The sequence below is a fragment of the Scleropages formosus genome, chromosome 9 (assembly GCF_900964775.1).
Source record: "Scleropages formosus chromosome 9, fSclFor1.1, whole genome shotgun sequence".
NCBI classification, from domain to species: Eukaryota; Metazoa; Chordata; class Actinopteri; order Osteoglossiformes; family Osteoglossidae; genus Scleropages; species Scleropages formosus.
Window position 1 is genome coordinate 16,509,080 of NC_041814.1, and position 72,089 is coordinate 16,581,168.

The 72,089-nt window shown below is 39.1% G+C and overlaps 4 protein-coding genes across 4 annotated transcripts; all 4 read right to left on the reverse strand.

Moving 5' to 3' along the window:
• Positions 1-714: 714 nt before the first annotated feature.
• Positions 715-10,203, reverse strand: LOC108935304 (regulator of G-protein signaling 5-like). The gene is made up of 5 exons (XM_018753807.2): positions 10,066-10,203; positions 8,036-8,149; positions 4,748-4,809; positions 3,301-3,467; positions 715-2,631 (listed from the first exon to the last, which is right to left on the reverse strand). The coding sequence occupies exons 1-5, from the start codon at positions 10,107-10,109 to the stop codon at positions 2,470-2,472; spliced, it is 549 nt and encodes a 182-aa protein (XP_018609323.1). The 5' UTR covers positions 10,110-10,203; the 3' UTR covers positions 715-2,469.
• A 10,817-nt stretch (positions 10,204-21,020) lies between these two features.
• On the reverse strand, positions 21,021-24,410 carry LOC108935379 (regulator of G-protein signaling 5-like). Its single transcript, XM_018753949.1, has 6 exons — positions 24,367-24,410; positions 23,852-23,941; positions 23,614-23,675; positions 23,053-23,219; positions 22,541-22,744; positions 21,021-21,134 (listed from the first exon to the last, which is right to left on the reverse strand). Exons 1-6 carry the CDS (start codon positions 24,408-24,410, stop codon positions 21,021-21,023), a joined length of 681 nt encoding a protein of 226 aa, XP_018609465.1.
• A 3,133-nt stretch (positions 24,411-27,543) lies between these two features.
• Positions 27,544-35,825, reverse strand: rgs8 (regulator of G protein signaling 8). Its single transcript, XM_018754007.1, has 6 exons — positions 35,685-35,825; positions 32,082-32,176; positions 30,650-30,754; positions 30,353-30,414; positions 28,145-28,311; positions 27,544-27,957 (listed from the first exon to the last, which is right to left on the reverse strand). The coding sequence occupies exons 3-6, from the start codon at positions 30,742-30,744 to the stop codon at positions 27,763-27,765; spliced, it is 519 nt and encodes a 172-aa protein (XP_018609523.1). The 5' UTR covers positions 30,745-30,754; positions 32,082-32,176; positions 35,685-35,825; the 3' UTR covers positions 27,544-27,762.
• An 11,857-nt stretch (positions 35,826-47,682) lies between these two features.
• Positions 47,683-50,684, reverse strand: LOC108935380 (thiamine transporter 2-like). The gene is made up of 5 exons (XM_018753951.2): positions 50,535-50,684; positions 49,283-50,039; positions 48,713-48,905; positions 48,115-48,256; positions 47,683-47,844 (listed from the first exon to the last, which is right to left on the reverse strand). Exons 1-5 carry the CDS (start codon positions 50,682-50,684, stop codon positions 47,683-47,685), a joined length of 1,404 nt encoding a protein of 467 aa, XP_018609467.2.
• Between the last annotated feature and the right edge of the window lie 21,405 nt (positions 50,685-72,089).

Genomic DNA, 72,089 nt, shown 5'->3' on the forward strand with positions numbered 1-72,089 from the left:
CTACAGTTGCCCCTTGAACAACAGGGGTTTGAACTGCGCGGGTCCACTTATATGCAGATTTTTTTCAATAAATATACTGTTATACACACACACACATTTTCTGAACCGCTTGTCCCCTACGGGGTCGCGGGGAACCGGAGCCTACCCGGCAACTCAGGGCGTAAGGGGGGAGGGGACACACCCAGGACGGGACGCCAGTCCATTGCAAGGCACTCCAAGCGGGACTCGAACCCCAGACCCACCAGAGAGCAGGACCCGGTCCAACCCACTGCGCCACTGCACCCCCTTACTGTTATACAATAAATAGAAATTTTTTGGAGATTTTCAAAAAAAAAACTCACAGACGAACCGTGTAACCTAGAAATATAAAAAAAAATCGAGAAAAAATTAGGTATGTCATGAATGCATAAAATATGTGTAGCTACTAGTCTATTTTATCATTTAGTACCATAAAATATACACATAATACATACAACATCTACAGTGTTTTGTATCATATAAGACAATATTGATGTAGGTACTGACAGACAGATGATTCATCTTGTAAACAGACAACGTAAACTTAGGGTATCAATAAATTCAGAACAGTACTGTAAATGTATTTTCTCTTCATTGTGATTTTCTTAACATTTTATTTTCTCTAGCTAACTTTATTGTAAGAATAAAATATGTAATACATATAACATACAAAATATGTGTTAATTGACTGTTTATGTTATCGGTAAGGCATCTGGTCAACAGTAGGCTATTAGTAAAGTTTTCGGGGAGTCAAAAGTTATACGTGGATTTTCGACTGAGTGGGGGGTCAGCGCCCCTAACCCCCACGTTGTTGAAGGGTCAGCTGTAATTCAGTAACTTCAGAGTAAATAGGGTAAATATTTACATGTAGAGAAAAAACTTGAGCAACTCCACGTGATAATGCACCTTTATGCAGTTCACTACAGGAAATACCACATGCACAACACAGTCTTTTTAGCACTTTCTCAGCATTGCCTTCATGGTTTCTTTTGCCTTTTTAAGGAACAACACTTAGAATAATAACAACACATAATTTCACTGTGGTAATATAATCTAAGAGAGGGTCCCATCTATTTAAAAGTTTCAGAAGGTTCAAATTTTTAACTGCACAACTGGAAAATGCAGGTGGAATTCAAAATGAAACTTTAACCTTAATTTCATCAATAGGCAATTAGAAATGTTCCACTGTAGGCTTAAAAATTTGTTTAAAACATTAATAAAGAAATAAACACATAGTTGCATGGTTATAAAATGGAACATAGCACAGACAATGTGTTTTGTATAGATAATGTGAGAAGCAACTTAATGAGTACATACAAAGTACATTTTCCTAGATTTCAATTGCCTTATAATAACAATATCATGCATTTAGTAGTAACAACTGATAACTTGTGTGATAATACTAATGCTGACGGCACTGCTAGAATTTTAATGGATGATTATACTAGGATCATAATAGTAAAAATTGCATTATAAAATTATAATATTGTTTTATTAGTTAAGTCATTATTTAAGCCATTCTTGAAGTCTTACTACTTGGGTTACTGAATTGATTGGACTACTGTTACATGGACTGAACATGTTGACTTTAATCCCCACCAAATCAGCCTATTGACTTTATGTGATAATATTCAAATTGTAGCAATGTGTTTTACATAAGTGAACAACTCCCCTCTTGCCTCAGGGATTACATCTGTGTCAGTTTTACTTCAAATTATTCCCACTTCATTTTCCTCCGTACCATTTGGCACCATTAACAAGACATTTTCCAAGAAATTGTTCCCCAGATCTCCCATTTCAAGGTGATGTAATGGTAACTTAGTGTTCTCTTCTGCTTACATTCTAAAATTATGAACCTGAATTTTATTTCAAGTGAGTTATAAATAACAAATGGGATTTGCCATAACAGAATTTTTATGTAGCTTTCAAAGACAAATTCAAAATTTTGACAAATTATGTATACAGACACATAGTCTGAAAAAGATTTTGGAATATACTATTCATTCTTGTTAGTTTTTGTGTTTTGCAAGCTGAAACCTTTAGATGCCTAATAGATCACTTTTCCAGGATGAGTGTGCTGATTAAACTAAATAAAGTGAAAACAAAAAGTGAAATAAGAAAAACAAAATACTCTCTTAAGGCTGCTTATCCAAATAGAGTTCTGCAATATAAAATATCTTTAACAATGATAAGTGAATAAGTAGCTCGAAGTACTACAAACCTTAGAGTTTACCACAATGTCTACTAGTCAGTTAAATCTATTTATTACTTTGGATGCAAGCGATGAGGCTAGCATGTTATAATATTTAAAAAAAAAAAAGACTTGACATGGTTTACAGTTTGAATCAAATGAATTGTAAATACATTATTCAGCTACATATTATATCAGGTTTGGCCAATTTCATATTAAGTGGTTTGTTGGCAACTGTAAAAACCTTAAAAACAAACAAATCACTTAATCAGTCCCTGATACTGCTTTGATTGCAGAAACCTTGCAAAGGAGTCCTTCTCCATCAGTGAGTAGATGCGCTTCTGGGCCAGGTCAAAGGTGGATGGGGAGAGAGCCACCAGATTCCTCAGTGTCATGTCCTTGGTGAAGTAATCAATGTTCACCTGTTAGCATAGGAAGGGGTATTAGATATCTCCTTATCAGATAGATAGATAGATAGATAGATAGATAGATAGATAGTACCATCCCAACAAGGAACTTTCAGGAAATTTATTAATGGTACAGGCTGTCATTATACTGTAAGTAGTGATGCATGTTAAAGTTTCTTCTTGGCTGTTGCTCAGTTTTGGATTACTGGACAGATCTAGATTAATTAGAGATTATTTTGAATGTTGTGCTCAATTTTTTCATAAATCTCTAGAACTAAAAGTCTTTTTCACACATTTAAAAGCAAAGAACCCAAGATGTCATAATCTTTACAATAACGAACGGCTTTTCAGAATCTGTGTGACTGTGTGAGAAAAGCCCTGTATAAAAATAAATTGAATTGAATCTGGCCGCGAAGCTAATCGAATTGCGCATTAATATTCTTCATTGAGTTTACTGCTTTGTCCAAGGCAGCTTGTAATCTTTGATAATCAACTTTACAACGATTTCCACATGTGCACAGCAGGCTGTTCTTACAGTATAATTTCAGAGTCCAGTTCATTCATATGCTTTCAGGCCTGCTATTTGCCCAGTTTACAACAACAAAAAAAAAGAGAAAAATGCGGAATCCAGCCGCTTTAGAGTTTTTGCAAATAAACCAGTGAAATTAATTTTAACAGGCAAACCTCTCTGGGAGCTTCTGTCTGAATAAACTCCTCATAGATTTTCTGGGCTTTTGCGGCCATTTTCACGGAAGATTTCTCCTTCTTGAAGTCCTCGCAAGCCACCCAGAACTCAATGTTTTCCTCGCTGAACTCGGATCTCAGGAAGCTCCTGAAAGTGGCTAGGCCATCTGTGAAATGTGACATAAGGGAAATAACGCGCGCAAAATGGAAAATATTTTAAAAGCAGCCATGGAGCAACATCTAACATTTAAAGGAATAAAAAAAATTAGTTTGGCAGTATACTGTCCATCGCAAGGTAGCCACACATGGGAACAATTTTTAGTCACCAGTTCACCTGAAACAAATGTCTTTGGACTGTGGGAGGAAACCCATGTGAAGAACATATGCAAACTCCATGCAGACTGAAGGGGACCAAACCTGTGCCTGGTCGCACCGACCCCCCAAGCACCTTGAGGCACCTAGGATCCCTCTGCGCCACCATGGCACCCCTGTATATTGTCAGTAGGAAAATTCTGGAATCTTTCAGCTCTGTACTCCTTTAAATGTTGTCTTGCTTTTAAAAACAATGTATCCTGATCAGAAAATTTAAAAAAGGGGTATCTTCTATTCGGTTCTTTTCAGTAGGAACATACTGTCCCAAACATACAATGTTTTCATTATTCACTTTCCTTGTGAGGCACTTTTCTGGTCTTGTGCTTCACAAAAAAGAAGATTGCTTTCTACCTCTGGTCTTTACTGGCATTTTGGTGTGCCAAATATGCCATTAAAGTTATCTTGCTGCTAATGTAATAATATAAATAATTTCTTCTGAGATTTATGTCATTGCCACTGATGTCAGAAAGTAGATGTCAATCCATGGCTTCAAACAGTGCAGGATCTTTATATTAATAACATATTTCACATCTGTATAATCTGAAGGAAAATAGTTCTAGCATATGAAAATGTAGTAAATTCCTGCTTTGGGTTTACAAAACAAAGAGTTTGCAAATACCTGAAAAACACATTTCACTCTCACCCTCTGATTTTAAGGTTTCAGGGTATAAATGTGGGTCAGGATTTTCCAACTCCACATGGAATCTTCAGAAAATGATGAAATAAATAGGAAACCGAATGTTTTCTAGTGAATATTTCCAAGATTTCATTAATGTTTATGTTCCTCTAGGAATGCAGAGTTTTTCTCATACAAACTCAAATACTTGAATGTATGATCAGGATAAATAAGCTGGATAAAAAAGCTTTTTTATGCGTTCAGCACAGTGTAAATAAACCTTGAGGACCTAATCACACTTTCTGAAACTGTCACTGTAAGGGTCCGGAACATTCAGCGGATTTACTGTGTGCATTTACACACTAGTGAAAACGCAAACGATTAAACCACCTATGACTCCGTTTCAGTCACGCATAAAACGAGCTGCTTTAGAGAGTTGAAAATGAAAATTTTGCTTACAGCTGTTTGCGAGCATTCGGTCAAGGGACTCCCGCCACTGCAAGGCGTCTTCAGGTGACGGTCTACAAAGAAGACACACGAGTGACACACCACCGTCACTTCAGCATGGCTCCACCCGGGGAGGAATGCAGATCAATCACGTTCACACCCTCAGAACATCCCACCATGGCTGGTGACCATCATAATGTGGTCCAAATACCTTTTGCAATGATCAGTGCTGAAGATCTCAATGAATTTGCTGTCGTCACTGGCACATTAACTCATTTCATTAGCTGGAATTACCAGGCTATTAGCGCAATGTAACAAAAATTTTATGATGTTGATTTTTTTTTTTTTTTTGAATTTTTCATTCAGTTTTGTTAGATTAAACATAGTTCTGGAGTTATTTTGTACTATGTGTCAGTTTTCAGAAAAAAATTTCCACATTCTTGAAGTTAGCAAATTTTGATGTTCTGCTGCCTTCTAGAGTCTTCCAGTGGCTCTAAACTAACAAACTGAAATGGACACTCCAGAAGAACTAGTGGTGTTTTTCTTCTCAGTAAACTTTAAATCATCATAATCAACACAAAATTTGACATAACTAAGAACTAAATAATTTTGTTGCATTGTGTAATGCAGCAAATTTCCAGGGTTTGTCATAAGGATCATCTTTTTAAATTAATTATGTATAAATATGCAATACGATGCTACTAGGAGGACCTTGCACAAATGAGTTAACTTGTCATTTATGGGAGCTAATAAAATCAGTTGTCAAGTATTAAGTATTTATTTCGTATTTAGAGGCAGTCAGCTGGCTTCCTTGCCCTTCATTGCAATGGTCCTTCTCAGTGTTATTAAATAATGATGACATCATTACTGAAGTGTTTAATTTAAAACTTTTTGCATGTATGTGATAGAAGGAATACAAGTGAATGAGCTATTTTGTCATGGAATGCAAGTTGGAGGGTAGTTTAGGACTGAAAGAAGGGCCAAATATCACTGATTCAGTTTTCTTGGGTGGAACCTAAAACCAGTAAGAATACAAAAAGAAATATAATAAAAATATCTATATTTTTCCTGTCCAAATGATATTTCTCACATAGTACAGCTTTTCAGTAATGCAGCTGTCAATCTATCACATAGATACAGGGAACAGAGAGCTGGCCATCTGTTTTCCTTTAACTGAACATATTGCTGGAGGCTTTCTTCCACATGGACGTCTCCGGAAAAACAGTCAAATGGTTAAAGGCGGCCAAACCAAACAGAAGCCGCGTGCCTGATCCTCGTTTCTGCTGCTGGGCGCTGACACGACAGAGTGCAGACCACCTGAGTCGGTGTAATCTCAGGGTTCAGTGCTGCAACTCAGCCATTTCTAGTGGTTCTACAATGGATCTTCTGCTCCACTGGAGCACATTTTGCTCACAGACTTGCCGCAGAAGGTGCTGGGCTGAATTTGAAGCGGCATATGCGGTACTGTAGACGGCAACCTGTTACACAAATGATTTCTTAATAGGCACGTAGGACACTACAGTGAGGTGACTCATTATCTTCTTCTTATTTCCTTGGTCATCTGTAGGCGTTTTCAACATATACTGGTTTAGTGTAGGATTTCACATTTCCCATTACACATGAGTGTCTACTAGAGACCTAGCTCAAACAGTTTTGAACACTAACACTAACTAAGCCTTATAGAACAATTGCAATTTTTTGAGTGCCATTGCTTATTATCACTACTACTTGTACTCAACCAGTTAAATTTGGGTGGAACAACACCCGAGTCATGTAATCTGTAGCACACCAACGGAACACAAGTTTAATTTGACTTTAACAGTATTTCTCACATAACTGGTGTATTTTTAACTACTAACTACCAAAACCACACTGACATAAGATTACCTGTCCCTTTCAAAGGTTGTTTCTGCTGTTTTGTAATCATGGAAGTCACAGTCTCTAAAATAAAATAAAGCGAGATATCTAGTTCAAACTTAATTCATTCTGTATTTTATTCTAGAGATACACATTTACTTTTTTGTCTGCTTCCTCTATGTTTGAATATGAAATTTTCTTGCTCGTGAGCAACGGTGCTAAATAAAAAAGCAGAATTCAGTTTTAAAATTCTTCTGGAGCTCAGCCTAAAGTAGGCAAAGCAGAAGACATGCCAGACTGATAACGGTTTTACTATCATTTAAAGCAACGGCCAACTACAGCCTGTTTCCATCTAGTGAGCCATTTCTTGAGGACTCTATTTTCCAAGATAAATTCTTTTCAGCAGGTGCTGCTGTCTTCAGACATCCGTCAACAGGACAAAAATAAAGTTGTTCTAATCCTGACAACAAAATTATTTATGCTTTGCCCTTCTGATGCAACAATAAATATTATATATTTCATTGCCAGTTTTCATGTATTCATGTATATACTAAGCAACACTGACATTTCAAGCCACATTGTAATGTTTGATTATTATACAAATCTGAAAGCAAAAATCTTTCCTTAGTGCTGAATTATATCTTAATGTTTTAATAAAGCAATAAAAAAAATTACAAAGATGTTTTTTGCATATATAATTCAACTTTTTTTATCAAAACATTTAAAGGATATCGTATTTATTCCCGTTTGTAACTGTTTTATGTTTATTTGCACTTTTACTGAAAAAAGTAAGTCCCCTCCATCCTTTAAGATTAAGTATAATCTTTTTTTCATGCATCACCAATATGAATTTCCTGTTCCCTACGAAGACAACACCCTTAGAAAAGATTCTCAAACAGGTTGATACCCCTCAATCTTGCCCTTAAATTGTGTGATGTCGGAAAATAGCTTCCATGTGGTCGTGATGTAAACCATTATGTAAAGAAACAGAAGACAAATTCACATTTAGAGGGTTTTGTTCTATGAATTGCTCTGTTAGAGCACGGGGTCTAACAGCAGAACCCTTCATTACCCCCAGCCTTGGACGCCTCTTCCAAATCTAACGTGTTGTTTATATGATTTCAAGTACTTAATTAATTTTGCTCTGCAATATTTCATGTACTGTATGCATAAATTGTTTAAATGACTAATACCTGATTCTTTCAGGACTTCATTTTATTCCAACTCCACTACCTGAAAAGTTATTAATCTTTCTCATTGCCTCATCCCAGTCTAGAGTGCTAGTCTTAATGCTGCTTTCCGCTCTCCTCCTCTCACTGGAAGAGAAAGTAAAAAAGGTAAGAAAGGTTTCACTAAATGTTAAGAAAGCTTATCAATAGCACTTTTAGACTGTTGACATGTTTGTTGACAAAGGATTAAAGGGATTTCAGGTGTGATACTCACTTCTGGATCTTTTCAGGCTTCTTCTCAAGCTTTTCAGGGTATGGGATGATGAGGTCGATGGAATTGTCTGGCTTTTGGAGCAAGGTTCCCAATTTTGTCTTGATCTCCTTAGCCCTTAAAGATAATTACATTACAATGAAACACAACAAATAAAAATCAAGTCCTTACTCGATGAGCATCGACAGGTTCTCGACTGAATTCAGGTTCACTTAATTTATTTGGCCATCACCCAAAACACAGCACTCGAGCAAACCGATATTTTTTCATGAGATTTTAACAGTTTGGTTTAATTTTCAAGGTTTAAATACCCAGTTAATTTCTGACAAAAAAATTGCAGCAACTACACATTCCTGGTATCAGTCAGTAATTTTGATACAAATTGACGTTCTCATTATTCTGCATGTTTTCTAAATATCACTGATGTATTTAGAGTCACAGAAAGCACAGATGACACTAGAGCAGTGGGAACATCTGTCTTTGGTTGTGGTATGCGTTTATTAAACATGTGTCATTTCCTCTAGCCCTTGGAAAGTCTCACTTGCAGGGAAAAATTCAGAAGATTACATTGTTCATGGAGTGGACAAATTCCAACAGCCCATCTATATTTGTAACACCATTGCATTGTGTAAAACGATAGTTTGATTTTTTAAATGTATCCAATTTAACATTCTGTACATTACATAATTTTCTTCATTACATAAGTATCAGGTTCTGAGACAAATCTGCAGAGCTGCAGGTGCCTTTCTCCATGTCTAACCCCAGTTATGCTATTTCCCTGAATGATTTTGAAAAATGCATATTTGGCGATACGGTAGGAGAAAAAAACAATGTCATACTTTAACTAATTGTGTTTCTTATAAAGTAAACATGCATGGTACAGTTCATCATTATTGTACTGTAAAAGTTTATCATTATTTTGCTGTCAAAATGTGGTAACTGATTCGATGTAATAACAGATTACAATATTTTATAAAATGTATGTATTAAAAATCTAAAGTGAAACTACTGGACTTTCTGTTGTGTTTTCTTTAAATTTGAGAAATCAGTTAATATTAGGTTTTGTAAATTTAAATACTGCTTTATTGTAAATGTGTTGTGAAATTTAAATTTGGTCAGCTTAAAGCGACCAGTTTTAAAAGTATATCTACATATGTGATCACACTGAATTTTTGCCTTGACTGAGTTGAACAGTGAGTACAGCAAGTAACTGCATCAGAAAATAACGGGAAATAACAGTATCAGTAACAAATAAATATGAAATAAAGTATAACAGAAACAGTATAACAAGCATCTTAAAATATACAAATCTCAAATTAATTAATACAAAAAAACTTTATTTCACAACTCCACCTTTCACAGCAATAATGTTGAAATAAAAATATAGTGTATTAACAGCAAATAGAAAATAATCACATGGAATAAGAAGTTTATTTGGGTCTTTTTGCTAAGTAGCTGAACTATTAGAGCAAACTTGTATAAATTCCTATTTGGAGAGGGAGATGAAAGATGAAGCAGTAAATTAAGCTTTCTTTTCAGCATCAGACACTTTCACCTTATATAAATACTTTGCAATGAATAACTTCCAGATGATCTTTGCTATTATTCAAACAAGGCACAGGGGAGAAGCTTGTATTTTCACAGCTCTGTTAAAAGTCTACCTTTAAGTTCTGTGGCAAAGCGTACAGCATTTTTTCTGCAGTACCTTTTCAGTGCGTAAAATCGCACTTTAGACTTTAAAAATCACACAAGAAGAATTAAGATGTGCCATTTTGCTATTTGTATTTAGTTGCTGATCCATATATTCTATTTTCAAGCTGGTTACGTATATCTGTAGGTATGTAACCTTGTTCCTAGCCCTCTGAGGAACACCCCTATATAATAAGCTACAATGATCGACTGTTTTTCTTGCAGTTTAACTTGTAAAGCTGTCAGAAACTTATGTCAGAAGTTGAAATGTTCTGAAACTAAACATCTCAGCAGCAGACCAAATAACAGCTCACATAATAACATGCAAGTTTATAATGTTTTACCTCTCCAGACATGTCTGGGGCAAAGCTCCTAATCCTTTACACATTTTCCGTAGATTTCAGTCTTTCACGGTGATGTGCACATGTGAAAAGTCAGCCCCATGGACCAGTGCCTGGCTTCCTTTGCCTCCGTCTCCTTCCACATGGGGCTATATAGAGACAATGTGCTGGCGCTAGGACAGAGGCTCCACCAATCAAACCGCGATCTCTAGTTAGGTTCAGCGGAAACTGAACAGTAAAGAGGAGACGTGGTCTCTCAGGATCAGATAACAACATGTTCCCTTAGAAATGTCCACCAGCCATCGTGGTTTCGTAGCAACTCTTTTATTTAAACAGGACGGGTTGGACAATGAAATCACTCATCAGTTTGTCAAGAAACAAGAGCTCCTTTCAGCAGTGAGAAATGATAAACATTGACGCTACAGTCACTTCAAGCCACTTACTGTAGAACATGACTTTTGTTTTGGAGGTGAATAAAAACGCAAACAGTTTTTTGCACAAGTCATGAAAACACATTCAAACTATTGCATGTACACTGTGTTTGTTTTGTGATGTCCTAAATATTGAATTATATATGCACAGCTGAAGCGTGCACTCTTGAGAATAGGGTGTCAGGCCCGGAACCACTCTTTCTTCTCTAGGAAACTCCATATGGTAGTTAGTGGACACAAGACCAGGATGTATATTTCATTACTCCATTTTTTAGCTAAAACTTCTATGAAGAGCACATTACAATGTGGGATTTTTTTTTTTTTTCACTAGCAGTGAAGGGGAAGTGCCTTCTTTTCTCAACGACACAAGAAGTGGTGGTGTAGAATTGCTTTGATTCTGCCTCGCCTCATCTTCTTAACCTTATTTTATGTCACCTGACCCAATGTTCCATATATTTTATTTTTAAATGATGCAGTGGACTCATTAGTTTACTTTTGCGACGGAGCAGCGAGCCACAAGGGAGGGTGTTTTATTGCAGCAAGTGGCCTCGCAGCCCTTGCTCCCGGCCAGTGTGCCTGGCACCGTTTCTTTCAAACTGTAAATCACCTAACCTTATGTTGCTTGACTCAATGTGCTAAGACTATAAAGAGATACTAGATCACCTTTTCATTGGACACAAGTGTGTCACCCTTTGCTTGCAAATGAAGGCTTTCTGAGATGTATGCCAACACAGTTGAACAATTCTGTTCTTCGACAGAAAGAAAAAGATGTGAACTGGCAACTCTGGCTAGCTGTGGGTGGGGGAGGTCACGAGTACAGGATTGAGGCACTGGATAGCAATGCTTTTATTAAATTGAAGAGCAACCAAAAAAATAAGGACAAGGTCGTTTCAAAGCAATTCAACCAAAAACGGGATCTGAGTGCTCAAATGAACTGTGAAATGCAAGAAACTGCACTTCTCATAGTCCTTTCCTTCTGCCCTGGCCAGCTGCCATCGCTATTGATGAGAACTGGTATAGCATTGGAAACTGAGTCCTATATGTTCTAATGACCCATAGCATGGGTCCAAGTCCCAACAAGTCATCGAGCCTTCATAGTAACAGTCCATATTTCTAAGAACTGCACTTCCTGCACATCTGCAAACTTGGCCACAACTGCAATAAAGTCCCTTAAAACAAATATCATTAGGTTGCCTGGAACGTAATGTCTAAAAGAAATCCTTACAGAAGCATTAATGATTTAGGCATGGCATTGCTGCATGTTTAATGTATTTTTGTTTTTAATATTATAACAGCACAGAAAATCAATGGTTGCAGCCGAAGGGAAATAAAACATCTACAATGTAGAAGAAAAGGAACTGAGGTATATTTTGGAGAATGTACTGTAAAGTACTGGTGCTGTATCCAGGAAAGCAAGACAAAATGATAAAGGATCTGGAGCGAATTAAAAAAGAAAAGGAAAAAACTTGCAAGCCACATGAAGTACAGAGTGTATTGGTAGAGACTGTGATGTGTGATTACAGGTTTGCCCGTTCAAATCCCAAAAGGTGTTATGGCTGTGCCTTGATTAAGGTATGTAAACTCTGTTAATTGCTTCATTAAACAAAAATGTGTATAAACATTGGAAATGATGTTAGTCATTGGGGTAGAAATGTCTGATAAGAAATTAAACAAACAGCAGCTGGCAGTTGCAAGTGGCCATAACCATTCCGTGATGAATATTTGGACCAGCCATAATAATATTGCGTGCTTTTCAAATATGAGCAGCTGCAGAAACAAATGTAGCTTCTGACACGTTTTGCCTGTGGGAATTTATGTTCTGTATCTAGAAGAAGGCCTTTGTTGATTTTCAAAGATATATCTTAGTAAGCGCTAGTCCTCATAAATATTTTAACTTCTCTGTAAACTGCCTGACATTTTTTTTCCAGCATAACAACATTACAATATTTTAAAGGTTGTCTTTTCTTTGAACTGTTTCAAAACTTGTAATTTTAAAGGAGTAGCATGAAAAATATGTTTTAAGGTCATAAATTTGAACTGGTACAACTGATTTAATGACTCACTTTAGATTTATAGCCAATATACTGTACATTTGGAAACGCATGCAAGCTTTGAAAGCATATCAGGACTAATGCGACTTTGATGTTCAACACTTCTCAAGCTGATTTTTACATTTGCTTGCGTTGCTTTTCACTCTTCAGAGAACACAGTTGTTTTTTTTTAAGAAAACTGAGAAAAGAATAGACAAAAATTACTGTAGGCCAACTCTTACCCTCTCCCACTGTATAAAGGCTCCACTCTCTATGTGTATTATGTGCATTAGAGTAATTCAATATTTTGAATGACTTGCAGTAAACATGCAGCAAATTCATGCAAAGTTTTAAGTGAGTAATTTAAAACATAGGAAAAGAATTAGCTTAAAAGTTTCAGAAACCTTGTCTTTCTTGTGGAGAAAATATAATTTTGGAGCTTCATTTCAAAATTGACCCCCGCTGAAAGTTTTCAGGTGGAGCAGTTTGAACTTGCCAAGTATTTCTGGTAAAAGTCACTGAGCGAATGTAAACGAGCACAGCGTAAGGTTAGGATCATGGGAGCCCGTCAAATAATTAATGCCAGTCAAACATGTTATTTGGTATAACAGTCCTTCTGGAAAGCACATTCCATGTAGTGCTACCCTTGTCTCAGCCCAGCCCAGCCCAGCCCAGCCCCTCGCAGTTGTATAAACAAGCATTTTATTGTTATATTGTTTTAAATATGAACCCTTCTTGATAATATTGTTTTGCTTCTTATCAAATCACAAAAGCATTTATTTTCTGATCATATCTGCAGACTTAAGTTAACCTCTTTGGTTTCTAGAAAAAGCACATCTAGTTTGAGCGAGGCAAAGCATAAACCAAACAATAGGAGACTTTATTTTTGCTGGGCTTTTGTGGGAGGACAACTGCATCATAGAGGCAAAAATCTTTTGAGGAGTTATACTACACTCTGCAAAGAAATGGTTCTAAAGAAAAGGCAGAAGTTGATACGCAGCTTTTCTTTCAGCACCAGTCATTTCTAACACATTCCAGAGCAATTCTTGCTCTGCTTTAGAGAAAAACATCTAAAGTATTCTGCTTTAGCACCAAAATAGCCACTTATTAACACTGATGGAAATTTTTTCTACACATATATAGTTTAAACATCATAAACCTAAATTCCGGTAGAAAATGACCAAAGTAACATGAAACCACTTAGTGCTGAAATGGAAATGAAAACCATGGAAGGATGTTTGGCCCTGTGGAGAGTGCACCATTGCAGTCAAAATAAATAAAAGGTCCCTGGCATCGATATTGCTTTTTCATTCCATGCACATGTTCTCTTTGCTGAGCAAGAAAAGGTAATTGTAAGTACTGAGTTAAAATCAATGCATTCAGCTATTTAAAATATCTGGGTAGGCCTACCCATGACTGCTTTCCATTATGTTTAGCTCCGCCTCCTGGTATTCTGCATAGTGCGTGGTTCGGTTTACATCTTACATCACTGAAGGGCCTATTGGGAGTTAAATCAACGTAGCATACAGAGCCGCTGCACGTTACAGATTTTCCAGGAGTAAGTTGAACTCAAGTATATTTCCTGTGTTCCATTTTAAAGAAGCATTTTTAGTCCTCAGATCTCCGATTACTCAAACCATGAGTGATCAGCATGTGCTTTCCATTATGTGAAATGCCCCTTTCTCTGAACAATACATTTAAATTGAACAGAACACTGGAGGGCAGATGCCAAAAGTTCTGTAAAAGATTCCAGGGCCCACTTATCTGGAAGACCATTATTATTGCACTTGTTCTCTTTCAGTATGGTAAACAGAAGCCTTTCAGTATTCATAAGTATAGTTATTACGCACATTATGAACTCTGTTGAAGCCAATGTACATTTTACACATATAATTTCCACATATAAAATACATTCTGGCTCTAAAGCTCTAAACTACCCCTGTTTTGTATTAATAATGGTGATAATGAAATGCCAGGTATCTGCAATGAGGATTGGTATTTCATTTAATTGCAGTATCCTGTGGAGCAAAGCTGAAATATCCCCTCTGTGCTAGATGGAAGAGTCCTGTAATTTTACACCAAAGATCAATTATCAGGAATCCTGCTCAAATCTCAGACATTTCCTTTAATTCAAGGGCCCTATTTATAGTACAGTTCTATCAGTCAGTCAAGCCTTTTGTTATGGCTCATCTTACTCGTAGACATTAACTTACATTTATTCATTTAGCTGATGCATTTCTCCAAAGCACCTTACAATGTTAAGGTTACAATTATTTACCCATTTATACAGCTGGGTAATTTTCCCTTAGCAATTCAGGGAAAGTACCTTGCTCAAGGGTACTACAGCTAGAGGTGAGGCTCAAACCTGAAACCTTTGGGTCCAAAGGTAGTCACTCCAGCCACTACACTACCAGCTGTCCGTTTAGCTGATCCAGAGGTTGCAGCTGTTGTGCATTAAGGAATTATCACAGTGTTGTATATACATCGTTTTTCAGACCATTGCTGTATACTACTTCGTATTCTATTAATTTCATCCAAAACATACAGGAACTTCATACATGGTTAAATAAAGGAAGTAATAAAGAAAATGAAGGAATGAAGGAAATGCATCTTCAGGTCATAAAAGCCTAATATTACAGTCCATGCACTGTGTAAGTGAAGCAAAATTGTCCTTGATTGCTTTACAGATAAGGCGTCAGAGAGGCAGACTTCATTCCAACATGCAGAACCGCAATTCCTCTCTCTTGCTCTTTATGCTGAATTCCCAAGGCATCCCTGAAATAGTGCTCTATTTACAGAAACTCAGCTGACCACTTGCCACCCATCCACAAGTTTCCAGATTAACAATGGAAATTATGTTTGGTAAAAAAAGTTTGGCTTCAATTCACAGAACTATTTCATAGTATAAAGAACTCTATCTATCTATCTATCTATCTATCTATCTATCTATCTATCTATCTATCTATCTATCTATCCCAAAATCAAAGGCAACATTTTAAAGTCAATATGAAACACAATTCATTTTTGCTTTATGATAAATTTTGAGAGGAGGGCATAGTGGTATGGGGGCATGGCGGCATGGCAGCATGGGGGGTTCAGCTGGTGCCTCTAGTGGGGTTGGGCTGGGGTTCAAGCCCTGCTTGGGGTGCCTTGTGATGGACTAGCCCCCTATCCTGGGTGTGTCCCGTCCCCCATCTAGGGGATAAGCAGCTGGTTGAATGAATAATTTTTTTTAGAGCAGGTGATGAAATTTAGTGCACAACAGTATTTCTATCATTTATTTGTGCAGCAAATGACATTTATAATATCACATAGTGGTCTAAGTGTGTCCCTAGATGTGCCGTGCCTTAGCAAACACTAAATAAGGTTAAATAAATCTTCAGTTTGCTGCAATGCGTCTCAAATGTTTCAAGTCCAAAGGCACATCAATGCCCTAAGAAGAAAGATTTCAAAGAAGGACTTTGCTTGCTCTGACAGATCCAGGACACCATCATTAAGACACACAGGCAAAGCTTCTTAAAATCAGACCCACAAAAGGCAGGAAATCACAACTAAGCAAATCTTCGAACTCTGTGGGCTTCAGAAAGGTTTTATTTTCTGATGCAATGTCTTAGATATATATTCCTGAGAATCAACTTAAATTGGTGTATAAAGAAAGAAAAAGTCATCTAAGATGCTAACTGCACAGAAGCAAGATATTCTGTACAGAAACAGAATGGTAAGGATGGAAGACAACGGTTCTTGTTCAAACTTTACATTTTAGAGTGGAAATTTCAATCTTTAAATGTTTTGCAATATAACATTTGTTACGGCATAAGAATTCATTCTTAATTTTGAATGCAGTTGATGGAAAGATTATTCCCTGGATTTTAACAGACATATTCAATGATCTATTATTATTAGTTATAATGTCACCTTTCAAAATATTTAACAGCACCTTTATTTAATATCCAGATAAATTTACCTTTAGATTATGTGAAATCACTTCAGAGATTTTGATAATAATTTCACTAAGAAATGTGAAAATTCTCCAAAAGTAGAGTTGACACTAAAGCTTAGTTGCCATGGAAAATATTTTTTGCCCGAAGTGACCTGCTGTGACATCTTTAGCATCTCCAGAGAATGGAAATGTATTTAGCTTGAACCAGAGTCTGAGTGTGGGAAATATAAATATTCTGGATCTTATGAGCCTAAATAGTCTTTAGCCTTTGGCCTCAAGGGAGACTGAAATGAAGAGAGGAACTAAAACAAGGTTATCAACAGATTCCAAGCTAACAGAGTCACTGATGTGTCAAATTTCCATGCATTTTTAAAAAGCATAAAGCACAGTAATACCTGTCTAATAGAAGTCATACAGATTAATATTTTTATTTCTTAATAAACACCTAAGCAACTAAATGTATGGCAACACATATTATTTGAAATGATGACAAAATTAATCTTAATTGTATACAGTTGAGCAGCTATGGTCAAAGCAACAAAACTGGCTTTGTGTACGACCACTGGAGAGCAGTTTTTCTCCTGTCACAAGGGTTACAAAACATGATATTTCGGACATTTTTTTTTAATGCACAGATTATTTTCTCAAACCTTGAACTGATGGGTTTTGCATTTTCTGGAAATGAAATGGTTCAGTTAACTTAAAATAAAGACATGCTGATGTCACTCAAGGTGGGGTGTGGTGGTGTGGTGGTGCGGTGGTGCAGTGGTGCAGTGGGTTGGACCACAGTCCTGCTCTCTAGTGGATCTGGGGTTCGAGTCCTGCTTGGGGTGCATTATGACGGACTGGTGTTCTTTCTGGGGTGTGTCCCCTCCCCCTCTGGCCTTACTCCCTGTGTTACTGGGTTGACTCTGTGACCCCGTATGGGACAAGCAGTTCTGAAAGTGTGTGTGTGTGATGTCACTCGTAATACTCTATGTGTTAAATTTCATATCAGTTTCAATTGTAATGTGGTGTCAAAACAAAAAAATCAGAGTAAATCTTTTGACTCTCCTTAAAGAATTTCATTCACATGTAAAGCCTATTTTCAGTAAGTACTTTTTAGACAGAAGATCAGAGAAGTTCATCTAAATGTAAAGCTTGCACTGGGTGGCAGGATTGTGAGGTAAACACACACATTTTCAGAACCGCTTGTCCCATAGGGGGTCGCGGGGAACCGGAGCCTACTCGGCAACACAGGAGGGGGGGGGACACACCCAGGACGGGACCCCAGTCCATCGCAAGGCACCCCAAGCAGGACTCGAACCCTAGACCCCGCGGAGAGCAGGACTGTGGTCCAACCCACTGCGCCACCGCACCCCCCATTATGAGGTTAACAGCCAATATGAAAGTACAATAAATGATCAGGACTGAAAGACTAAGCAATCCATACAGGAAATTTAAGAGCAGCTACATTCATTCCCATCGTTATGTAACCATCTTCAGAAATGCAATCCCTGTATGACTGCCAAGTAGTGGAAGATCCAGGAAATCTTGAAAATCAGTAAAAATCTGAAAATCGTTTACCCTATAAATGTGTAAATAATTGTAAGTAGCTTAACATTATAAGTCGCTCTGGAGAAAAGCATCAGCTAAATGAACACACACACACACACACACACACACACTTTCAGGACCGCTTGTCCCATACAGGGTCGCAGGGAACCAGAGCCTACCCGGTAACACAGGGCGTAAGGCCAGAGCGGGAGGGAACGCACCCAGGACGGGATGCCAGTCCGTCACAAGGCACCCCAAGCGGGACTCAAACCCCAGACCCACCAGGGAGCAGGACTGTGGGCCAACCCACTGCGCCACCGCACCCCTGCTAAATGACTAAGTATATGTAAATATATGTAAATGTGTACAAATATGAGTGGACATGCTTTAAGAATAGTACACCATGCCCTCTGCTGCTCAGGGTGAGTAAGAGCAGCTGTATAATAACACACACACTTTCAGAACCGCTTGTCCCATACAGGGTCGCAGGGAACAGGAGCCTACCCAGCAACACAAGGCATAAGGCCGGAGGGGACACACTCAGGACGGGACGCCGCAAGGCGCCACAAGGCACCCCAAGCAGGACTCGAACCCCAGACCCACCAGAGAGGAGGACCTGGTCCAACCCACTGTGCCACTGTGCCACTGCATCCCCTTGTATAATAACAGCTTCTTATAATTATACGAGGGGACGCGGTAGCACAGCTGGCTTGGCTGGGTCCCGCTCTCTGCTGGGTCTGGGTTCTAGTCCTGCTTGGGGTGCCTTGTGGTGGACTGGCGTCCTTTCCTGGGTGTGCCCTCCAGCCCTGTGCCCTGTGTTGCCAGGTTAGGCTACGGTTCGCCACGACCCCCACTCAGGACAAGCGGTTTCAGACGGTGTGTGTATAGTTATACAAAATGAAAAACAATGTTAGTTGAATATTATTAAACTTGAAGCAGAGGGTGTAGTACTACTTGGAACTAGAGGGTGACGGAGGGCCGGCACTTGGCTGACGGCTTAAAAACTGGCACATCTAGATGCCATAGGAACATCTATAGCTTGTGAACTTTCTGTTTGCTTCTTTTACACCTTCTGCACTCTTTTGAAGAACATAGGGCAGCACTTAGTTTTCAAATTGCTTCCTTTTGCAAAGTACCATGCTGTATTTGTTATTGTAATATAAATATAAAATACTAACTTATGAGATAATTTATCTATTGAATAAAGTTAGCTTCAATTCCAGATAATTAAAACACTTTCAGGCAATGAACAGTCTGATATATCTATTAATGTTGTATATATAATCATCATTTTTTTGGTTGACCCAAATAATAATGTCAATAGTATTCAGTTATAATGTAACAACCCCAGCAAGTGAAAGCCCTGAGACCTACCAAAGGCACCACTTGAAATCCATGTAATTAATCCAACACTCCTGCTTTCAATTCACCTGATCAGTTTCCCAGCTTATATAAAGGGGTTGAAGTCATATCACTAGTTTGTGGAGTCTTGGTTAGTGCTTTACTGTGATTATCTAGTGGTGGCTGTTCACCGTGTTTCTGTTTCAGTCCTGTTGGTGCTAGTCCTTTGTGATCCTGTCCAGGTCCTGTGTACCACCCTGTCTTTGCCACACACCTTTGTATTACCTCTCTTCACCCAATGCTGTTTCACTTAGTGTATAACATTGAGTCTCTTGTTCTGTGTCCATCGTCTCACCCTTGCGCTTCAATTCCTGCTTAGTGCTGTGAACTTGTATTTATGGGCTGCTCAGTAGCCCGCTACACATAATGTGAAGACTAGGGGTAGGTGATGTTTACTTCAACGCCAACGGGGATGTGTCCCCATTGCCTCCCCTTTAATTATACCTGTTCCAGAGAAAATGAAATGGACTAGTGTCAGCAGGTTCTGCTGTGGTTCCAGCCACCCTGTGTTTGGTCTCCTCTCCAGCTGTAGTTCCCTCAATACACACCACCTGGTGCAGTAAAAATTACCCAGCTATGTAAAGGGGTAAGTAACTGTAAGCAGGTTAACACTGCAAGCTGCAGTGGAGAGAAGCACAAGATAAATGAACAAGGGACTAGTGCTGAATGGCAAAGAATGTCTTTTGTACTTTGCACATCTCTCACCTCCAGGTGGCAGTCTTCCTCTTCAGCAGTGTTATACTTTCATGGGTGTCTGCGAAAGCGGTCAGAGGTACAAGAAAATACATCAACACTTCTCTTGCACATTAAAGAGGGTGCAATGTGCAACAAATAAAAATGGATGGCAGAGGGTGGGGACAGCTATCTCGTACCTTCTCTCTGTGCTAATTAAGTTCTGATCTTGTCTTAATGGTGTATATCGGTTTTTGTACTGAGTAATGAAATAAACCATCAGTGGCCCTATGAAATGCTAGTTCTTTTGTTAAGCTGTCTGCAATGGAACTAAATCTGACAAGTAATGTATTCATATATTATTTTGCTCCTATTTTTAAAGTCCAAGTATGTCATACTGTGATGTACGTAAGAATCAAGCCTTTTGTTGAAGCGAAAAATAATCTGTCAAATGTGAAAATGTCTTGGGATTTTTTGTAGATACCAGCGTATACAGGTTGAGTTTCAGTGACCACAGCGTCACCCTCAAGGGTTGCCTGGGGCAGAAGGGTGTACAGTCAGTATCAAGCAGAAAGAATTCTGGGGTGCCGGCGAAGACGACTTAATCGGTAAACTGCTTGTGAAAATCGGCAAAAAGCTCCAGGATTCCGTTCAAACTGAACAGGATTTGTTTTTTAGTACTACGTCATCAAAGCCCCTTCGGGGCCTGGAGTGCGCGGACTCTCTATTCTGGTCCGTTCCTCTGCGCGTTCACGTTTTTGAAACGGAGAAATACCCGTTGGTCCCGTCGGAGCTTCAGTTGATGGAACGTCCAATCGCAGTGTGGGGCCTTTACTGCAGTACTGACTAAGTGATGTAGTTGAAGGCCTGAAGACATGTGGGAGCATCTCCATCGCAGTGAAACGCGGAACCCCGCAAGCTGCGATTCCTATTGGAGAATGTAGGTCTTCATGTTTCCGCAGCGGCGGTGCTAGAACCGCGGAATCGCTGGTCGGGTTTCCCTGTGTTCTGTGGTCGCATGCGGCTGGTTGCGGGGTCGACGTCATCGCACAGACAGCGGTCCTTATTTACACAAAACAGGGTTGTCTCAGACAGAGGTGTACCCCACTTTAGCCCTCTACACAAACATGTTTGAACGTTCATTAGAGAGAGCAATTAAAATTAGGCTCTCTAATGAGATGAGCCAACCATGGTGTTAGCTCTGCTGAGCACCTTGTGTAATTACAATGTAGAGCCAATATATTATGTAAATGGATTGTTAAAGCTCATACAGATTGCAATCACTGGAAGCAATTAGAATGACTGCAAAGCGAAGGAAAAAAAAAAAAAACTCCCAGATTTATTAAATCCTTTTACAGTTATGTCAACATTAAATATTACATATCAGCTTGCCAAAATAGAGATAATTTAGTAAACCACAAATGCTATCTCTTAAATATTCATTGAAATGTGTCAACAGCGACAAGCAGGCCAGTAAAAAATTTATAATTTATATTTAATTTAACATTTCCACATCCATTTTTAACAGAATAAATATAAATATTACATAGATAAACATTTCTCTTAATAAATTAAAAAATCTTTCTAAAACTAAACCATGATTTTTTTTTTTTTTTCATGGCTGTGCTGGTTTTTGTTCCTAATCCTTGATTTGGCTTTTGACTGAATGTATCACGTGATCACATTAAACTGAATGCACTAGCTTTCTAATTTTAGAAAACATTACATCTACGAAACCTAAAAAGTATATATTGCGATCTCATATTGTTTATATTTTCCAGCTCTTTAGTAACGTTTGATAATAAAGAACAATAAAGCAGTTCCCGATGAACTGAAAATACTTGACATTATTATACATTTAAAGGGGCAAAATACTAACACTGGAAATATATTTGTATTGTGCTTAATGTTCTTATTTATTTTACTTTGCCTTGGTTCTCTTTTATTTGTTCTGTGTCAAGGGTGCTCAGTTGTTAAGCACTCTGCATCGCTTTGTTGAGTAGAGCGCTTTGGAAAAATAAACTGAAATGAACCAAATTGGATTACATTTTTACCACACGTCTAATAATTCCGCTATCGGTCATTTGATGTAACACTGCTGAAAACGATGGCAACTTTTCAGCAACGCTTGATTTAAAGTAATCGACTGTGCAACACTTTCAGTCAAATTCCCATTCAGCGATGAATAAGTAACAGCTGGGCTGGATCCCTGAAGCTCCGAAGGACCAGCGGTGAAGGTCGAGGACCTGTTACATCTGTAGTCTCCTCTTCCTCAGGAGCAGTCCAGCAGCAGTGTTAGAGCTGCAGTGTGCTTTCTTAGATGATGGGCGATTATTTATGAGGGCCTCCCCTGCCCTAGCAAGCGTCTCCTTCCACGACAGGCTGGGTCCATGAAGCGCCACATCGCATCTCCGGTGATGATGTGCTTTCTCACTGAGCTGAGCCCTTCATATTTGTGACAAGCGTACCTTTTTGCCACGTGTAAGCGACCTGCTGCTTTTACCAACGAGCTGGCTGCTGTGCTCCCGGTTAGCGGCAGACCTGAGAAAGCGTGGATAGCAGTCTTTCTCCATGAGGGTGTAGATTCTGAGCTGAGCGATGTCAAAGCATGTTCTGGTGGGTTGTTCCAGGTTGCTCTTGGTGACATCTCGGGTCCTTTGGTCAATGTTGACCTGAGTCAAAAAAATGTACAGTTGTCAGATGTTTTTATCTAACACCTTTGTCTTAGGTATGTGCGCTAAGCCATTTTCAATTATTCTGCCATTTGCACAGTTGAGTAATTTTTGATATTTTACTTCAGGGTAAGGACCTTGCTCAAGGGTACTACAGCTGGAATGGGAATTGAAACCCAGCACCTTCCATTTGCAGGGTCACAATCGTAAGCGCCACAGGTCCTGCTGCCCCATTTGAAGTTCTGCATTACCGTGATCATTCTAAGTGTTTTCATGCCGCAACGCACTATTGGACTGGAGATAATTACCTCCCTCGGTGCATCACTTTGTATGAATTCCTCGAAGATTTTCTGAGCCTTAACTGCCATCTCAGCAGAGGATTTTGTGCTTTTGTAGTCCTCACATGCCAGATAGAAATCAATGTTCTCCTCACTGTACTCAGACACCAAGAATGATCTGAAGGCTGACAGTCCCTCTGAATAATAACCAAAAAATGAAGAAAGTTAGTCATCTCATACATGAGCTTAGACATGCGTATCAAAGGAATTCATTGAATGTCAGAAACCCAAAACTATGACCGAAGTGTAGCAGGTTCTCTATTTCTCTATATTCTGTTTTGTACTGTTTGCCTCAGTAAAATCATTCTGTCAGAGAGCTGATGTTTGCATTATGACCTATTGCTTTCCAGTAGGACATGTCTTTCAGAACTTCTTAACCGCACAGAATAATATTTTCTTTGCTGCCTTACAAAATATACTGCATTTTAACCTGGAGAAATTACTCATATAATAAACATTGGTATTAGTGCAGAAAGGAATCACTTGTAGACTTTCACATCTGTAAAACTATACACAAGGATGTTCACAAACCTTTATTTGTGAGGAGTTTCTCAAAAGATTCTTTCCATTGTGAGGACTCTTGTTGGGTAAGTCTAGGGATGAAGGGAACAGCTCCAGTTATACCACATAGACGCCTCCTGTTGTCAGTTCGCTTATGTTTAAACTACAGACACAAAATGCACTTAGAAGTATCATTCAAAGTGGACTTATTTTGAGCAGATTATTTTTTTATTGCTATTATGAAGTGAACACTTTCCTATGTTCTTACTTCAGTTCTTTGGTTCCATGTGAGTTGCTGAGAACTCTCCAGTGCGACCTGTGGAGCAGGCTGACCAAGCTTGCCTTCAAACCCTTAGCCCTGAATGGGAGGCATTAAAATGCATTTTTACACACATCAATATTAGTAATATATATAAAAAAAAGTCAATAAAATTTCCTCCTGTGAAACACTTTATATATCGGTTGTAATAGATATGTAAAAACAGATGTAAAAAGATTTATACAAAAAAAGTCAATTTTTTTGCTTGCTTTGCTTATTGATAGATGACAGCAATTTGACTAACCAGCAAAAGTGATAATGAGATGAATTTACAGACATCAAAAAGTTTAGATTGCCGTTATATGAATCAGTCCAAAATAATATACATTTGAAAAAGTAAAATACAGTTTTAAAAAACTTTCTTATGAGTACCTTAGTATTCTTCCCATGGAATAATTGCCAAAATTCATACTTTGCAGGATCACTGGAAGCACGGAGATGAGCGCAGTGGTTGAGTGACATACCTCTCCAGGCATGTGCTTGGCAAAGATGTAAGTCCTCTGCACATTGTGATAGCGAGAGGAGAAGCTGTATGTCCTTCTGTGGCTGGCACGGGTGCTGCGACTGGCAGACTGTCCGTGCGTCCTGGGAATGGTGAGTTTTTATGTAGCAGACGGTCCACTTTCCTCGTCCTGCCCAGCTTATGACGTGGGCTTCGTGGGAGGAAGGCTGACTGCGTATTTAGAGCACAGATAAAGCTTTGTCCACGATAATTCTGGTGTCCATTTCATAAGATTATTATTATTTATGCTTTTTTCCCTGAAAACACGTCCCCCCCGAAAAAAAAAAAACGTGCTATTTGAAACCAGAAAAAAATGTTACTGACATTATGGGAAATACTAAGATATCGCAATAACCTCTTTATCATTTAGAGGGGAGGACAGTCATTGTTCATTGCTAATGGTCAGTGCTTTAGCAAACACGATACATCAGGATAAGATAAAAGGCCAACTTAAATGATTATGCAAGTACTTTTCTATTTGAAAGCAGTGCTGTGGTGAGGAAACCATCTGCTAACTACAGAGAACTCTTAGAAGAGGAAAAAGCTGCTTGTTTCGTATGTTCTTTAGTCATATTCAACAAAAAATAATCTTCATTATAGATACACAACTGACCTGGAATGAGTTATAATCAGTTATTCTATGAACATTAGATGACTATTTGCTTAGACAACAACAGGGCATCTACTGCATGTAGCTCTTATACAAACATGGGATTTGCTACTTTCCAATGCGATTATCCACGATATCAGTCCTGCAGTAGGAGTAGTAATCATTTAATTGTTATTGGGTGTGCTTGGAAAGAGAAAGTAGGACATTAATCAAATCCTGTGTTATTGGGCCAAGAAAATCTGTTTCCTGTGTCAGTAAAATCATGTAATTTGGGACAGATAAACATGATTAAGTTGCTATATTTACCTTCTAAATTTGCATGGCCAATTTTAGATATTATTATTAATGCAGAATTATATTTCAGTTGGACAATCCAGGGCAGATGCATTTCATATGAACCTTTCATTATTTAAAATCTTTCTTTTTCTAGGATAACTCTAACAGACAAACAATTTCAGAGCCATTGTGTTTACTGCCAGTAGAGATTCATTAATTCACTGAATTTTTTTAAACTATTCACAAATTGTACAAAACAGAGCTAGAGCATGTGTACACAGTCTGAGAAAGAAAGGAAGTGATTCATACAATTATTTCTAATAAGAATAAAAATAAAAATGTAATGGGCATTATGATAACATTAAGGTCCACAAAAAGCTGTGCTGCAGTACTGAATATGTAAGCAATAATCACACACACACACACACGCACACGCACACACACACACACATTGTCTGAAACCCAAGCAGGGATTGCAGCGAACCAGAACCTAACCCAGCAATACAGGGCGTAAGGCTGGAGGGGGAGGGGACACACCCAGGACGGGACGCCAGTCCGTCACAAGGCACTCCAAGCGGGACTTGAACCCCAGACCCACCGGAGAGCAGGACCCAGTCAAACCCGCAGCACCACTGCACCCCCACACTGTAAGCAATAATCTTATGTCTTTTATTATACAGTTTCTTCATAGTCTCCAGTTGTACGATGACCAAACAATTTAAAATGGTTATAAAAGTCAGTATTCTTTCAAGCTGATGTTTTTAGTGTTGTTTCTGGCTTCCTTAGCAAAACTTTGAATGCTCACAGAAGTCAGTCATAAAATGCAGTTATACAGTTACTACATTATATTCCACTTGTTCTAGAAACTTATGTTCCAGACATATTTTAATAACATCAATAGCTTCAGTGTTGTGGATCGGGTGAAGAATAACAAAAGAATTCTTAACAAAGAAAATTTTTTCCACTCACTGATGATTAAGAAATCCATTGTAATTCATAGTTTATAATAATAATAATAATAATAATAATAATACACACATTGTCTGAACCGCTTGTCCCATACGGAGTCGCGGGAACCGGAGCCTAACCCGGCAACACAGGGAGTAAGGCTGGAGGGGGAGGGGACACACCCAGGATGGGACGCCAGTCCTTCGCAAGGCACCCCAAGTGGGACTTGAACCCCAGACCCACCGGAGAGCACGATGCGGTCCAACCCACTGTGCTACTGCACCCCCCTATAATAATAATAATAATAATAATAATAATAATTAAAAAAAAAAAAACCTTTACAGGCAAAGTTTCTAGGTTATGACTAGTACATATATGGAATAAAAAAATAAATAATTTATCCTCGCTCTTGATGTACTATCTCTACCTGTATGTAGTTGTGACCTTGTGCTGTTCATAAAACCAACTTATAAAAAGAAAAAAATACCAATAAAACAAAATAAAAAAGAACACAACACTATAAACAATTCATTTAATGTTAAACAAGTTTAATAATAATTGTAGTGACATATATAGGATGGGACAGGTACTCTATTGGTACCAGCACTGTGCTAGCTGCTTATTCTATGCACAAGTGAACATGTACGCAAAATAACTTACATTTTTGGTATTTAATCACAAGAGACAGCCACAACGTAAAGTTTATTTTTCAAGCTTTAAAATAATCTATACGGACATGACAAATAAACCATGCTAGTGATATTATTGACCTAATATAGACACATTACAGTAAAATCACTGTTCTGTAAGTAACTAGGTCTTATACCCTTGCAGCTAGGTTTCTACATGAAAAACTAGTGGTTTTTAAGCACAGTATCAGTTTTTAATCTTACATGCATGTAAGGATTCTACAGATTGTCTGAAATGTCCCTGCAGTCTGGCTTGCCTCAGAAATATGGTACAGAGCCCTAAAAATTCACAGAATTTTTAAAACTATTCACAAATACTACAAAACATAGATCATGTGCACACAGTCTAAGAAAGAAAGAAAGAAAGAAAGAAAGTCTAAGAAAAGAAAGGAAGTTTCTTCAATAGCTATTCTTTAATAGCTAATTTATGTTCTATAAAGATAATAAAATGTTTTTAGATTAAATGCTACATTTTACTATATGTGCCCCACTCAGTCTAATGTGGGTAATTATTTTCAGTCTTTTAAACATTTTTTAATTTTTATTTTTTTGACCGATTTCGTTTTTAAAATAAAGTGCTTTAAGACATAAAATGCAACTCAAGATGTTGGGCGAATGCCTGTTTTGTTGCATTAAAAAAGACCTCATCATGATGGACATACTAAACACAGATCTAAGTCATATATAAATTAGATGCTCATATTGTAGCTGACCATGGTTAACACAGGAAATAATTTGTTACGCTTATTTGAGTATGCATGCGTGTTACACAGGCTTATGTAAGCTCCTTCAAACTCAGACTAGAAAGGTGAAATGAAGTTTTTAGTAGACTTTTCTAAACAGACCTCCTTTGACACGATGTCTGCGCATTATTCACTATGTCTAGATAAATCTTTGATCTTAGAAAACGTGGGTAGGAGTCCTTTTCCATCAGGCTATACACCCTGCCTTGTATGTCACTGAAACTAGAAGCAGTTGGTTCCTGAAGGTTCTGTCTTGTCGTCTGCCTGGTCTGAAAATCAATGTTGACCTGCGGAAAAGACCCAGCAAAACGAATCATCAATAACCTGATTCTTTGGAGCACACCTCAGACATTATAAACACTGACATCATAAGACCAGAAAAACTCCATGGAAGGGTTTGATCTGAGGAACCATCAGATTATGTTAGCACTTGTAAAACTACTTTCTGTCCAACACAAAGATAATTAGAATTACCTCTCTTGGTGCGTGAACATCAATAAACTCATCAAATATCTTATTGGCTTTAGTTGCCATTTTAGCTGGAGACTTGATTTTTTTGTATTCTTCACAGGCCATCCAGAACTCGATGTTCTCATCACTGAACTCCGTCTTGAGGAATGCTCTAAATGCTGCCAGACCATCTAAAAAAGAAACATGTACTGTTTTACTGTCTCCCAGTAATGCGTACAGGAAACACTCAGCGATAAAAATCAGATCCGTAACAAGGATGTTATTGTAAGTGATATATCATAGTAATATCGGCAAATACATTCGAGGGACTTTGTTTTACAACTTTTTTGAAAATAAGAATTTATTTCACATGTGGCTGTTTAAGCGGTAATGGTAACGGTTATTTTCTTGAGCTTACCAGCTTTGCAGTTTCATAACTATCGTTAACAATTGAAATAGCTGTACCCCTTTTTGTGAAATTTTGTCATATTTTACAATAAATGGGTGTTAGTTTTGGGGCTCACAAACACAGACAAATTTGTACCATTGAAACTAATAACAAATACACCTGTTAGTGATGATAATTTTCCTTGTGAACACATAACCTTTGTAAGGTGGGAGAAGACTGTATTTGTCTTTTCATTTAAATCAAAGTAATCCCCAGTATCATCTGATCATTAAAGACTGCCAGGACAAATAAGTTATTACAATAGCCCAAAACTGGCTTTTGAGGAAATAAGAGGGTAAATGAAAGAAAACGCAGTCATATCAGAATCAGGATGAGTTTTATTGGCCAGTGTACTGACGCACGCAAGGAATTTGCTGTGGTTCTAGGACTGCCCATATACAGATACTGATGTAACATTTGCACTGTTTAAGTATATGAATGTAAAATGCGCTACGGGTACAAACTGGTGACCTGCACACTGAGCATAAAGTCAGCTAGAGCCAATCTCCTCTCAAGGTCTGCTTGCTATTCTCCATCCAGCCCCAGAGCTCTGCAGGGGGGAATTAGTCCTGTGGAGCGTACAGGTCAGCATCTCCTTCCATGACCCTGAGGCAAATCGGCAAAGAGTCGCCCCCCTGGCATTCACACACTCCCTCTGCAGAGCTGACCCAGGACCCCGTTTGGTAATATCAGATAGGCACATGTCTAGGAATGAGGGAGTTGCTGGCTTCCAGAACGGATGCTGCAGCCCCTCTTCTTAGAAGGGGGCACCTGGGGGCTTGAGTTTCACTGAGACTCACATGGTGCTACTCCTCCTCAGCCCTTGGGATATTTGGAAAATTCCAGAAAGCACTGGAGGGTAAAACCCATGAGCATGCTTGAGAAGATATGATCAGCCTATGATAGCCTAATGGTCTATGAGAAGACTATTAGTTAAAAATATGAATAATAATTATAGAATATGGAGTGTTCTCATTGCTGTTCTTCTTCCCATTGTTATTATTGTTATTTAATTATTATTAGGGGGCGCGGTGGAGCACAGTGGGTTGGACCGGGTCCTGCTCTCCGGTGGGTCTGGGGTTTGAGTCCTGCTTGGGGTGCCTTGCGACGGACTGGCGTCCCGTCCTGGGTGTGTCCCCTCCCCCTCCGGCCTTACGCCCTGTGTTGCCGGGTAGGCACCGGTTCCCCGTGACCCCGTATGGGACAAGCGGTTCAGAAAGTGTGTGTAATTATTATTATTGTTATCATCATTATTATTGTATATACTTATACACACACTACACATTGTCTAAGCCGCTCGAGCAGGACCTGGTCCAACCCACTGCGCCCCCACGCCCCCCATCATATACTTATACTTATATACTTATAGCGCTATAATTTCTTCATTATGATAGCCATTAGTTGACTGTCTTCTTTGTTTGTATCAATTTTTCTTGCTTTATGCCTGTGTTAGAGCGCTTTATAAAAACATAAAAATTATAAGAAAAAATAATAATATTATTATTATATCTTGAGGAGGTTGTGGACATTAGAAAAATGTTTTACCTATTTTATCATTATGTGTTTCAAACCTTGTGAATTCGACCCTGAAGAAGAAACATTTTTTAAATGAGAGGTTTGAACTGAAACTGTTACCGACTCCCTCGACAGGATTGTTACACCTACGATCCCGACAAACAGTACGTTTCACAAGGGATACAAGTGAATGGTAACAAAAGCAGGCTTCTGCGCTCCATCACACAAAGCAGACCTGAAGTGCTCATGAGAACCACAATGAAACTTACGCTTGTGGGAAAGAAGGTAATCAAATGATTCTGCCCACCGAACGACTTCATCTGTTGTCAGCCTAAGAAAGAAGCATTTTGTCGTTGAAAATCCAGTAATAATTCAGCATAGTATCAGTACGCCTTATATGTATCCCTCAGATTTATTATACATCAAAAGTGCTTTAATATTGTCTGTAAAAAGTACAGGTTATTTCAGATAGGAGGATTTCCTTTTAAATTGCATTCACCTTGAACGCAAACATTTCAGCTAGGATAACGCTACTATGATCATGTGCTGAAAGGGCTGGAGCTTACTTCATGCACCTGGTGGTCTTTTCAGGGGGCAGGAACTCAGAGAAGTCGCTGTATGAGTCTGACTTATGGGAGAGGCAGCCAAGTCTTGTTTTCATGATTCTTGTTCTTGAGTGGAAAATGCACACACATATCATCACAGCATGCAAGACATGTTTACATGTAGCCAACCCTTTTCTCCAGAGTGACTTACAACCAGAAATTTATATAGATGGGGTATTTTACTGGAGCATTTTAGGGTAAGGACCTTGCTCAAGGGTACAATAGAGGTAAGGGAGATTTGAACCAACAATCTTCTGATGGAGGCAGCATTTCTAACCACTACTGTATCACCGTAGAAATCTTAAGACTGTCCCACAAGATGAACATATGAAGGCTCAGATAGACTCAGACATGTTAACATAACATAACAGATAACATAACATTAAGATCAGATAGCACGTTACTGGATTATAAGCGAAAAAACATTAACTGACATCTTAATGATTAAAGCTGCAAAGAAGTCGGAGGAAGCCAACTCCTCTTATAAATTCCTTTCTCGGAAGGCAATTTTCTGGAATTTGCCACATATAAAACACATTTGAATTAATAGATAATTAAAATTAAGTATTTAAAACTTGCTGTGATCCATCATTCTGAAAGTAACTTTCAGGATGAGGGAAATTACTGGTAGGAAAAAAGAAAATATCCCATTCAATAAGGAATTAATTTCAATTTCAAGTACAAATTCAGTGTTGAAGTGAAATTTTGGAATGTTAACATTTGTCACAGAAACAAAAAAGCTTATGATTTTTGACCTATTCTAATAAAGAGGGCTAATATGCCACTGTTCAAATACATATTTAGCCTATGAAAATTAACATATCTTAAAATATCAGTTCAGTCCAAAAATATATTCACAGTATTTCTGACCTCTTATCACAGCATGGATTATTATGTTTTTTTATTTCTATGCATTGAGCTTCCTAAATCAAAACATACATCAGCCTGTTAATTCCAGCATTACGTTTTCTATGTGGGAATTGTTTTTTTTTTTTTTTTTTTTTTAAATGTATTGTCTGCTGTGAAACCACCAGCTGACACAGTTACAAAATGCATTAAGTGGTCCTCCGTCTGAGCCCACTGTGGTGTCTAGTGAATTTAGCGACACAGACAGAGCTGAAACCTGCCATAAGCCATAAGATCAGAGACTCCAGAGATTTTCATATCTCCAAACTGCCACAGAGCAGGTGCAGCTAGTTTTAATGCATTAGCAAATGAGCGAGTGCGGATATGCCGAAGAGCACATTTAATCTGCATGGGATGATGAAATGCACTAAGTAATACTGTCAGAGAGTTCACAACATGAAAACGGCACAATCTAAATTCATACTAACTTTGTTATAAAACGGGCTCGCAGTGCAGCAGCAGAGATAAATTGCGAAGATTCACTTACCGTTGCTTGGTTAATTGGATGCTTGGTTGCTTGGTTAATTCCACTAGTGTTTCACCACCCAGAAAGCTCTTTGCAGATTGAAGGGATTGCTTTGCCTGTGAATAATAATAATAAAAAAAAAAAAAAAACAAAAAAACAAATACCAGGTTTATATGCTCCTTTACAGCAAGTGTGCTTTGTTAATTATTATTCCCACCTGTCTTAATTACCCGCATGCCAGATGTTGCCTGGCCGAGAAACAGAAAAAACAAACAGTTTCAAAGCACTGCTTGTTTTTCCACTGGCTTTACACGATGTATATTCAATTAAAAATAAAACAGTACATGAAATTTCCTGAGCATGCCTCAATTTTCATGAGACAAAGAGTTCTTAGAAGGAAAAAAAAAAAAAAACAAGGCTGGCTGTTCTGTTATGTTTTTATTCATATCCATAATTACAAGCATCTCAAACCATACCCTAAATCTTCCAGCACTGAATGAGAACCATTCGCTGAGCTCCTGTGATATGTACCTGTTAACCCCTCAACAGTCTTCTGATACTGTTATGTTTATAGAGCAACAAGATGATTTAACACATGCACCAAACACACTTGCAGCACTCGCACATTCAGCGCTATTTGTTAGGAGAAACAGCACAGCATCAGAAAATACTCCAGCATCTACTATGTTGGACTTACTTCTAGGCTGCTCTCCTTCATACATGAAATCTACACAGCAATCTGTGTAGGTGCTTCACACTTTATTTAAACAAAATGCACGATTAAACTAAATGAGGACAAAATCTTTGGATTAAATAATTTTGATTGCCCCTCCTGTATTTAGTGGACTTTTTGTACGTTGTAAACACCTGCAGTAAAACAGCAGAAGAATTCAAGTCTAGTCTAAAACCCCCAGATTTCAGGTGTGCAGCAAACTGAAGCCTACTTGTGACATGCGGTACCTAGGACACGTGATGAGCTATTTATAAAACCCGCTGACAAATCCATGTAGTCAGGGCGAAGTCAGTTCGTGTTCCAGCCAGTCATGCAGCAAAAAAACTCCTGAAGGGAGGCTAAATATATACCTTTGGTATTTAAATCTCGTATAAAGTGTAGAATCCTCATGAAATTGAAATAGACCCAGCATCCATTTCCGTTTGAAGTTGCGAATCCTTAAAAGTCTGAAAGTAAATACATTCCGTGTGATGTTCCACTCTGCTTAGCAGGGATCCCTTGGAGGGCTGTCAGTGTGCTGTAAACACTTTTGACTGGGTTCCTAGATCATTCTGGAAGAAAAAAACAGCAAGACTGCTCTGCAAATTCAATCTGGCAATAACATGGTTCAGATGTGTTTCGGAGTACGTCATAATTTCATGATTTCATTTAGACGCTGACAGTTTGTGACATGGGAGTTCTTTAAAGAACACCAGTTGTTGCGGGGATTGAAATGTGACGTTTTTCATAAAATACAAACTTTTGCTGGCACCATAGACTGATCATCTCAGTAATGACCAGTGTTTAACCAGTAGAGTACAATTGGTACCAGTGCTCTTCGAAGACTTATGTGGTATGTATAAATGAAAAGGTGGTAGCACTTGGTGTGCAGTGGCAATACTTTCAAAAGTGAAAATATGCTGGTCTTTCCCGTCTTCCGCCTCTTTTCTCTATTGTTTCTTTTTTAGACTTTAAATATGACAGGTTGTCTACTTTTACCGATTCTTCATAAAACTGATTGTGAGCAGAACCCAGCGCGGCTCTGTTTTATGTTGTTATCCCAATTGTTATTACTGCATTATGGTTCAGATGTGCAGCTGGTGCTTTTTTAACCCAAAAAAGAATTACATAACATGTAATTTTCCACAATTTTAATGGCACTGTAAGAGAACCTACAACCTTTTGAATGGTCCATTTCCCCACCCTCTACATCATCTGCTATCGCTTTCATTTTTCACCAGGAGGGCCAGTTGAAATACTTCTTGCTGCTTTTTTTTTCAGTTCCATTGAAAACCTTCATCATTTCTGACATCACTGTAGCAAATTGAGTTTTTTAGAGTGGTTGGGGCTTGGTTTGCCAGATGAAGGCTGAGCATCCTGCTGCTGCCGGCCTACCCCCTTCAGTTTCCTGTGTTGCTGCGCTGATCTTGCCGGCGTTCGTCAGCGCTCTCTCTGCATGACCGACCCACTTCTGTCCCCGAGGCCTCACTTCATCCAAATGCATATTGCTGAAGGGCGGCTTTACAGAGAGCAACGCATAAATGTCAGGCGTGCCGTCACTTAGTGTAGCGCATCCGTCAGAGCATGTAGCGCTCAAAGTCCTCTTTGCTAAATGGGAGTGGGCCTGCTCCGTATTAGCCTCGTGATTTGTTTGCTTACCTGCACGACCAAGACCTTTACTCAATGCAAATTTTTACATTAATCCCCACCTGACTGGAAAGAGCATAATGAAAGGCTCGCATTTATACAAATGCTAATTATTTTGGGAATGTTCCTAAGAGGAAGTCCACGCGAAGGGTTTATGTGTGACTGTGCAGTCAGACGCCCAGCTGTCTTTAACTGCCATGCTACTTGCTGGCTACGTCTTCGACTGCTGCTACGCTGAAGTCAAATGCTCTCAGGAGCCATGCAAGCAGGCAACAGTATTTTTTGACCTTGTCCCACGAAGCTTGGGTGCCATCCATGTTGTGCTTTGACCCTGTACTCGCACTTGCATTTGGAGCAAGATGACTGTATCTGAGGGCGAATTCTACGCCTGCATTACTCAGAATAATTATACGCCGCAATAAAAAATATCCCGATGTGGCTTTTATGGTTATTTTTCAGGCATTTTGTGTAGTTTTACTTTAATATTATTTCGCTGCTTGTGCTGCATAATTTAATAATTGCTGCTCTTTTAGGAGGAGGGAGCGCTGTGGATGCTCAATGGGGATAAACAAGCTGTAGTGGCAAACGCAAAGCTGGAATGAAGTGCTTCAAAGAAATCCCCCATGTGCTTCATATCCGCTCGCTGACATTTAACACTTTTAAAACCCCTTCAGATCAGTGGCTACAGTTTGATGTTGGGCTCCAGCAGTAAAACAGCGAGCACCCCTAGACACACATCCATACACACATACACACAGATGCACAGAGAGGCTCTTGTTATTAGGGAAGTAAAACAAACCCTGGGTTTTCCAGTTAATTCCTGTTGTACAGAACTATGTTCAGTTCTTCCAAATGCATTGTGCTCCCCAACAAATAGGCCGCTTTGCTCAAACACAGAACTAAACCACACTATATGGCAGTTGCAAGGACATCAGATATGCATGCTTAGATTTCCTGCAGACAGGGACTTTGATCATGCCAAATGCACGCGTAGATAACAGAATTAACTCTATGACTGATTTTTCACACTCAGACGATCACTTCAAGTGGCCTGCAAAACTCATTTCCAACGCAGGTGAGGGGATGATCATGCAGACCGCAGTGACTACAAGCACCTGCATTTCAGTCCAGGCTGCAACAAATAGTGCATGAACAGTGATGTATGTTAATCACAATGGACGGACACTTATGAATGAGACCTGTGAATTCTTCTGCAGTAGCAGTGAGCAGTGAGTGACTTTGAGTAGTGAATATGTATCACTTACCTTGGTTGAATCTGAAGAGCAAGATGAAAAGCGTCCTGCCACACTCCTATGGCTTGCCACTGCTGACCTTTTGGGCTCCAGAAGACGTCTGAGGGAGGCTCGCTGCCGTCTGATGTCACATCTGAGGCTGCGATGACAGCTCCTCTCCTGAATATCTTGCGTTGCCCAAGAGTAGGAACGAGGAAGGCTCTGTGTCTGCTATCGTGAAAAGAGAGAGAGAAAGAGAGCGAGACAGACAGAGAGGGAGAGGGAGCGCGTGTTTCAGCACAGATGTCTCTGTGGGCATGCAGCGCATTACCGGTGTGGACAGTGGGTTCCGTGTCACCGTAATACATTTTGAGCCCTTTTTTCCTTTGGTTGCTGCTGCTTTACAAGAATTAGTTAAATGTACTCTGCAAGGAGGTATGTGTGTTGTGGGGGATGGATGCCTCTAATCTGCAGAGACAGGGAGCGCTGCAGGAGGGAAAACTGTGCCACAAGAACACAGACAGTCAGACAGGCTTTGTCCATTCAATTAGGCCAATAAAAGCCGAACCGAAGCTACAGCATCAAGCGCATCAAACCTTTGCTTTAGTTGTGGTGTGATAACACATTCCGTGCCGTGCCTGTTACCATACAAACTAAGAAAAGAAGCCTGATGCAATCCCAGTTTAAAATGAGAAACGAGCAGCTGACAGCACATCTCGTCGCACGGTCTTTTGAAATGGGAAGATATTCTTGTCTTTTGCAGAAGCAGCTTACTGCAGAACTCACATTTTTTCAGCGTGACTACACGTACAGAATAGCAATGAGCGACGAAATAGCTGCAACTGAACAGCATATGCGTAATTTTGAAGCTGTGACAATTCCAGAAATTTACAAAACCTAATATGCATTTACTATCACCTGAAAATATATCAGTATTATACTGTACCTCCAAGGGGGCGCGATGGCGTGGTGGGTTGGACCGGGTCCTGCTCTTCAGTAGGTCTGGGGTTCGAGTCCCGCTTGGGGTGCCTTGCGACGGACTGGCGTCCCGTCCTGGGTGTGTCCCCTCCCCCTCCGGCCTTACGCCCTGTGTTGCCGGGTAGGCTCCGGTTCCCCGTGACCCCGTATGGGACAAGCGGTTCTGAAAATGTGTGTGTGTGTACTGTACCTCCTTGCTAAGCACCTATAGCAATGCATCGCGCTCCCTAGGGAAATATTCATGTGTTTCGTATATGTGTGTTTGTTGTGCTGTGTTCGGCGTACTGTACATGTGCACGTTGTGTTCTGCATAAGGGTGTGTATGATCCATCTCCCCGTGTACCACACATCTTCGCAGCTGTTCCCAGAGATTGAGGACACTTGTGGGTTGCTTTGGTTTCACTCTTCTGTCCAGTTTTTCCCATACAAACGTTGACCACACTGCCCAGGTGAACCTGATGGTAAATACAGAGAAGACACTGACATTCAACCTTTCTCTGGATATTTCAAGAGCTGGTGGTGTGGCTCCTCCTTCTGAAACAACAGGCAGACCCTACAGTTAACATTTCTCTTTTAGCTAACATTGATCAGGCACCTCTCCCTGGAAACTTCCCTCCACCATGGAGGTAATCTTGTGCAAAGCTGCTTAGAAGAGATTCTCCATGACACTGGAATGTAAGAATGGCCTCTGACATCCTGCAATGGTACCAGGGTATCATGGTTTTCAGAAAGAAAAACCTGAGCCCATGGGGCCTTTCCATATCTGGTATAACCGGTACACAGCAATAAAAGAGGACAAGAGCATGCATAAATAAATGAATATATCTTGTTGTGAGAGCAAACAGTTGTTACTACAGTGTGCCAAAGTGACTGTTTAACATAGCAGTTGTAAATTGTCTGCAAGAGAACGCAAATACTATTTCTATTTATAATATGCAGGCGGGGGGGCAGAATTCTTTGAGGAAACACACACAGCCTCTGTTCTGATGGAGCTGGGGCTAGATTGAAAGTTGTAAACCAGAGACTGTTAGAGGATGGCACTAGACACCGAGCCAGCTCTTTCCTTAAAAAATTTAACAAATGCAAAGTGTTTTCTTACCAACAGCTCGGAACCTAAGCTTAAAAATATAATTTTCACATGCTGTTCATTCAAAATATGATACATAATGCCTACAAGTGGTGTTTATTCAGTTTGTGACCAAATACCTGTAAGAGCTCACACACACACAGTCTGAAGCTGCTTGTCCCGGGCAGGGTTGCGGCAAACTGGAGCCTAGCCCGGCAATACAGGGCGCAGGGCTGGAGGGGGAGGGGACACACCCAGGGCAGGGCGCCAGTCTGCCACAAAGCACCCCAAGCCGGACTCAAGCCCCAGATGCGCTAGAGAGCAGGATCCGGCCAAACCCACTGCGCCACAAAAGTACTAATGTAATACTATACCTAATTAGTGTGATTTTTGGGATTTTATACACTCCTGTATGTAGGAACTGTTAATGGGATTCTTTTGGCCAGTATGCCATCACCATCATCTCCTTTGACCCCGCCTGGGTCATAAGCCACTGACAAGAGCTCTCCGGACATCCCGGTCCTGAGCCAGTCTCTCAAGTTGACTCCAGATGTATCCCATCTTCTTCATGTCTGAACATGATGGTGATGGTGGTCCTGGTCGAGATGATGGTCATCGTCCCGGTGGCTTCCAGGCTAATCTGGCTTTCACCAATGGGATTCATATTAGCTCCAGCTGGAAATACATCTTCTCCCAGGGCCGAAAAGTCCTTTAAAACTCTTGCCGGCATTTCTGTGGCATTGCAGGGTTTTACAAGGTGGAGCTGCTAACCTCACGTCCAACCCCCCTCCTTTTGCATCCTGGCTTGGGAAGGGCATGGGCCAATATGTAGTTTACTGTAATGTGTGTTCAGAGTCAACAGTACTGTGGACTCTAAGAAACTTAGCGGCACAGAAACCCATCATGGTAACTAAAGAGTTCTTTGGAAGTCTTTGCTTGACTGGTGGTCATGAACTGTCCATTGGAGTAGTTTAAATTTAAGTTTTACACTACCTCATTTAGCTGATGCTGTTCTCCAAAGTGACTCACAGTGTTAAGATACTCACAATTATCTACCCATTTATACTGCTGGGTAATTTCTACTGGAGTAATTTTCAGGGTATGTTCCTTCCTCAAGGGTACTACAGCTGGAGGTGAGACTTGAACCTACAACCTTTTTTTAGGTCCAAAGGCAGTAGCTATAACCACTGTGCTACCAGCTGCCCCATTACCCCTGAATAACTGATTTATGCTGAAAACAAAAACAGTACAGAAACCCATAACTCTACTTCTACATAATCTCTATTCAAAGTTACTCACTCTGACAGCCTTGTACCATCCCTATAGTGGACTTCAGCAGAAAACTGTACAGCACACTCATCCATCAGACTGATCTTTACAACAAAAAACAGATAGTGTCGCTACTAAGAGTAAGTTTAATTCAGTGAGTTACACTGGCATTCTGCCAAACAGGGAGTGCCTAGTACACACAGAGTAAACGATCAAGAAGACAAAATCACAGGGATCTGATGAGAGTTTCCTATACCCACAGTCCAGCTACTGATGGTAACCTTTTGTTAATATTGACATTTGAACAATTTGTAGTTCCAAGTGACTTATCAACTCACTTTTCAAAAGATGATAAATAGTAAGGGGAACTTCCTTAACAACGTAACACACAATTTTTTCATTCTAGCTATCATAAAGAGTAATTACAAGGAAACACATTTACCCAATAACAATATTTTTTCTCTGATGTCTGTACATCACTCATTCTATGCTTCTTACATGTCTAGCCATGTGACATGAAGATTTGTGCTCATTACAAAAACATTATTCACACAGAACAGAGGGACTGGTTATTTTGCTGTTAGGGTGGCTTGCAGAGGTTGACAGTCATTATCTATGATGGTCATTTTCTCCGAGCTACTTCCGCCTGAGAGATTATCCTATCTCCCAGGACTGAGCAAGCCATCTTGATTAGATTATTTGCTCTGTTGAAACGATTTTTTGGTAATGTCTCTGGCCCAGCATATAACTACATTGAAGACCAAACTCACTACAGCAGACTTGTATGACATCTGCAGGAATGACTTACATACTCCAAAAGACTCGAGCGTCCTCAGAAATTAAAGACACTTCTTGCCTCTCTTGCTCAGAGCCTCGTCATTACTAGACCACTCCAGCTTGTCAAAGTATACCCAAATGCAACAGTACAACCCCGCTGCCTCCACATTTTCTTCAACCATGGGCACTGAACACAGGGTGTCTTGGACCTCTTGAAGTCAACCATCATCTATTTTGTCTTTTCAAATGAGCTGCAGCTCATTCTGTTTACACCTTGAGGGGCCCTGTACTAATTCAAGCCACTGACTTAAGCTTCTTCCCCAGAGCCCAGGCTGTATGGTGCTGACTGCTGGAGAAGTTAAGAAATGCTTGGTTTGTTGTAGTTGCAGGACAGAGGACAGACTCAAGGTATATTTATATGTTCTCCAAACAGACCTACAGTGTTATTATTGACACATTTACACAGTTCAGGGTAAGTACCTTGTTCCACGTACCACTGCAGAAGGTGGGGATAAAATCTACTTTTGAGGTAGGGTCTTTTGAATCTTTTGAGTTAGGCAGGAGCTCTAACTGCACGGCTACCCATTGCCCTTCACAGGCAATGGTCAATTTGTGTTTTAATCAAGGTATTTAGAAAAAAATTGTGATTGGTGAAGGGTGCTAATAGTAAGGGATTTGTTATGGGGAAGAGCAGGGAAGTAGGATCACATGGACAGAGACGTGTTTTCTGGTTTTCTTCTCAGCATCAGCCTCCACCAACTGGGAAAGGTTTAAATACACAATTAGTGATGAGGATGCGGTCTGTCGGTATGTTTTGATTGTCCACTCCCCTTCCTCCTCTTGTGATGTCCTGGCGACATATATCACAACATGATCCTCATCATGCTGCCTGCTCTATTCAATAGAGCAGGAAAGTTACAGCATCAACCACTCCAGTGTAAATCTGGCAGACAAAATGCAGAGGGTCCAATATAATTTTGAACAGGGGTTTGTGGTTCATCTCATCATGACTGTTTCACTGTGAGCTTGCTGCTGGGTGCCTGGAATACAGAGGGGATTGTCGTGGTGGTTGTGGATGGGGTGTGTAAGTCTGTCAAAAAAGGATCCACAGAAAAAGAACAGCCCTTCTGTGGTATTCGTGATATGTGATGTCAAAGCAATAGGCTTTCAATCATTTAAAGCAGAGAGTTCTTGGGAACTGGAAGTGAGCAGGATGGGAACTCTCTGCTTCTTCTGTAGTCCCCTTCACCAGCTTGCCTACTCTGAACTAGTGCAGTAAGATTACCCTACTGGACTGGGCAAATCATTGTAATTTTCTTATATATGAAATGGTATCTTGTCTTGGTTAACATACAATGATAGATAAGCAACTTATAAGGCAACATACAAAGGCGTGGGGTAAATAAAGAATAATTGTAATAATGCAACAAAAACAGTACTGACATTTTATTCAGTAAACAGATTTGCACTCAGGCAAATTAAACAATCTAGAATTATCAGGTCATTAGCATTGAGGTTTCATTTTCAAAATTAGATCTGAAATCCTTTCAAATCATGGTGCTGATCCCTGTCCATATACATTGATAGCTATGAACACTCAGCTGTGATCACCTCTGACCTGCAAATGCTTGTGTATAATAATAACACACAGCAAATTTGTTGCACACTAAAAAGTTTGAAACAGATGATACCCACACCCCAACCAGAGTGCTATCCCCTCACGCACAATAGCTCCAAAATCAAAAGCACAAAGATTTTTGGTTCTGGCTCTGATGTGGGTGAATGACCTCCATTTGTCACTCAGAACTGCTGAATCTCTCTGTACATTTAAGAAGAGTCTCAAAACTCACCTCTTTTGGACACACTTCTCCCCCAATCTCATGAGTGTCACGTCCACGCCCACACCTGACTCTGCTCCAGCACCTGATTAACCGCTCACCCTTTGAAAGACCCTCCTCAGCTCCCATACCTTTGCGGAATCTCGCTGGGGACAACCGCCCTTCCTTGTGACTGCTCGCTCATACGCATCTCCAGTTCTCCGTTCATGTTCTCCGGTTTTGACCCCTAGCTTTGTTTCTCGACCATGTCCATTGATCTTCGTTTCAACTCTGGTTGCCGTTCGACCGACTCTTTGCTTCGTCTCCTGACCTCGCCCATGGATTCCCACTCTGACCCCGACCGCCGATCGACCAATCCTCTACCTGTCCCCTATACCGAGAACTTGCCTGATCCTCTGACTCCAGATGAACGACTCCGCACTTGGATCTTTCCGTCCCGGTTCTCTCGGCCTGTCGTGACAGTAAGCACTCATGCGTAATCTTTAATTTGTTTAAAAATGGAAAATCCCACATACAGCTACTTGTGTGATGTATACTGGCTTAAATGGTGATGACAAATTAACTACACTCTAGATTCATGTGTCTATATTATAGATCTCTATTTGTACTCTATTAGTATTCTTTAGTTGTAGAGATTGCAAGGTAAGTGTAAAGTACAGAGCTACTCCTCCCTGTACCAAGCAAACATGATTACTAAATTATGTTACATTGAACTACTGACAACATACAGAAAATCTGTTGATTTCTGGGCAATAAATACTACACAAGCTCAGGCTTTCAGTCCATAGCCTGCTATTTTTTTAAGGTTCACATATAAATTGCCTGTTGGAAACAAGGTACTGTATATATTTCAAATTTCTGGGAAAAAATGCTGCCCAAGGGCATGGGAGACATTTACGTAACATCAAATATACAGGAAATATGATCAGGAGTGCCCTGCAAACATGCAAACAATACGTGTGCACTATATGTCATGTTCCCTAGTAAAGGAGAGGAAATGACCGAGCCACAAAGGGACTTCTTTTTGCATATCCAGTGACACAAGAAGTGGGGTTTCACGTGTGCCTCAGGTGTTGCACCAGTATCGATATGTTTGTCGGCCTTAGGCAATGTCTGCATTGTGTGACAGACCGGCCAAGGAAGCTGGAGTGACAGTATGAAGAATAACAATACCATGTTCTGCATGTTTCCCAGCCCTCAACGAGTCATTACGTGAACGACAGGCCTGTGTAATTTTCAAACTGAGTGAAATTCAAGAATGCTGATTCTTTTCGTTGACAGAGTGACAGAGTGAGATGAAATTCAATAAATCATCAATACATAATAAATTTTAAACAATATTTCATATTTTGCCTGAAATCAGTCTATGAAAAAAATTTCTGGAGAAGGACTCAGACTAATTTGAGTAATGCATTTATCTTAATTTGACCCTTTATTTGTTAGGACAGATTAGGTTCTAATTAAGTATTGCTCTATTAAAATGAAAAATGTCTCAAAACCCTAATGCTGCTAGCAACTAAACAGTTTTTTTTTCAATAGCAGCAGCATATATTTAGAATCACCTTTTTGAAAAGTATATGAAATATATTTCTTAAAATGTTTAATTTCATTCAGTTTTTCATTATTTCAAGATTTTCCTTGCCAGGCATGCTGTTTTTCCAATTATCATTTGTAAATGAGCTACCACCGTCTCTAAACAGTGTATGACACCAACAATTTTTTTTCATAACAAGTATTTCAATTAAATTATAAACTCTCCTATAAGTATTTTAAAAAAATCGGACAAATTTTACGTGCGTCAATTCAATTTATTTTTGTAGCACGCTCCTCTCGCCAGGATGACACACAGCATTGAACATAATTCAGAGAGTGGTGTAGCACAGAGGGAAGCGGTACAATACAAATATCCAGTTACTAAGGCAACAGACGTCAATAACTATTTAACTAAGCCAGCTGTCAACAGTGGAGACGAAAACAAAAAACTCCCAGCTCTGAAGATGGGGGAAAAAATAAACCTCTTCTTGTCCAAGTACCAGAGGCTGCCCACATCATTAAAAAACCATTAACATTTTTTGTCTATTTGCTTATGCGTGCTTGCAGTGAGTGCAAAAAGGGAAGGGAAACAGCAGTTCATAGACACTGAAACCTGCTGAACAGGTACGACAAAACTTTTTTCTTATTTCAATAACATTGTTGCAAGCATTGCAAGCTTTTATTAAAATTTAATTTTATTTTGAAATAATATTTCTTGCAGGTAACCATGGTAACCGTCCTTCGCCCCAGGTTTAGATAAAGATAAATGTTTGACAGTCTGATTCCATATCAGTAGTCATAAACAGACTTGAGGAGGTATTGTTAAATGAAGAGGGGGGGCGCGGTGGTGCAGTGGGTTGGACCAGGTCCTGCTCTCCAGTGGGTCTGGGGTTCGAGTCCCGCTTGGGGTGCCTTGTCACGGACTGGTGTCCCGTCCTGGGTGTGTTCCTTGCACCCTGTGTTACTGGGTGGGCTCCGGTTCCCTGCGACCCCGTATGGGACAAACGGTTCTGAAAGTGTGTGTGTGTTAAATGAAGAATCACATGGTCTGGGTCACTTTCAACACTGGGACATTACAAGGACCTGAGAGATTTCTGAGGCTGTTTTTTGTTGTGTTAAATGCATGTACAATTCAGACAGAATAAGTTACCCAGGCAAAAGTGTATAATAATAATAATAATAATAATAATAATAATAATAATAATGTTTTGTTAAATAAACATGGTGTTTGGTGTCTCCATTTACAGCACTACGGCATTTATCTCTATGCCTCTTTATGAAAACCTGCAATAAACACAAGGGAGAAAAATCATGTGCTCCATATCTGAAGCTGGTTGCCACTGCATGAAAACATACATAGAGGGATTGCCACACTATCTGCCTATTAGTAAGCAGGGTCACTCATATGCAAAGTTTGTGTCCACTTAGGTGATGCTCTGATGTCATTCCTCTTTCATTTAGATACAAGTGCCTAAAATCCAGGATAGCTGTACAGTAAATAAAGTCATGGTAACATTAATCATGATGATAAATAATCGTGTGTGATTTATGATACCGAGTTGCATTAATTTAATTATTTTTGTTGTTATTAATATACAGAAGGGACAGTGGTGGAAGTTGGGATCAAAGCCAGACAAGCAGTAGATGGTCAGTTCTACTTTTTCCTGAGCAAGAACGATTAAACATTTTGAGTTCCTTCGAGGAACAGTTAGGTCATTTCTGCTCTGCACAATGGGATCCAGCGTAATGAGGATACACTTTCCAACATCACATTTGGTAAACACATCTGCGGATGTTCTTTGGGATGTTTTCCTTTTTGTTCGGTGCTGCTGGAACATCAGGGACCATCATAATAAGCAGAGCAGAGTTTAGAGACTAGGCAACGGCAAGGCAGTCGTCTGAAAGACACTTGATTAATTGCAGGTGACATGGCCTGTTTTTCTCAGAGGAAACAGTGTGACGCCACTATGATTAAGTGTTAGTGCAGGGTGCTTGTGGGATGTGTTTGCTTGTAGGTAGGTGATAAAGGACAAAGGCTTTGCTTTCACTAGAGCCTGCTCACTGATAGTTACACCTGTTTGTAAGGTGTCACACCTGAAGTGGGAGCTTTATAAAGCAGCAAGGCCATGGGAAAGTGCCTTTTCTCTTGCTGTTTCATTCATACTGAAATTGAAACCAGCATCACACTGGACACATCTTGTTCAAAAAGAAAACAAGATTCATTCGCTAACGTCCATCCAGCGCCAACAACGGCTTGTCCCGAGTGGGGTTGCGGTGAGCCGAAGCCTAGCCCGGCAACGCAGGGGACACACGCCGGACAGGGTGCCAGTCCGCCGCAAGGAACCTCAAGTGGGACTCGAATCCCTAACCTGCCACACAGCAGGCACTGACTGAACCTGCTGTGCCACCATGCCCCCCTTATTGTTTGTCCAAGTCAGGGTTGTGATGATCCAGAGCCTATCCCAAAAGTTCAGGGTGCAAGGTCAAGTGAAGTACACCCTGGATGGGATGCCAGTCCATCACAGAGAAGGCTTATTGTATAAAAACAAAACCTTTATAAACAAGGTTTTACTGATAGACCACCTCAAGTTGTTTTGGAAACATATAGGATATCTTAAACGTGTATACACACACACACACACACACTTTCTGAACTGCTTGTCCCATATGGGATTGCAGGGAGCCAGAGCCTAATCCGGCAACTGGGGGCATGAGGCTGGAGGGGGTGGGGACACACCCAGGACAGGATGCCAGTCTGTCACAGGGCACTCCAAGCAGGACTTGAACCCCAGACCCACTGGAGAGCAGGACCTGGTCCAACCCACTGCACCACTGCACCACCACACCCCCCGTATCTTAAATATAGCATTTCTTTATTAAGAAAATTCATTTGCATTTGAGAATAGCAACAGTGATGTGTACAACAAACTTAGTAAAAAAAGAACAATTCATAAAAGCCTGGAACCTTCAACAACACACCAATCAGTCATGTTGATGTCACACTGTACTATATATTGGTTTTGAACTTTAAGGACTAAATGGACAGCATGCTCTTTACTAATGTCATTTTCCTGAATCCTGCACTTGCAATGCAATAAGAGATTATTTTTTCGCCCTGTAATGAAGAGCAGCACATGCATAGACACAGATTACTTTGTACTTAATGAAAATGACACATTAATTAGAAATTACATGTCAAACATGTCAATGAACACATCTGTTATCTGCTTACTATTCAGGATCTCTTTCCTGAGTGTTTTGACTACAGTGCTGTAATACTTTCTATTCAGCCTGTTCGCATTTTTAAATTTATACATTCGCTTTTAAACATGAAAAGACTATGACAAACATTCAGGCATTCCATAAGAGCAGCATCGTCTTGTTAAGGCAACAATGTGATTAAAGATGCGAAAGGTTGCTGTGGGTCCCACAAGAGTGGGTGTTACATCACTGGAAGGATGAATTTGTTCCTGTTTTAATTTGTTTATGCTGTATACACATTCATTTGCAAGGGCTCGGAATTTACTTTGCATTTTTACTGAGCTTTCACAGGAGTTTCTGAAATGCATTTATTCTATTGTTCCTGAGCGCACAAACGACCAAAATCAGTCATGTTTTCATTATGAAGAGAAGCCAAACTATACTGCCTGCGCAAAATTGTATTTTATTTTGTTTACGGGACTTTTCATTATACCGTAGCTCTTAAAGGTTTTCAGCTGTAGTGGAACAATCACAATGGTCATTCAACAGACAATGTAGAAATAAAGCTCAGGACGTTACTCCCGTATTAATTTGACAGCTATGGATTGGACGACTTCGCCGACAAACTTTGAAAATGACGGAAAGTTTTACTTGTGTAGTCATTCAGCTGATTGGTAAAGCGCACACTCAGCATGTGTGATTGATGACTTGGGTAAATTGCACACTCATCACTTATTTTAGAGCTTTGTAGATGGCTAAGTGAGAGATGGCAATGTCACCAAAGAATGGATTGAGCACCTTTGCAAAGTTCCACCAGGAAAGTTCCGTTTTATGACTGATTCCAATTTTCCATATGATAACGAAAGCTTGCAAGAGCTTCTGCTAAATAATGAAGTCGTCCGTTAATGTGCACAAACAAAGACTCGTTGACTTTGTAGGGATTTTACCGTAATCTTTGCGCTCGCTCACTTTTACATTGACTTCAATGCAGCAAATGATTTCTGAGTCCACAACAAGTAGAAACCCTTTTGGACTTTTATTTAAAATTTTTTGTACTTTTAGTAATTTTATTCAAAAAGGGTCAAATTTTAAAAATAGGCATTTTATTTTGTACAGATATCATTACAACATAATTCAGGGTTTGTATTTCTGGCAGTTTTTGTTCAAAGATCTCTGTTAAGGTGAGGAAAGATGCGCGCGCGCGCACACACACACACACACACACACACACACACACACACACACACACAGGTTTTCAAAGACTCTCGGCACACTCTTGTGGTTATGTCCAGAAATTACACAAACTGTAAAATTGACCTTGTGGTTATTTCACTCCAGCTATGGTGCGAGGCTTGCGAGTCCACACGCATTAGAACTGAGTGTTTTTGGGGGGATCTGTGCTTCTGTCACAAACATGTCCTCCAGGGGATCTTTCCTCTAACAAAGAACGCCTCACATGGTACACGGAATACACTCCTCTTATCAAGAAAATGAAAGCAATGATTGCAAAGAAGGTAGAGTAGATGAAGTACTGGGGGAAAAAAAAAATACAGTTAATAATCATGAGATATCTCTCAAAGAGGATTATCTATCTATCTATCTATTTATCTATGCAATGGGGAACCATCACATTCTGATAAGATTTCCAGGGTTTTGTAATAGCATATAAAGTACTAAAGTAAAGCAGGCATATACAGTATGCATACAGAGCTCATATGCATGGCCTATTAATGGAAGGGGGCTACATAAACACCTATGTTTCCATGTTAATCTACCCAATCAGTCCACAGTGTTTACGTACCTGGGTGGTAAGTGGTAGCTGGAGGCTCTTTGTGTTAATCACAACTGCTGTCAAAATGGTCTGTATGGCTGTTGCCAGAAAAGTGTTTACTCCGAACATCAAAGCATAACATTCCTTACTCAGTTTTTTTGCAATCTGAAACCTAGAAAATTATGTAAAACATATATTGAAAAAATGATAAATAGATGAATGACTCACAAAAAAAGTTTCACTACTATCACCTGCATTATTTTTTTTATAAGTCTGGAAATTTAAACTACCAACAAAAACTGCTGCATTCAATCACAAACAATTAATCCAATTTTACATTCTTTCTATTATTTTTTTCACACACACACACACACACACACACATTTTCAGAACCGCTTGTCCCTTACGGGGTCACGGGGAACCGGAGCCTACCCGGCAACACAGGGCGTAAGGCCGGAGGGGGAAGGGGACACACCCAGGACGGGACGCCAGTCCGTCGCAAGGCACCCCAAGCGGGACTCGAACCCCAGACCCACTGGAGAGTAGGACTGCGGTCCAACCCACTGCGCCACCGCACCCCCTTATTTTTTTCACATTTGCTATTATTAATTTCTTGTTTATGCCTTACGTGCATATAGTTATCATCATCATGTAGGAGGACTTGAACAGCACATAGGAGGCATAGCAAATCCAGATGTTCCTGGTGATATCCATCACGTAGACAGATCCTGCAGTCACCACTGAGAACACACCTAGGACGAGTTCGCCCCACATGGACCAACTCAGTGTCATGTGACCTACTGCGAAGGAGGTGGCTGCACCTACAAGTTCACGCAGAAGGCACATGAACTCTCTAACAGCGATAGCAAGAATCTTTTCAAATTTCACAGCACTTCATTATAAAGCTGAAATTATTCTAATATATATGCACTTATGTAGCTATGCTCGACAATGAAATTGTGTTCTTGCAAACTGAAAAAATAGTATCACAATCTCAGTAAATAGATGTAGCAATGTTATTACATTTGATCGATTCACTTTATGATTGATTTATGATTATAATCACTTCAATATGAACACCCTGTTGTATTATTTATTTTAATACGTAACACACGGACTACGTGAAGTTGGCTGACATGCTATGCACCCTTTGTCTATCTTTTAAAATCGCAGTATGTTGGCAATGGTACAAATTTACCTGAAAGTGTTGCCACGGCATCCACAGCGCCATTGTAAGCAGTGAAATTGTCATGGGGCTCTTTCAAAGACCACAGAATCTGCACATAGTTGGAGACCTGGTAGAACCCACATCTTCCCATGGACCACCACAAGGAGAGGAAGAGGATTGTCACTGACGAGTAGCATTCCTTGCAATCCTTCACCAGCTTTGACCAAGAACACAAAATATATCTCCAGCGAACCCTTCTCAGGGTAAAGACGGAAAATCGAGAGGGCCTGGCCAAATCGGAAGAAATGTCTAGGTTTGGACCATTTGGATGCAGATCATTAAGTAGCAAGCTCCTCTGCGGCATGGGCAGCAGAAAGGACAAAAGCAGTGCTATGGAGAGGAAAAGCAGGGTGATGACATTTAGCCAATAAAAGGACGTGGCCCCAAAAGATGTGAGGAGCTGACCCAGCAGGGAACCCACTGCGAATCCAACAAGTATCGATCCCCTGCAGTAGCTGGTCACCCGTTGGTAGTGCTCTGCGTGGACTATGCTGTAGATGTAGGCGTAGTAGCCCACGTCGGATGCTGAAGCGATGCTATAGACAAAGAGGGCAATCTGCACAGCTCTGACTCCTGAGCCGAAAAGGAGCAAAAGCCAGGCAACTACGGAGCACAGGCCTTGTAGGACCACGACCGGTTTGTATCTCAGGAGGTCTGTCACTAAAAACACAGGAACCAAGAGGACAAGGTTGGAATACGTCCATATTGGATATACTTCTCTGGAAACCTTGGAGGAAAAATTAAAATTCACATGTCACTAAACATCTGAATATTTTCCCCAATAATAAACCCCAGTATATTTTAAAGTACAGTAAGAATAATAATTATCCCAAAAAACTTGACATTATACTGTAACAATAAATGCTTGGAGTCCGTATTAAAGACCAGCTGATAATTTTTAGATTCCATGGAAGTATTTTGACTCACTTTGTGTTTAGGTCTGAATATATTAATCTACATCTTAATTGCAAACCCTAAAACAATGTGGTTTGTTACATATAACAGATAACAGATAAAAATTCCTGTTATTTGCAAATTGTAAATAACTGTAAATTGTAAATAGTTGTAAGTAGCTTAACACTGGAAAAAAAATTGTCAGCCAAATGAAGAAATGTAAACATGACCCGCATTCAATAATCAGCCTTACAGAAAATTACTTTGCAACTCAACCAAACATTTTGGTCAGTGCTTGAAAATATTGTGAAAATATGATTTTACATACCTGTGAAATGCTAATGTTTTTATAGGGCCCAGTAAGAAATGGGGTCAGGAAAGGTTCTCCTGGCCTCATCATAGAGAAGAATCCATAAGTACAGATGACCACAGTGGGGTACATCCAGCCGCTGGTCTGCTGTGAATTCCAGCACTTCATGCTTTCTCCTTTTCGAAAAATGATCAAAGTTCTCCACTGTAACAGGCAGAGCGCTTTGCATGACTCATTTAAGCATTTTTATCAGCTTCGATAACGGCTTTGAGATAAGTTCAAGGGGAGTATGAAAGTCAGCGTTTGTAGAGAGGCAGAATTCAGCAGCACCTAAGTGTATGAAATGGGAGCATTGAGTGCTAGGGACGAAGGGCACTGGATACTGAGCTGTCACTGAAACACTGCTATATCGCATTTCCCTGTCCAACACGAAGCGAGGTTTTCCAGATTGCGCCATATAAGCAGCAGGTAGGTATTAAGGAAGAGCACCTGTAACTCAAAACATCACCTGCTCAAGTGAAAGTAGGGGCCCTCCCTTGTGCCCTATAGTTGACATGCTTGAGTAACATATCCATCTGTATGAAGAATAAAATTATCCAGCGCTGTGTAAGCAACTGGATAAAAGGCTATAGTAATAAATATTGCACACAAAAAATGTGACACAGTTAGAATAAGCGGCCGCGTCCCACCATAAACACGAGCTGATGACGTACCTTTTTCTTTTTTAAACACGTTAGCAGACTACACTTTTTTAAAAAGTGTCTTGGTTCACTTTGGTAGACCTTGATCCACTTGAACTGCTGGGGTGAGACTTACACGCAAGCGCAAGCAAATGACCTCTCATTACTCTCCCATTCTTTTTCATGGAAGGATAAACTCCAATGAGGCATGGCTTGGAGGGAAGGACACACGGAATGCGGTAGACCCAGGTTAAGGATATCCAATTCAGGTTACAAATATGCACGGCTGTCGGGGAGTCCGTCAGCAGTGCCGGCACAGCGGTCACGTGAGCAGCCGCTGTAATAGCTCTCCAGTGGCTTGTAACCATCTGGCAGTAAATCACACCCTGAAGAGGGGAATTACAAAAGCGGCACCTCACATCTGACAGAATACCAGATGTACTGTAACCTACATAAGCTGCATGGTCAACAGAACAGGAGCAAACAAAACAAATGGTAATACATCCCAAGATCTCTACAAGCACAGAGGCATGAAACTCCATGGGATGATGATTGCAATCTTCGTTGCTCCTTTTACAGTGACCTTTTTATGGAACCTCACAAAAATTCATCTTGTAACATTCCTGTGAAATATATAGTCATGTTGCTTTCTCAATTGTATCTATCCAAACCCAAGTTAAAGAAGATGTACAGCATAAAGGCTAATGCCGTCAAGCACTAGACATATTCCCATATTTTTTCCTATTTAATTTCACTCATGTTCAGTGAGGAGGTTCTGAGATCAAAGAGGGCTGTGGTGGAGAAGTTCCTGCATGTGTGTGTGTGCATGAGAGAAAGTGTGTGAGCGAGAGAGATTGAGAGGAGAGAGAAAGAGAGAGAGAGCAGTGTTTGGGAGGCTGGATGGGCCCGTCTCCCTCATTACACTCCATTCCACACCCACATGCTCATAATATAACAGTGTGAAGAACCTACAAAGCACACAAACTGCAAATGAAGAAAGACAGTAAGGGTAACGAAGCCTTCGGGGTTGCCTATTTAATTAGATTAATAAAAAAAAAAGAATTTCTGCAAAGTATATTATCTGTATTGCAGCAATATTGTGGATGCTGACAAAAAAATTTGTGTCTTGTGTTCACAAAAGGTCATTGACTTGTTAGGAGTGAATTAGATGGGTGATAAAGAAGTACAAGTCATTTTAAAACATCAGTAATTAATTAATCAATCAATTATTACAACCAAAGCACACTAACAATTTTATTAAGAACACACTGGGCTGAGTGAAGATCTGTTTTAAATTCAAGAAAAGTAAGGAAAGAGAGGATGTTTGACTAACTTTAAAGCAGATGATATATTTTATGAAACACATAGTTGCAAGGTATTTGCATAATAGATGCAGATTCAATTATACTTTGAAGCTGCTGTCTTTAAGAATATATTTTCCAAGTGTGACTCCGTCCTGATTATCTGCTGAAGGAAGAATAAAGAACAACTAGGTAGTACAGCAGTATCACTTAGAGCCATTCACCACAGCACAGATAGTACACAAGTAAATTTGTAAGACTGATTGTGAATTTCTGTTATGGCACCAGTCCATGTCTAGTTCCTGTTTTTTTTTTAAACAATTCCATTGTCGTGGCCACCACTGAAATGGTGTGGAAAGGCTACAACCCCTCAGCAGAGTATGCACCAGATCACCTGGAATCTAATACAATTGTCATAATTTAATATGCTTGCGCAATCTCAGTTTTAGATGATAATCATCTATTCTACGCTCTATTTCACTCAGTCATAGTAGGAGGTTTGACTTTAATCCAGAGTTCTTTCGGAAGAATTCCAGTTTGATAGGAAATAAAATTCAATTCCTCATTGATTCTTTTTGCATATCATAATTGAAAATATTGCCTAGTTTCTTTGAGATCTTTCCCTAAACTTTTCCCTAAAATTTGTCTATACAAAAACTTTTACTGCTTTGTTCTGAGTGAATGCAGTCTTATATGTAGACTATAGGAAGATGAACAATGTGCTGTCATCAGTTTGAAACCACACTATTTCCTCAGTTTCCTCAATGCAGCGTGGATTTGGAAAGCATAATCTTGAATTTACTTCAGCTTTTATATTCTAGGAGGAGCTGAGGTAAGTCTCTGGGGATATCTAATTTTCGCCATATAAAGTGCTAAATTTGCAGAGAATCAAAAAAATGCTTTTGAGGCATGACAAATGTAGTTTGTGTATGTTGAAAAGTCAGTTTTCTCTCCTCAAAAAAGCTATCAATGACTTTTATATTCTTAAAATATGAAATATCAAAAAACCAGGATCCTATTTAGAGGGTTTAGGAAAGCTGAATAGATTTCTTTTTCTGCCATCTTATCTATTGAGATCATGATATATTATGACTGAGCTATAGAAAGTCAGATTTTCTTTTTTAATTTCACATGGTAATTGACAATTATCACTAGTTAGAAAACTCAAGAGAGCCAGAGATTAGCTGTATCAACAACCCACTAACTTCTCACAATTAAATTAATCCTTTATCCACTCAAGAACTGTATGTTCATGGCTTCTGCTAGAATCTTAAAAGTCCTCAGTTTCAGTTTGTGCTTCTTCCCTTTCCAAATTTAGTAAATGCCTTGTTGATACCTGAGATGACTTGTCTAGTGACCCATTATAGAAGCTCAATTTTATTGCAATATTAGTGAAAGCTGAGAATGATCTCACGACATGCTTTAATTAACCATTGTCTTGGACTGGATGCATCGGGGAAACAAATGTAATCACAATTTGAACAGAACCCACACACACATGCTGCAAAGTTGTTTGACAAGTGCTCTGGAGATTTTACGAGCACCACTTAGCAAATCAGTTCCATTGCCTACAACTGGAAGAAGGCCTTTCCGTGCTGCACCTTGCAACAGAAACGACAAATGTGATGTGCTATGCATTAGCCCGTCAACAAGCAAAGGACTCACTTTGAAACAAATGGAGTGTGATTATTGCAATTTGGATGGTGCGGATACGTTTGCTGGCTGAAATTGGCTGACTTTGGCACTTAGCAGAAGACTCGGATTGATGCTGACTAATAGGATGTGAAGTTTCTCAGAGTGAAGAAATACTGTGCCTCGGCCAACGTAATTTGAAATCAGAGGATATTGCTTTTATATGTCACCCAAGAAGAATATTTTCAGAAGGTTACTTGAGATTTATAGCCTCTGATAAATTATTAAAAGTAATGAATGCCAGTATATTGTCTGATTAAAACTTATACTGCACTCATTTTGAAACCTGCAAGCAATTCATAATTTACTATATTTTGCAATTGTGCATTTTAGAAATGATACACAAATGTTTGCATTTTGCATGCAAATTAATGCCAAAATATCCTATTTCAGTAAATAATGTTATGTAATTATTTTGTTAAAATCGCACTATTCCTGCTATCGCATATGTGCTGAGATCTTACATTCTTGGTGTGCATTGCAAACAAGTACAAGAACTTCCATGAGAAGTAACAGCACTGCAAAGCTTCTCCGTCAATTCTCATTGTCAATCAATCCACAACTACCAAAGCGATTAAAGAGTTTTTTAAAATTACGTGTGTACTTTATTCATTTCGCAGATTAATTCTGCTGTGTTACCATTTAACTAAAATGCTTTTAATGCTTTTGTTTTTTCCATCTGTCTGAGCAGGTAAAATAATTACTGTTAAATAATTTCTAATCAGGGGGTGTGGTGGCGCAGTGGGTTGGACCTGGTCCTGGTCCTGGTCCTGGTCCTGGTCCTGGTCCTGCTCTCCAGTGGATCTGGGGTTCGAGTCCCGCTTGGGGTGCCTTGCGACGGACTGGCGTCCCATCCTGGGTGTGTCCCCTCCCCCTCCGGCCCTACGCCCTGTGTTGCTGGGTTAGACTCCGGTTCCCCGTGTGGAACAAGCGGTTCTGAAAATGTGTGTGTGTGTGTGTGTGTGTAATTTCTAATCACTCATGAAGAGATGCTTTATTCCCAGTGGATTTCATACTTAAACTTGTTCAGGTACGAAGGTTTTTCATTAAAATGCTCACAGACAAGTTGTTCCAAGTACACAGAGCTAGGATTTTCAACAGTAGGCCAACTGGCTCAACTGAGAGTGTGAATAAATAAAATAAAAAAAAAAAAAAAACAAGTTATTACTTGATGGGACATGTTTAGGTGACTGATGCAATTGCCTAGACAGGCCATTGAATTATCTGTCTTACCTGTTAGGCCCCTCGTCCTCACTTTGTGTTCAGCTTGAAGGGACCATTTGTCAGTCTGAAATTTTCAGGTCCGGATCTATGCTGTATATCATTTGTCAAATGAAACATTGAAACCACATGGAGGAGCTGTTGGCACACAGTGTGCTCTTGTACAAACACTGGCTGAATTCCTCTCTTGCAAAGTGACAATGTACAACAAGGGCTTTCACATATAAGCTTTTATGATGTTTTTAATTTAGGTAACATATTAGTTTTGCCAGGTACCCATGAAACCTTAAGGAATTTTTTTTTTTGATTTCATAAAGGAATATTTTTTTCTTCAACTATTTTCGAGAATAATAAATTTGGAAAAGGCAATTTAACCCTTACAGTTGATATTATTATTATTATTATTATTGTTATTATTATTATTATTATTATTATTATTGCCATCATGCTCAAAGTGCTGCTGTGTTTTTTTGCATTCTCAAATGTTTAACAAATCAGTTAATGTTATGTTTAGCAATCTGACAAACCTTCCGAAAAATCAGTGATTATACATTCACTGATTAATTAACGTGCACAAGCAAATTAGAAATAATGACAAGCAGTAATGGGTGTTTTGCTTTACTCAACCCATTACAGAAAAGTCACATGACGTAGAAAAAACCTAGTGGATAACTTGAAAATGGTAGGATAGTAACTGACTGTGAAACATTCCCCCGTTTGAAAAAAGGACTATTAAGGCCAAATTACAAATATGTGGACGTAACAAAGACCAGACAACAATACAGCACAGCTCAGTGTCATAAAGGTAACCCGGAAATAAGACGTTAACAGTGCAATAGCAGAAAGGCGGAAATGGCATGAAAATGCAAATCCATAGAAAGACACCCAGCATTGCAAAGGCAAAAAGGTAAAGTTATTTTATTCACAGCTATGTTGCTTTGAATAAAATTGTTCTCTAAGCAAATAAATAAATAATAAAGACAATGCTTTTTTTTTTTTTCCGCTTGAGCGAGTTCATTAATAAAAAATGTGCTGGGAAATGGATTTCACTTAGCACTATGTGCGAGGCTGTTAGAACGGCTCAAGTTTTTCGTTAGAAAATCATCCTTAAAACTACGTTAGCGCTCAATAAAATGCCACGGATGCCAGACTCAATCAAACAAGGTCACAGGCGTGGTGATGTAATACTTGGCAGACCCCTTGAGTGACACATGGCTCGGCGTGACAGCGGATGGCTAATGTTCCGTACGCTGCATTGACAATGAGCTCTCCTAATGGCGGCAGACAGGATCGCGCTGTCACATTAGCATCCACTTTACATACAGCCGCGCCCGAGCGCTCGCCCTCTCTCCCCGGCTTCTGAGCGGATTCGGCGCATCTGTAATGCTTTCATTCTGTCTCTCTCAAAGGCCCGTTCCTGGGCATGAAGGAGTAAAAGAGGAGATTATCAGTATATACTGCGGTAATGTTCCCTCCCCATGTTTCCTGAGGATTTCCATGGGCACCGAATTTGCTCCTCAGACTTGTCTTTATAATTAACAAGTCACATTCTATCCTTGGAACTCTTTGTTCAAAGTCCTGTGGGCTTTTATTTTCTTAGAGCTTCAATAAATTGCCTTCTTATCCTTTCACAATATTTATTGTGTGGTTTGTTCTCAAAATGACTATTCTCTCCTAATTACGGCACTCTTCCCCTGTAACTTTCAACGGCACCAGTGAGATATTTATTATTAAAGATAATGAGAAATGTTTAATATGTGGGAGAAGTAATTAATAATTAACACTTGGCAACGTAAGCCATCAATAGGCTTTTAAGGCAATATTAATTACTGTAATTTCAAACAGAACTGTCAGTGAATAAAAATAGTCAGGCTTTACTCTTGGCTGATTTTGAAGAGAGAAAAAAAAAAAAAAAAAAGCAAGGGCACATTTATTCTTTTATTTGACTCCTGCAAAGAGACTTACATCGTTTTAACCCACTGACATGTAGATGGTTTTTTACTGTTCCTGTTTAAGATAAGTGCCTTGCTCAAGGGTACTACAGCAGTGATACGAGTGGGTTTTGAACCAGCAACCTTCAGGTTTCGAGTTCATATCTCATTTCTGGCTGCCTGCTGCGCACATTCATATTAATCCCTACAGAACGTATGCTTTCTGTAATTTTTGTAAAATAGCATACTTTTCCATTTGTATTTATGGACACATAATAGCTCTGAAAGTAAATGGAAACAGCACACATCATTCTGCATGGTTTGTAACGTGTACGTCTAAACAGCATAGCACACCTGTAGCAGTAGGAACCAGAAAGTGTGTCTAATATTCCTATTTTTCACGTCGATTCAATGCTGCGGTCCTGTAAATTGATCATACAAACAACAAACATTACACACTGACCCAAGATCCAAACTGTGCAGTTATTATTGTTTTTTAAATTCTTTCTTTGATATTTTAAACACACGTACGATAGGCGACCGACAGTCCCATAAGCAATCCGTCATAGAAGCTCTATGGTTCACCAGGTTCTCCACAGATATTATTTTTGGAACGTGCGCAGGTTGTAAGGGCCTAAAAATAACTCTCACCTTCAGCTGAGAGTTACTCTATGGTCAGTATGCATGTGATTCCACCTTTGCTGTCCTTATTTTCTGATAGAGAGAATGTCAAGAAATAGCTTGTAATTGCTCTGCAACACCGGACACCCATGTCTGATAATTAGGTGCACACTGGGGTGGAACATTACAGTTTCATTTTCAATTAACCCTAAAAGATTAGATGTAATGCACATTGAGTGTTATTTTCCCCACACATAGACCTTTCGAATTCCGTGAGGTCGTTACGGAGAGCGCTTGGAAAAATTTACTTCCTAATGTGAGTGCTTTTCTTCCGCGAAACCTTCATTATTCTTATCTATATTATTTTTGTACGGTTTGCATGCATGAATTTTTATTTTTAGATTTGAATTGTTACCTTTGGGAAACTAAAGAATCTCTCTAAACAAACAGTTTTGTCCCATTTTATTGAACAAAATGAGTGCCCTGTGTATTCGCACTGCTACAACAGGGAGTAAGGATGTCTCTCCTTCATTATTAGTTAACTTTTCCCAGAATAATCCGGAGGCCTTGAGTGGGGTTCCATTCTTAAAATAATAAAGAGTGGAAGTGAAATTATAAATAGCAGACTGGCAAAAATGACTATTTTTTTCTGAGCATCCTTCTCTTACATGACATCCTACATATGCCCTAAATTCAAACTGCACTGCAGGCTAGAAGAAGTTTTACAACTTACTGAACTGTCAAAGTTTATGCTTCTTCATCATCTATTTTCTGGAATACATTAAATGGTATTAACCTTTTTCTTCTGGCAGACGCAGTAAAACACGACTCCTCAATGAATGATTAATTAAGCAATATGCTTTGCATAATTAATTAAGATTATTTCCAAATGAGCAATAAAACTCAGAAGGGTTACTGTCGGGATCTTGTAATATGATTTCTGAATTTATACAAGCTGGATGTGAAAGTATGCACACATTACTTACATGCAATTAGATAATACTGTAATATCCCAGGGAAAAACTGGGTACAATGAAAACAAATGTTTTATGACTGAACTCATTTGTACTGGATGGGCAGCGTGAAACGAAAGCACTTTTGTCATCTTTCCTTTGCACAAATGCAGTGAAACCAACCATGGAACTGATGAATATGATTATGCTGAATGGACAAGAAGGCCATGAAACTGAATGGTGCAGACAATCACAGCTTGGTGTCGAGGGCAGCCAGTTCAAATAGTGGGTGTGACTACAAATTCCAACCCAACAAAAAACGTGGGACACACTTAGAGACCGAACATGTTTTGCCAAGAACCATGCAGTTAAAGCGACCAGTGCAGAGCCCTGACTGCAACCCAGTAAATCGTAAGCATGAACTGGAATGCTGAATTCGAGGTAGGCCTTGAAAAGAGAACATTCCTGTGCGATATTTCTCTGCAGTGTCCTGTTTATACACATTCCAGACACAGTTGCAACTTAAGTCTATTAGCACACTCCGTGAAAGAAGACAATCCTGGTGCAATCAACATACTAGGTTTACTTGAGTCGCACGTCCGCAGCTATGTCTCTTTCTCTTAACGTAATGCATGAATTGTACTTTTGCTGAGATGTGCGTCGCTTTGGACAAAAGCGTCTGCAAAATGAATAATGATAAATGTAAATGTAAATGGTGCAAAGCAAATAGTGCCAGGGCTAATGTGAGAACTGAAGGACAAGAGAAAAATGCCTGAAGTTCTTTGTCATTGGCCTTGGATTCATCTGGTATTCTTTCTGTGCTGGTGCTGGAGTGGGCAGTCTTGGTCCTCAAGGACCGCAGGGTCCACTGGTTTTCATTTAGTCTCAGAAGTCAGCGGTGGGATTGAGGCCATTATTTTGTCAGTAAGTCGCCTCAGCTGGTGTTTCAGATGTAAATTAGCCGCTGAATTAAAGGTAACTGTAAAACCTGCAGGACGGTGGCCCTACAGGATTGCAGCTGTCTAAACCGATGCACTACCGGCGTGCAGGAGCCCTCACGGTGGAACGAGTTTGTCACATCGCACATATACAACACTCTGCTCTCATTTCAAATAGTTTCCCCCCACAATTCTCAGCACCACTCCAACTGAGAAGGGCTTTCTGACTGGCACAAATGTGAATGTAGAATCACCAGCAGGCACACTCTAAAAAGGAAATGACTTGAAGCCCGGACTCTCGCGGCAACTGTGCTGCCATAGGACCAGCTGGTTTTCAAAAACACTGCATGGAAAAAAAAAAATGAAATATATATTCAAAAATATTTTCTCGATTATTCAGTAGACTAGAGACTTTTCAGAACTTTATGTTCCAGGTGACAGAGTGCAGCGTATAGAGCACAGACACTCCCAGACCTGTTAATAAAGACATAATTTATTAATTTGACATTCATCAACAGAAAAGAGTGAGGGAAAATGTAGCACAAGGCCTGTGAAAAATTAGCTGGAAGACTAAATACACAGCAGGCGAGTAACAGCTTGCTGGAGGTATTGGGAGGACAAAAAATATTAGCCATAGAATTTAGAGGAATTATACATAAATACTGGGGAGACAGATCTGGCTCACTTGAAGATTTTGGGGACGTGCCCTTGTTATGCCTGTGAGCAGAAGTATTTTTTTAACCACACATTTATGTGCATATCTGCCGTCGGGGATATTCAGATTACGTATATAAATTTTCTGTAAATAATTTCAGTTGAAATGGGATGTATTTTATTCTTTCATTTCTTCGCTTAGGATCACAATTTTTTTCAAGTCCAGCAAAAACCTAATGTATTACAGACTGTGCTACAAGACTGAAGTTTTGTGTTCAGATTCTGTGTAGTGCAGATACTGAGCGGCCAATTTCTTTAGATATAATTACATACTGGTAACAACAAGTAAGAAGAAGCTGCGATGTTGCTGTTGTCAAATCCTATTCGTCCCATCAGTGTGAAATAGCGGAACAGAGGATCATCAAAACAGCCAATGTTTTTCCAATCTCCCAACATCCTGTGTTTGTGTTCCTTATCCTGCTGTAACTGAACTTTCTTTTTTCACGCTGACAGGAGCGGAACTCTTTTGCATTGTTGGCTGCAATACCCTATCTGTGATGAGGTACGAGTCGCGAAGGCTTTAAGCACCACTGTTATATTCAGCTGTTTGTCGACTGACTGCGACCTGTTTGTTGTTTTGCGCAAGCTGTGCCTTTGTGACTTGTCCCTCAGTGCATTTTATACAGTAGGTTTTATTTTTACATTTTTGATAAACTGTAAAATGAAAAATAAAATTTTGAAAACTTCACAGAAAATTGAAAGTCATAACTTAGTATCCGTCAACCACTGCCACACCTCACGTCTTGGTCTGTCGAAACCATCAACATTAAATACTGGAGTTTCATTTTAATTTCAGCAATGTTGAAAAAATATTACATATTTATAATATTTTTATCCCTTCACATCTACTTTGCATCAGCAACTGCTTCAGGAAAGAGAGGCAAGTGTGGTCTCACAGATGATGTTGAATACAAAATCACTTAGCTTAAAAGAATGACAAATCCCCCACCTAAAAACTTTGGTTCTACAAAGGCATGCCCATGCACTACATACTTGCATTTATACATTATTAAGTGCATCTTTCGTGTTCCAACATTGTCATAAAGTAATAAATTGTGCAACAGATCAGATGCTTAACTTTAACTGGTGCACTGTAATATTCTAAGAATGCTGGCACTCACCATGCTTTTGAGGAACCTCTTGCAAACTTAGACCTCGGTCTGAATTATTGATTGACTTCTCTATCAACTGTCTGGTACATATATATGAAGTCTATTAGAAAACTCAAACATGCAATTCTGTATATTACCATCGAGATCCTTGCATCAGTACGGTTTGAAAGACAAGCGCTTAATAAACTGCAAGAGGAACAGTGATCCATTATATTTTACACACTTCTGGACTGAAATTCTGAGGACAGTAAGTCCACAGACACACTGTAAGCCCCATATAACTATAGGCAGTGACATTTATACGTCTGGCTCTTATCTGAACTTACTAACACGTTTTACACTTATTCTCAACATCCCAGAGCATCTGCAATGGAGCATCATAGCTGCACTTAACACCATTCTTCTTTTTTTAACACATCACATGTCTTTCCATGCATATCAGAAAGATGCAGGAACCGCACAGCACCACAAAGTGTTAAAGACAGTCACTTCCCTGCTTCCTCGGTGAGTTCTGGACAGCCCTTTAGCAATTCACTCCTCATTGATTTTCAAGTCGTAAATGGAGATGGCAGCACACCACCTGAAGAGCCCTCTTTTTCACAGGCTAAAGGCTTATTACTGATCATTTTGATTTCAAAAGATAATCACAACATTTTTCATCAGTGGCCTATTGAAGAACTTCAGATTTAACTCACTCTGCTGCTGACAAGTAATGTCACTCTTAGCATTGCTTCTAATCAAGAATTATGGAAGCTGGATTGAGTTGTGCTGTTTTAAAATAACCTTGCTTTTGCAAGTGACCAGGTGTATTCCATAATATGGCATAAACACAGTCTTGCCTATTGCATATTTTATTCTCAGTTGACTTGCACTGGATTTTCATCTTTCCTTCTGCAAACCAAGTTGTATATTCCTCCCAACTTACCTAATTTCCCAAAAGGAAGTGTCCTGGACCTTACCAACCCTTTAATCATATTTGAGAAGGTTGACACTGACTCATCAGTCAGTAGCAATGTAGTGAATAATTTTCTTATTAATTATTAAACATAAGAAAGACTGGGAGGTCGTCTCACAAAATAAAATTATAATTTTCAACTTACAGATCCTGACAAATAAAGCTACTGATAGTTTGCTCCCTTAATGGAGATTTTTTTTTTCCCCTGACTATTTTTTGCTCTCAAAGGCATGCGGTGAATGCTGTTCACGTCTTGGTTCAGTGAAGGGTCACTTAAATGAAGAAAATCTTAAAAATGCATGGCACTGCAGTCATTTAGGACTTGTACAGTTTTTCCTGCAAAATATCATCTACCAAACTGCTGAGGGCAAAAAGTGGCAGATGAGGCCTCATGTTATATATCAATGAGCACAGAAAGACTCTTTTTTTTTTTTTAACTGGCAGTTTCAAAGGAAATGCTATATACAACAAGACATTTTCAACCTGTTCTGTAGAGGTTATGTAGAAAGTGAGCAGGTAGCAGCAGATAGCACAGCCGTTACTGCCACTATCTTATAAAATAAAGGTTGTTGATTTCAATCCCACCCACGTTAAATCATGTAAAGAATGACCAAGCTGTACTAATGAGTAAAATAATAAGTTGCTTTGAGGAAAAGTGTCACATAAGTGTGAATGTTCTGAGTACAGAGGATTATATAAAAGTTGAACGATTTATACATTCCCCCATATTTAGAAGGAAATAAATTGTTGTTGCTTACCAGTGGCAAGCCCAGTGCTTCAGGGGGAGGGGGGCAGTAACTACCCTCACTTTGCATGGTGGTGGGGGAGGTGAGACCATCCAACACTTTCCAATCTAATACCCTTCCTGATCATTGAAAAGCAGTGTGAGCGTGGTTGTTATAGAGAGAATAAAACCTTCAATGCCAAAGGGATGAAACAGACTGCTGCTTGGGAAAGATGATGAGATCGCTGCTGGAAGCATCGCTTTGCTTCATATAACTTGCTCTTTCTTTTAACTGAGCAGAAAAGTGCCTTTAATAGGTTGGTGTTCGTCCTGGGGGGATACTTGGCTTATTGACCATCCATTCATGAGACAGTGCTGCATTCTCACAATGACCAATCAGCCAATTAGGGCTTTATAACAAGCAGCTTTTGCACATAGACATTTATTCTTCTTCGCCCACAACTGTTTCAGGGAGCTCAGTGACACAAACAAGAATGAGTTCAGGACACCATTAATGGTACTGCAGAGGTAGCCCTTTGGGTAAGGCTGTGTAGTCCCATGATATAATTTCTTTTATGCGAATAAATGTTGGTAAAATATTACAATAAAAGAGAAAAAAACAACAAAACATGGATGCATGAATTATGAGGACACTGTCCTTCAGTTTAAATTATGGAAGCTTAAAGCTTCATTAATCATATTTTCTGCACGTTCTGTATAATCAGACTTCCTTTGTAGGAAGAAACAACCCTAATTTCTGCAAAGTATGAAGAACAAAATTTTCTGATGATTATGCTACAATCAAGGAATAATTTAAACTTATTATCTTGACTGAGAGGGAAATATACAGTAATATACAGTATATAAAGAGTTTATAGAAACATTTAGTATTGTGTACTGATGTTTCATCTCAGCTTGTTCTTCCTAAAAAGTCCAGAAGGCCACACTTTATTCCTTCTAACAGAAATATCCCAGTCCAGCTATTTTTAATGCTAGATATAGTTAAGCAAGCCAAGTCAAACTGGAAAGAGATCAAGCAGATTCTACAGTTGTTCCAGCTCCACTCTAAATAAAAGGCACATTAGATAGAATGGGCTCAAGTGAATTCTTATCTTTCTTTGTGCAATGTGCAAAATATGGATGTGCATATCTTCTACAATATGTATAGATAATACTTGGGATAGTTCAAAGTCATACCGAACAGATAAAAAAGTTTTGATTAGTTTTGCTGGGAGGTTTTTCAGCTATATCTGCTAAATTCTGTACTGCTGAGTTCATTTTATACATACAGTTGTGATTCCTTTTCTTACAAAAAATTAAAATGTATACATTTTTGTTTTTGTTAGTGTAATGGTGTGAAGTCATTAACTGCTGTACATTTCAAAGTTTTGATCACCGACTTTCAATCAGACTACCATACATACATCTGTATTTGTAGAAAACGTAATATGTAACAAAGCGTATAAATGAAACTCAACAATGCTTTCACTTATATTTAGGTTTAGACCTACAGAGAAAAATTATAACAAAAACTGATCATGCTCACTTTTAGGATTGAGAGTAACTGCAATATCATTTCATGCTACCTGTGATAGAGACTTAAAAGGAAAAAAAAAAACTTTTTTGATGCACTGGTATCTCACAATAATAGGATGAACACAGCAGCAAAACAAAGTATGGTTTGATGACACATTTCACTGCAGAAATGGTTTTAAATGGGCATCAAGAGAATTTGTAAGCAGAGAAAAACACCATAATTTGCATTTTAAACATTAGATATCCAGGCCATATGTATTCATAAGAAGGAACAACTCTAATTTGTTTCCTGACAAACAAAAGAAAAGGTACACAAAAGAATTGTTTTACTAGAAGTTGAGGGAAACACCATTCAATAGCTGGAGAACAATAAGCGTGCATTTTTAGAATGTCAATGACAATTCTCAGCATCGGAAAGATGTAAAGCTGTTAAATCTTGTACATTTTGGCTTTTAGTGTGTTTTGCTTGTTAGGTAACTCTAATCTGTTTCGAGCAATAAAGTCTCAATCTTCTGATAAGGACAAAACTGAATTTGTCAACAGATACTTTATTGATCTGTGCAAACAGCAAAGCAATAACTCTTAAGAAGTGCTTAATACCCTCAGCTCCTTTGTGCAGAATTAAAGTCATGGCAGTAAGGCGATGGTCTTGGGCAACGTGTTGTTTTTATTTATCACAGAATAAAGTGACGGACAAAAGGTGCTGGCTGGGCTCATACGAAGCAATATACCGCGTGACTTCCCTGGTAAATGAAAGGACAGAAACTAGAATCTTCTGCTGACATTCTCTGGTCTCAGCACTGTAATCCCTGGATTTGAATATGTCGTTTTCTTTGTAGGATCAGACAAAGAAGGAGTTACATTGTGGCCCTCAGTGACTGCAAGGTATACACTGGAAAACAGTATACAACTGCGCACAGGATTTGATGATACAACGCATGGCAACTTTTCCACTTCCTTTCTCTTTTTACAAACCACTTTTTTTCGAAGCTTATCAGCTAAAAATGGCAGAGTGGAACATCAAGCAAACTCTGTTTCCCTACTGCGGAGCATTTGGATTGACTAGTTTAAATGAGGTTCTCAGGAACAGGCTATCATAGCGCATAGCCTATCACTGTGGTTAGTCAACATTTACTGTACCTTCAGTATTTTAGCTCCCACTGTGCTTAATTTGCAGCATTTCTAAGAAGAACTAGACAAACAATGGCTCGTTGCAAAAAAAAGGGAAAAGAACACAACCATGTAATACTGTGCTTTGAATAGCATGATAGAATAACAAAGCAAGATAGTGTTCACCAACAAATTTTTTCAGATGCCTTTCCTGTACCTCACCTTATATGCAAAGACATTCCATTTTGTTACCAACAAATAAAATTTATGAGGGTGAATGTCCTGTGCAGCTCCCCAAGGACCCATTCAGCTTGCTCCCTCGTTTTATTATTCTCCACCATATATCCCATAAACAGAGACAGTGAGAATATTCAGCCACCCCCAGGTAAATGTTTGGGCTCAGGTTTCTAGGTGCAAGACTATTGGGAAAACAATCTCAAGAGTCTGATCTCTCCTTGGAAGTATGTGTCCTGCTATACCTTTGCCTTTCTGATACAGTGAAGCTGCTTGTCCCACTTAAGGAGGTCTGACTGCTTCTTTCATTTATTCATTTAGCTGATGCTTTTTTCCAGAGTAACTTATAAGGTTAATCTACCTGTAGTTAGTTACCCATTTATACAGCTAGGTAATTTTACTGCAGCAATTTTAGGGTAAGTACCTTGCTCAAGGGTACAACAGCCAAAGGTAGGAATCACACCCCCAACCTCAGGGTCCAAAGGCAGAAACCCTAATTACTATGCTACCGGCTGTCCCACCAGCTTCTTAGATTGAGACAACTCTCTACCACTGTCATTTAAGTCTTCCTTGTCCTGTGATGATCTAGACCTGCTGGGCAATCCACATGGCTGCACCTAACCATGACTGCACCAGTACTGGACCATTCAACTGTGAATTTTCAGCAAATTGAACTGCTCTGTAAGTGGGACCACCAGACCTTTTGCTTAGGGACTCTTATGTAAGCAGATAATCTAATTTAAAGTACAGTGCAAAGATCACATCTTTTTCGAACTAGAAAGCACATAGGATTAGAAAAAAATCTCAGATTAGGGAATGAACATAACAGGCACCAGAGGTACCCTCACGGTAATATGTACAAAAGAGATAACCCAATATTCCTTGATTTTATCACCTTTTTGAAAAAGATTCTGTTAGAGTGTCTATAAAATTCATGATTCAACTATAAAAAATATTTTATAAATAATTGAAATTTATAATACAATTTAAATATATAATTTTTATATATTTCATTAATTATATAGAAAAAAATTATAAAGGCCATATTGATCCAAGGCCTTCTGCATGCTTCTCTTTAATAATACAGGAGACTGCTTGAAGCAATTGTCTAAATAATTGTGTTAAAGTTATTTTCTGCTCATTAAGTGGTGAGACTTTCAGATGTTGCGCATTTATTTGGCATTTTATGTGCCTTATTTTGGATTGTGTGACATTACTTCAGTGCCTTTCAGTTTGATTGTAAACACTCCAGGAATGGCATAGAGTTACAGCTCTGGTCAAGGGCTATACGCTACAATACAATTTCAGCACTGTGGCCAAAGATGGAATTTACTGGGGATTGAGAGATACAGAGCAATTTAATGAAAGAAATATGGTTCCATTTTAAAGAAGGATGTGGCACAATGAACATGCATTGGGTTTTTTGTCTCATTGCTTGCTTGCAAGATTGCAAAAACCAAGTCTGAGTCAGTGGCAGCTGCCATGGGGAAGAAAGGAGAGAATGGTACTCTTTGAAATGTCACAAAAAATAAATGGTAAAAATAATACATGTTTTACAACAAAAAAATGTAATAACAACAGACAATTCTGAATGCAATACAAATAGCAGTCCCTATCACAAATTTTAATCAGAGTACAGGAGGATGCAAGCCTGATATTCTCTTGATTTATTCATCCTTTCTTATTAACACCCAGGTCAGGTACTGCTTTATAAAATTATGTCACCAGACAACAGGCCTACAACCAAAAAGTTAAAAATTAACAACTCAGATCTTCTTTAACGTGGTGATGTACTAGGAACTGGTATTCTGAGATCGTTTTTGAAATTGTTATATACAGTATTGACAAACATTCATCATAGTTCAAGCATTGGTTTAATATTTGTGTGTTTTTTTACTTTTATTATTGTTAATATGTTTTTGATTATCATGTTGGTGCTGTGGTGTTTTGGACAGAAGCAGCAGCTGGTGTGGCAACTGTAACATTTTTTTGCGCAAAATGATCAGCATTGTTTTTCAATTAATGATGCAATTCAATCAATTGCATCATTCAATGCAGAACAGCAAAAAAGTCTTGATAAATTAGAAGGTAAACTTCATTCTCACATTACTTTTACTTTTAAATGTATTTATTTTTCAGATTTTTTTTTCTTCAAAGTGATAGTACAACTCTCTGCAAACAAAACTTAATTTCACGCCAAAGGGTCACAGATGCAGAAATGCGGTTCTCGAAGCTCTGACAGTTTGTCCAATATCACCAATACTGCCAGCACACATTACACGAGTAGCTGCATATAGAATTGACAGGAAATACGGGAAATAGATTAATTTAATGAAGGAGAACAGTCAAATTATACTCTTTAGTGTTGCCTCATGATTTGGTACATTAACACTTCACCTTAGTCTCTTTCAGTTGCAGAAGGATGGTAGGAAACAAGTCTAGTCAAAAACAATCTTTATTTAAAAGCACTCGTCCAAAACTTACATGAGCAAAAGTAAAACATGTATGTAAATTTAAGTACTCAAGTTACTTTCATTCAGCTTAAGCTTTTTGAAGAACCACTAAAAATGCTAAGAGCTCAAATATACAGTTCTAACTCATGGAAAAATATTATAATTTGTTTTTTTAAATTAATTAAATCTGATGTGCCAATAAAATTACATATTGTCAGTTAGGCTAATGAAACAAATACAAAACGAATAAAAAACCAGAGTCTGCTTGGTTCTATTTGGCTGATGGGTTTTTCCAAGACAACATGCTTACAATGTCATTTTTGTATACAAAGCTACTGATAATTACTGCCAATTGCAATTACTATAGCTGGGTAATTTTTACTGAAGCAATTCCAGTTAAGTACCTTCATCACTATTGCTACAGCAGGAGTGTAATTCAGACTTGTGCCCGTTGACTGCAAGGCAGTGATTCCATCACTACAGTACCTGCAGTTCCACTATCGACTGTCTCATTATAAGGAAACCCAGAGACAAAGTAACACTCTCCAAATAACTAACAACTGAGAAAGGCCTCTCAGTTCTCATGTGTATAGAAACTACACTGACAATGGAACTTACTAGGAATAACAGGGAGAGGCTTAATTCATTGTAATGCCACACATAATGGTTAATGCAGGAAACTGAGAGCAATTTTCTAATGGCTACAAAGCAGCTCCCACTCTCATTGACTTCAGTATAAAATTAATGAAGAAATGTTGAAGCTCAGCAGGAATACTTATTGCCTAGAAACAGTCAGGTTAAAAATTTTGACCTTCATGGACTTCCCTTTGAGTCTTTGGTTGCAAATCTAACTGACATATGTTGACATGAAAGGCTCACTTATTTTGTGAGTTAGGAAACGTACAGTACAATGACCCTGTAGTCCACATTGGAACTGTATAACACAATGGCCTGAAATAAAAATATGCAGCCAGTTCCTGCAAGATAAAAGAGTTTACCTGAATTGCAACTGCTCTGTAACAAAATAAAATGTTAAAATAAATGATACAAAATAACAAAAAAAGTTTTGTATTTTAGCGACTGTAAAATACATGGGTTCATTAAATAGACTGAACTTTCAGTTTTTTCCTCCCCTTTCTCTACTCCCTCGCAGATATTTACAGTAGCATGACAAAACTCTGGCCCAAATTTATTTCCAGATAACAGCAAATCAACATGCAAATACAGGCAGTCTGATTGTCATAACTCAGAGTAGAAATCCTGGTCTTCAAGACCAGCTGTGCACTGTTTTTTTTTCCCAGCTGAGAGCCTAATTAATTAGACTCAGTCGATCTGTTGATAGAATTTTTATTGCAATATTGTTTTTTTAACTTTTTTTGTGAATTACTTGTTCAAGATGTTTTTCAACATATAAAAATATGAAGAAACTTTTAAATTCCACTTTAATTGTATGTGTTAAGTGTTAATTGAATGCTTCATTAATTTAAGAACATTTAAGCCCACAGTTACTTAGAGAGGAGAATTAATCAAGACGAATACTAATATGTATGATTTTGTTTGAGGGACAAAAATATTAAATTAAGAGAATGCATTTTACTTTTTATTATCACAAAAGCATATGTAACTAATTAAATTAATTGTAACTTGCAATATTAAAAAATATGACCTTTAGATTAGTTTTGTTAATTATTAGGTTGACTGGAAAAAAAAAAAAAACATAGAGACTGGACTGAAAAACTTTTTTTTTATTTTATCAGCTCAGAATAATGAACACCGAAAACGGTTGCGTGAAATAAGTGAAACAGTACACAAAATCAAAGGCGTGAACGCATATTTTCCAGAAGCATTATGTCAGTAACTGTGTAAAGAAATTTAGTCTAATAAAAGATTTTTTAAATTAAAAACCATGCAACTTTGTTTCTGTTCAGCTGTTGACACCATGGCAGCCTAACTGAAAACACATCACCTGTTTCACTGGTACTCCAAGCCTCTGAGAGTGTGAGATCTGATTAGGCCATCTGTGTGACACAGAAACATAAATCGTTGGATAACACAGATCAGCTATTTTCAGCAAAGACCTAAGCTCAGAAGAGAATCAAACCTAATCCTGTGTTTGCCGAGCTTTTGTCATAAATTACTTCGCACATTTGTCTCATGTTGGACATCGTTACAATGTACATTTAGATAAAATTAGATTTTTAGAACAGATGTACACCTGCTTCACAAGGGCTCAAGCAAATTATGCTCGGAGCAAGTTGTATTCTTCCGAACTGCTAAGGAATTTAATTTCGAGCAATCAGTAGTTCCTTTTCACGTTATCAATTTTCCCGCAGTCGTACAACGTTCTGGGTTGTTAAATAGGACTGTTTGCCAGCAAATGTTTTGCACTACTCCCATTCTCTCCAGCATCCTTTAACAGCTATTTGTGATTTTTTTGCCTGAATTCCAGGCATACTTATCGGCAGGGATACATCAAAATGACAGCATCATTTAGATTCACTTTTACATATTTCTCAGTATAATTGTTTGCCGTGTTTCTTTGTATTCAATATAAGCTGTCAAATATGTTGTACAGGGAGTCACTGCTTTTATGTCTGTAAGAGCGACATACTGTTTCAGGATCACTCTACTGAGAGCAATCTGACGGTTGACTTCAACCACCATCCATCTCCTGCTCTCAAACCATTAGTCTGTGTACAGTTTCAAGAAAGCTGTGTCAAAATCAGGCAGCTTGTTCCAGAAACAATTTTATTTTTCAATGTGCCACAGGTCGACTCCACAGATAATCTATTTTCCGTTAAGGTTAAAGGCAAGGACATGCAGCGAGAGTTGCTGCAGGTCCTTGTTAAAAGGCCACCTGCAAATCAATTCTCTCCCAACAGCCTCTGGAGAGTCTAACTGTTGATTGCTTGTTTTTGCCAAGGCTGCTGAGGGTGCTGGATGCAGGTGGAGCCCCTTACTTAATCAAGCAGAACTCCTGGTTTCTACAGTATGGCTCCTCACATCCTGTCTGCTGTGAGTGAGTCATGAGACACAGGACAGGCACCTTGTCCTGAATGTTCATGCTTATCCTTGTCCTTATGTGGCAAATAACACATCATATTTGTAGTGTTCAGAATTGCCGGAAATGCAATCACAGCAATAAACTCATTCCTCCACAGATAGCTTAGGATTGGAAAGAACTATGGTGCAGTGAAATAAGATTAGCCATATTAAGCTCTCCAGAATAAACAACTTCATTGTATTTAATAAGCCATTCACTACCTACTAGTAATTTTGTTCATCTTTGATGATTCCCTGAATAAAATTGAAAGAATGTATTCAAGTTGGCAAATCTCTTGGTTGCAGACACAATCTGAAACATGTGGTTCAGTGATCGGTGAAATTGTTCTGTGAAA

What these genes read in the sequence shown, in the direction of transcription:
- LOC108935379 (XM_018753949.1), bottom strand. Translation starts at nt 24,410, where the DNA reads ATGTGCAGAGGACTTACATCTTTGCCAAGCACATGCCTGGAGAG. An exon ending in CATGGAACCAAAGAACTGAA is followed by an intron (nt 23,676 to 23,851) that starts GTAAGAACATAG and finishes CTTCATCCCTAG; the next exon opens with ACTTACCCAACAAGAGTCCT. An exon ending in CGCTTACACGTGGCAAAAAG is followed by an intron (nt 21,135 to 22,540) that starts GTACGCTTGTCA and finishes TGTGTAAATAAG; the next exon opens with GACCGCTGTCTGTGCGATGA.
- LOC108935380 (XM_018753951.2), bottom strand. Translation starts at nt 50,684, where the DNA reads ATGAAGTGCTGGAATTCACAGCAGACCAGCGGCTGGATGTACCCCACT. An exon ending in ATGATGATAACTATATGCAC is followed by an intron (nt 48,257 to 48,712) that starts GTAAGGCATAAA and finishes ATAATTTTCTAG; the next exon opens with GTTTCAGATTGCAAAAAAAC. An exon ending in AGCTACCACTTACCACCCAG is followed by an intron (nt 47,845 to 48,114) that starts GTACGTAAACAC and finishes TTTTTCCCCCAG; the next exon opens with TACTTCATCTACTCTACCTT.
- rgs8 (XM_018754007.1), bottom strand. Translation starts at nt 30,744, where the DNA reads ATGAAAACAAGACTTGGCTGCCTCTCCCATAAGTCAGACTCATACAGC. An exon ending in AAGACCACCAGGTGCATGAA is followed by an intron (nt 30,415 to 30,649) that starts GTAAGCTCCAGC and finishes CTTCTTTCTTAG; the next exon opens with GCTGACAACAGATGAAGTCG. An exon ending in ATGTTCACGCACCAAGAGAG is followed by an intron (nt 27,958 to 28,144) that starts GTAATTCTAATT and finishes TCTTTTCCGCAG; the next exon opens with GTCAACATTGATTTTCAGAC.
- LOC108935304 (XM_018753807.2), bottom strand. Translation starts at nt 10,109, where the DNA reads ATGTGTAAAGGATTAGGAGCTTTGCCCCAGACATGTCTGGAGAG. An exon ending in AAGCCTGAAAAGATCCAGAA is followed by an intron (nt 4,810 to 8,035) that starts GTGAGTATCACA and finishes TCTTCTTTGTAG; the next exon opens with ACCGTCACCTGAAGACGCCT. An exon ending in CCGAATGCTCGCAAACAGCT is followed by an intron (nt 3,468 to 4,747) that starts GTAAGCAAAATT and finishes CACATTTCACAG; the next exon opens with ATGGCCTAGCCACTTTCAGG.